Raw genomic sequence first — 71180 nt, 5'->3', positions numbered from 1 at the left:
TGAGACTATGAATCTAATATAGCCTTGATCCCAAAACCAGACATGAACAATATAAGAAAAAATCCCTGCCAGACTTAATCATGAACACACCTGTACATGTGTGTGCGCTCGGTCGTGTCCAACTCTGCAACACCATGGACTGTAGCTCACCAGGCTCCTCTGTCCATGGGATTTCCCAGGCAAGAATACTGGAGTGGGTTGCCATTTCCTACTCCAGAGGATCTTCCAGACCCAGGGATCAAACCCACATCTCCTGCATCGGCAGGCAGATTCGTTACCACTGCACCAGCTGGGAAGCCCCAAAATTCTCCTTACTGTGTTAATTATATATGTATAACAATTTTATATGTGTTAAATATATCAGTATAACCATTTCGTAAACTGGTAAAAACCCAAACACTATTAAACAAAGTAAGCAGCTCACAGTTTTGTTTCTTTTCTACTGGACATTTTAAATGAGCCATTTCTTTAAATTTTCATCTGTATTATAGGCCATTAACATCCCATTTCACAATCATATTAGTCATATCTTAATGTAGCTGTAATGAGGCAATATTTTCCAATTTAAAGGCCTCTGATTGAAGCCTAAATTCTTATAGAGTAACAAGTAAAAGTAAAAAGTTCTAAACAAAATATTAGCAACTGAATACAACCATATGTTAAAAAAGATAATATATCATGACCAAGTTTTATTTATCCCAGAAATTTGAATGGTTTAACATTAGAAAATCTACCATCATCACATGCCACATTAACAAATTAAAAGATAAAATTCTGAGCATCTCACCTGACAAATTTACTGATTCATAAAAACTCTTAGCAAACCAGAAATAGAAGAAAATACCCTAATGTAACTAAGATTAAGTAATAAAAACCTATGGGTTACCATGTACCACAATGTGGATGGACCTAAAGGGTGTTCCGCTTAGTGAGGTAAGTCAGAGAGAGACAAACACTGCCTGTTTTCACTTATACTCTGAATCTAAAAAATGAAACAAATTAACTATAACAAAACAGAAAGAGACTCACAGACACAAGAAGCTAGGGATAACAAGTGGGGAGAAGAGTGGGGGAAAGGGCGAGATGGAGAGGGATATTAAGAGGCACAAACTACTAGACATAAAATAAACAAGACAGGAGGGTCTAATATAGAGCGCAGGAAATATGATAAATATTCTATGATAACTTTAAGCGGAATATAATCTTTAAAAAGTCGAATCACTATGCTGTACACCTGAAACTAATATAGCACTGTAGATCAACTATATTTCAATTTTTTTAAACCCTATTGTAAAGGAAATGTAAGGATGTAACATCAGTCCTCTTCAGATGAAAGACGAGACAATGATGCCCAATCCTACCACTTCTGTTTAAATCACACTGGAAATCCTAGAAAATGCAACAAGACATTAAAAATAGGGACTTGCCCAGTGGTCCAGTGGGTAAGACTCCACATTCCCAATGCAGGGGACTGGGCTCAATCCCTGACTAGGGAGCTAGATCCTGCATGCATGCTGGAACCAAGATCAGTGCAGCCAAATAAATAAATAATTTTTAAAAGAAAGAAAAACAAAGTCAAAAAGATCAGAAATAAGCTGTCATTAATAACATATGATATAATCGTCCCAAAAGTATCTACAAAAATATTAAAAATAATAGAAATGTTGGCAAGGTAACTGAATATAAGATCAATATTTTGAAAATCTAGGGACGTCCCTGGCAGGCCTGCGGTTAAGACTCCACACTTTTGACACCCACAGAATGTACAACACCAAGTGAACCCTAATGTAAATTGTGGACTCTGGGTGAGACTGGTGTGTCAATGTATATTCATTAGTTGTAACAAAAGTACCTTCTGCTGGGGATGCTGATATTGGGGGAGGTTGTACATGTGTGGGGACAGGAGGTGTACAGAAAAACTCCATACCTTCTGCTTGATTTTGCTGTGGACCTAAAACTGCTCTTATAAATAGAATCTTTTTTAAATTGTTCAAAGAGAAAGCCAGAAAAACATCATTTAAAAAATATATATGCATCCAGGACTTCCTGTTGGTCCAGTGGTTAAGACCCCAAGCTTCCAATGCAGGGGGCGTGAGTTCAATCCCTGGTCAAGGAACTAAGATCTCACGTGACTCTTGGCACAGCCAAAAAATAAAAATAAATAACATAGCAATAAGAATAATAAGATACTTTGAAATATATGCATCTGTGTTGTGAAAAAGATCTAAAAGATATAAACAAAATCAGAAAACAGTGGTTACCTCTAAGGTCACCTTTCTCAAACACTAACATGTATACAAATTACCTAAGGACATTGTTAAAAGTGTTAGAAATCATATTCTGATTTAGTAGGTCTGGAGTGGGGCCTAAGATTTTGTGTCTTGCACAAACTCCCAGGCAGTGATAACTGGAACCAGCTCATCCTGGCTCTCAAGAGCTGATTGCTATACTTTTAAGAATTTTGTGAATCTGTTAGTAAGTAGTCATAATTAAATAAATTTTATTTAAAGCAGAGATAACAAATACTGGAAACATCATTTCCTAATTATTCTGCATTTTGCCATTATCTATACTCTTTTTTGGGCTTCCCTTGTGGCTCAACTGGTAAAGAATCTGCCTGCAATGTAGGAGACCCTGGTTTGATTTCTGGGTTGGGAAGATCCCCTGGAAAAGAAACAGGCTACCCACTCTACTATTCTTGGGCTTCCCTGGTAGCTCAGACAGTAAAGAATTCGCCTGCAATGTGGGAGACCTGAGTTCAATCCCTGGGTTGGGAAAATCCCCTGGAGGAGGGCATGACAACCCACTCCAGTATTCTTGCCTGAGGAAACCCCATGGACAGAGGAACCTGGCAGGCTACAGTCCATTGAGTCATAAACAGTTGGACATGACTGAGTGACTCAGCACAGCACAGACTCTTTTTTTAAGTACTAGCAACATTTTATTTTATTTTTTACTGGAGTATAATTGTCTTTACAATGTTGTGTTAGTTGGAGCTGTATATTGCTGTTCAGTTGCTAAGTCTTGTCCGACTGTTTGTGACCCCATGCACTGCCGCACGATAGGCTACTCTGTCCATCACTATCTCCCCGAGTTTGCTAAAATTCATGTTCATTGAGTTAGTGATGCTATCTAACCATCTCATCCTCTGTCATCCCCTTCTCCTCCTGCCTTCAATCTTTCCCAGCATCAGGATCTTTTCCAATGAGTCAGTTCTTCGCATCAGGTGGCCAAAGTGTCAGAGTTTCAACTTCAGCATCAGTCCTTCCAATGAATATTCAGGTTGATTTCCTTTAAGATTGACTGGTCTGATCTCCTTGCAGTCCAAGGGACTCTCAAGAGTCTTCTCCAACACCAACAGTTCAAAAGCATCAATTCTTTGGTGCTAAAGTAGTAGGTACATATCAACATAAATCTGTACAGAGGGAATTCTATACAATGGTGTGGTGCTACACAACTCTTTCCAATTTTGCACTCAGTGACACTGAGACCACAGGTTAACAGAAACTGGTGACCAGCAGAAATTCTTGAGCTTATCTTACAGAACAGCAGGTAAGGAAACAGCTTGTTAAAATCCTTCTGTTTGTAACCTGACTTTACTGATTAAGCTCGATTTAGTTGTGTTTTCTTTCTTTAATTGCCTACCCTCCAAGTTTCACATAGCCTAGATAAATATATCGCTAGACTCCTTAACCACCCCTATTAGACAGTACCTCTGACGTATGGGTTGTTATAGTAACGGAAGCTTAGGTTGTTTTTCAGAAACTTGGAGTCAGTTCTTGTCCAGTTCAAGACGGCTAAGACTGGTTGGGACCACTGACCCCACTGACCCTAAAACTGGACTAGCACAAATGTCCAGTGAATGACATATTGACGTCAGAAGGCCGAAAACGCCACCCTCAGATCATGCTAAAGCACCTCCACTTTTGAACATGCATCCCATGGAGAAGCACATAACCCAGATACACCTACGTTTTTTTGTTGTTCGGTCACTAAGCCACATCCAACTCATTGCAACCCCATGAACTGTGTCGCCCACCAGGCTCCTCTGTTCATGGGATTCTCCAGGCAAGAACACAAAAGTAGGTTGCCATTTCCTCCTCTACGGGATCTTCCCAATCCAGAGATCAAACCCTTGTCTCCTGTGTCTCCTGCATGGGCAAGTGTCTTCTTTACCACTGAGCCAACAGGGAAGCCCATATTTGCCTATACAGAATACCAAATAGCCTACCTTTTCCCTAACTTCAATCCCCTTTCCCCAACACCTAAGATCATGCTGCTTCTTTATCGCATAAATATCCCAAGCCACTCACCTTTGGGGAGGCAAATCTGAGACTTATTCTCCTGGCTTGGCTGCCTTGAGAATAAACTCTTTCTCTGCTATCAACCCCCATGTCTCGGTGCTTGGTTTGCAGAGTCGGGTAAACAAACCTGGTTTCAGTAACATCACATCAGTAGCATGAAAATGCAGCCTTGGTGGAGGCTGTGAAAGCCAGCTGTTAATCTTTTAACAGCTCACCATGCTTAGAGAGCAGAATCACAGAACAGGGCTGCTATGAACATTAGATCCTTAGCCTGTTAGTGGCTGCTGCTGCTGCTGCTAAGTCACTTCAGTCGTGTCCGACTCTATGCGACCCCATAGATGGCAGCCCACCAGGCTCCCCCGTCCCTGGGATTCTCCAGGCAAGAACACTGGAGTGAGTTGCCATTTCCTTCTCCAATGCATGAAAGTGAAAAGTGAAAGTGAAGTTGTTCAGTCATGTCTGACTCTTAGTGACCCCGTGGACTGCAGCCTACCAGGCTCCTCCGCCCATGGGATTTTCCAGGCAAGAGTACTGGAGTGGGGTGCCATTGTCTTCTCTGCTGTTAGTGGCAGGTAGTGCCTAACAGGGCTTCCCTGGAGGCTCAGATGGTAAAGAATCTGCCTGCAATGCAGGAGACCAGGGTTCGATCTCTGGGTTGGGAAGATCCCCTGGAGAACAGAATGGCTTCCCACTCTAGTATTCTTGCCTGGAAAATTCCATGGACAGAGGAGCCTCTGGGGTTGCAAAGAGTTGGACGTGACTGAGCAATTTTCACTTCACTTCTTTCAGGTCTATGAATGAACTAACGAGTGCTATAAAGAAAAACCAAGAAGCTTCCACTGGGAAACACAGGATGCCCCACTTCATTTCCCACGGGAGCTGGGAATAAACACGCCAGGCAGGCGTGAATGCACTCCTGGGGGCCCCTAGCAGGGGAAGCCCAGGACTGGTCCTCGCCCTCTCCCCCACTTCATTTCCTGCATGATTTTGGTTCCCGTATCTGGAAGCCAGTATTTATTTAACTCTTGCCCTGGAGTTCAGCAAGAAAAGCCCAAGGCAACCCAAAGTACTGGCCAAGTAAACAAATGACCGGGCCTGGAAGCAGACAGCGGGCGCCCAGCAGATTCCGGGACTCAGCGCCAGTCACATGGAAAAGGCAGTGCCCACGGCCCCCACCCCCCAGCCCAGCCCACCGCCCCCCTGCCTCCTGCCCTCCCCCGCTGCCTGCACCCTCTCTCCCTCCCTCCCTTGCCTTACTTCTCTGACCACCCAGGCAAAGTTCCATGATTAATAGAATTGGCTCTCCCTCCAGCCCCTGCCTGCCTTCTCCCTCCCTCCCACCTGCTCCCTCCATCCCCCCTCCAGGGCTCAGATCCACCTTACCTTCCCTGAAGCCCAGGCAGAGGCTACTCTGTTCTGCTATTATTGCCACCCACCCATCAGTACTCTCTACTCCCCATCCAGGGAACCTCAGCTGAGTCCTACTGTGTGCTAGCATTATTGCAGGTGATGGAGACCCTAAGAGTCAGACAGACCATTCCAAGAGCTTATACTTGGTGAGGGAGGAAGCTGATGAACAAGTGTTTATATCCCCCTAACATTCATATGTGTGCGTGCTCAGTCACTCAGTCATGTCCAGCTCTTTTCTATCCCATAGACTGTAACCCTCCAGGCACCTCTGTCCATGGAATTCTCCAGGCAAGAACACCTGGAGTGGGTTGCCATTTCCTTCTCCGGAGGATCTTCCTAACCCAGGGATCAAACCCAAGCCTCCTGCATTGTCAGGCATGTTCTTTATCACTGTGCCACCTGGGGAACCCCAACATTCATATGGGAAACCCTAACTTTTACCTGGTAAAACCCCAGGTAATGGTGTTTGAAGGTGGAGCCTTTGAGAGGTAATTAGAACTAGAATGGGTCACAGGGTGGGGCCCTCATGAGGGGATTGGTGCACTGATAAAAAGTGGAGGAGCCGGGAGATTTCTCAGTCTGCCTGCTCCCAGGAAGGCCCTGTGAGGGTCCAAGGAGAAGAGAGGAAGACAGCTGAATCTCCCAGCACCTTGACCCTGGACTCCCAGCCTCCAATACTATGAGAAATAAATGTCTGTTGTTTAAGCTACCCAGTCTGTGGGCATTTGTTAGAGCAGCCCAAGCTGATGAAGACACAGGGGAACAAGCATAACTCAAATGGTGACAGCACTAGGAAGAGGACACAGGATAAGGGAAGCAAGTGATGGGGCGAGTGGTATTTATGGGCAGGAGTCAGGAGGGCCTCTCTGCCGGGGCGACATGAGAGCAGAGGCCTGTACAAGGGCCGAGTCAGAGAATATCTGCCTGTGTGCTGAGTCGCTTCAGTCGCTGTCCGACTCTGCGACGCTACAGACTGCAGCCCGCCAGGTTCCTCTGTCCATGGGGACTCTCCAGACAGGAATATACTAGAGTGGGTTGCCATTTCCTCCTCCAGGGACTCTTCCCAGCGCAGGGATTGAACCTGCATTCCTTACACCCCTGCATTGGCAGGCAGATTCCTTATCACTGTTGCCACCTGGGAAGCCCTTAGGTACCCTTTAGGGAGTTTCTTTTATTCTTTTTTTAAAGTAAGGGTCATTTTAAACAGCGAAATCACCAACAGAAAGCACAAACGTGAGAAAGATGTGGCACGAAACAGACCACGAAGAGGGGAAACAAGGAGACTTAGCGTCTCATTCAGCTGCGAATGTGACTTTCTGACAGCTCACACTAGTCACCGCTCGGCACACATGCTCCAAAGACCTCAAAGTACTTTGAGTATGGATTCAAGGGATTACAAGTAGGCAAGTTTGAAAATCAGGAATCTGCCGATAGTGAAGATCAACCATTGGGTTGGAAGCGTTGGATGAATAGAGTTACCTTGTAAGCCTGCTGAAATGGATGTTGCTGTTTCCACTTTATAGATGAGGAAAGGGAGTGCCTGAGAGGCTGAAGATCTGGATGGGTCACAGAGTGGGTCAGCACTGGTGTCAGGAACTGAACCCACGTGTGCACCTGGGTTAAACCTTTCTTTGCCGCTCAGATCCAGGACCGCAGCTCTTCCCATACTGCATCTGCAAGGGCTCGTGCAGGCCAGCCCCACGCACACAAACAGCATCTCCTGTTTCTACACCATAGCTTCCTTTCCCAAACCTCTTTGACTGGGCCAGCCAGAGACCCCTGAGGAACAAAGAGGTTTCCCAGCTTCCTGCCAGGCTGGGGCACTCCTCACTCTGGCGGCAGCATCCCACCGTGCCCCCACACTAGGCCTTCTCTCCCCTCTGCTCCAGCACCTCCCACCCAGCACCAGACACCAAGGCGACCTGGCAGAAGGGGGCAAGTAGCTGATTGTGGGTCCTGGTGCCCACACCCCACTGCATCTCCAGTAAACCTGGTGTCCACCAGGAACAGACAGGTCACCCTGCCTCCCTCCCAGGCCAGAAGTCTCTGAGTGGGTCTGAGATTGGCTCTGTAAACTGAAAAGGTACCATTCTGCAGCCATTTGCATCTCTGTTCACCTGTTAGCAGGGGTCAGTAAACTAGGGCCTGAAGGCCCAGTCCAGCCAGTGGCCTGTCTGTGTACAGCTCACCAGCTGAGAAAGGTTTGTACATCTGTAAGGGTGGAAGGAAGAGAAAAGGAGGAGGACAGAAGACTCTATGTCACCCACAAAGCCTAAAATAGTTACTTTTCCCAGAAAAAGGTGCCCACCTCTGACCAGGATTGACCCCACTGTGGGAGCCAATCCCCCAGACACAAAAGGTCACACAGGGGTCCCTGGTGTGTGACCTTGGGTGTGTTATTTAACCTCTGGAAAGCTCTGTCTTTCCATCTGTAAAATCAAGGGAGGAACAGAATCCATGCCCCAGGGTTGTAAGAATGAAAACAGTTGTTCACTTCAGCTCAGTCGCTCAGTCATGTCGGACTCTTTGTGACCCATGAATCGCAGCATGCCAGGCCTCCCTGTCCATCACCAACTCCCAGAGTTTACTCAAACTCATGTCCATTGAGTTGGTGATGCCATCCAACCATCTCATCCTCTGTCATCCACTTCTCCTCCTGCACTCTATCTTTCCCAGCATCAGGGTCTTTTCAAATGAGTCAGCTCTCAGCATCAGGTGGCCAAAGTATTGGAGTTTCAGCTTCAACATCAGTCCTTCCAATGAATGCTCAGGACTGATCTCTTTTAGGATGGACTGGTTGGGTCTCCTTGCAGTCCAAGGGACTCTCAAGAGTCTTCTCCAATACCACAGTTCAAAAGCATCAATTCTTCAGTGCTCAGCTTTCTTTATAGTCCAACTCTCACATCCATACATGACTACTTGAAAAACCATAGCCTTGACTAGATGGACCTTTGTTGGCAAAGTAATGTCTCTGTTTTTTAGTAACAGTTGTAACTGGGACCAAGTCCTGAGCCCAGAGTCCCTGGGCTCCTGCACAGGATGCATTCTGTTGCCAATGGCGACAGTGGTGGTTGTGCTGAGTGTGTAATGGGAAGACAAGGAAAGGGCTCCTATCCTGACCATGTGACGCTTCCCCCCAGGGAAGTGATTTTGGAGCCCAGAAAAATAAAGTCAGCCACTGTTTCCACTGTTTCCCCATCTATTGTCCATGAAGTGATGGGACCATGATCTTAGTTTTCTGAATGTTGAGCTTTAAGCCAACTTTTTTACTCTCCCCTTTCACTTTCATCAAGAGGCCCTTTAGTTCTTCAATTTCTGCCATAAGGGTGGTGTCATCTGCATATCTGAGGTTATTGATATTTCCTTTGGCATTCTTGATTCCAGCTTGTGCTTCCTCCAGCCCAGCGTTTCTCATGATGTACTCTGCATTTAAGTAAAATAAGCAGGGTGACAATATACAGCCTTGACGTATTCCTTTTCCTACTGGGGGGCTTCAAAATCACTGCAGATGGTGACTGCAGCCATGAAATTAAAAGACGCTAACTCCTTGGAAGGAAAGTTATGACCAACCTAGACAGCATATTCAAAAGCAGAGACATTACTTTGCCAACATAAGTCTGTCTAGTCAAAGACCATAAAGAAAGCTGAGGGCCAAAGAATTGATGCTGTTGGACTGTGGTGTTGGGGAAGACTCTTGAGAGTCCCTTGGACTGCAAGGAGATCCAATCAGTCAATCCTAAAGGAAATCAGTCTTGAATATTCATTGGAAGGACTGATGCTGAAGTTGAAACTCCAATACTTTGGCCACCTGATGGGAAGAACTGACTCATCTGAAAAGACCCTGATGCTGGTAAGATTGAAGTCAAGAGAAGGGGACAACAGAGGATGAGATGGTTGGATGGCATCACCGACTCAATGGATATGAACTTGAGCAAGCTCTGGGAGTTGGTGATACACAGGGAAGCCTGATGTGCTGCTGTTCATGGGGTCGCAAAGAGTCAGACAAGACTGAACGACTGAACTGACTGAACAAGCTGTGAACAATGCCGGGATTCATGGCCTCTGGAGGAGAGGAATTCAATCCAGAGCCAGTGATGAAGCTTGATCTCTCTGAGTTTTTGGGGTAATAAAGTTTTATTAAAGTATAAAAGAATAGAGGAAGTGTCTGACATAGACATCAGAAGGGGACAGAAAGAGTGCCCCCTTGCTAGGTTATCCCTACCTTCCAGGTGGCTCAGACGGTAAAGCGTCTGTCTACAATGCGGGAGACCTGGGTTCGATCCCTGGGTTGGGAAGATCCCCTGGAGAAGGAAATGGCAATCCACTCCAGTACTATTGCCTGGAAAATCCCATGGACAGAGGAGCCTGGTAGGCTACAGTCCATGGGGTCGCAAAGAGTCGGACAAAACTGAGTGACTTCACTTACATACCTATTGGTGGTTGAGTTGGTAAGTTGTGTCCAACTCTTGCAACCCCATAGACAGAGGGGCCTGACAGGTTACAGTTCATGGGACTCTCCAGGCAAGAATACTGCAGTGCGTTGCCTTTTAGCAAGCTGCTAATTAGAGAAAGGAAATGTCTCAAAACTGAGAGGTGCACCAGGCCCCTCACCCACAACACGCATAATGAGATAGCATCGACACTAGGTGAGTCATCCCGGACACTAGGTGAGTCATCGGGCCATAAAACAATTGACTTGAATCTTGAAGAAAGGCAGATTTCCTAGCAAATACATAGTTCATTAACATAGCTTAAGAAAACATATGCATAAGAAAAGCACAGTGGTTAGCTCAAGATGTGAGATAAAGTTAAATTCAGGTGGAATCAGGTGTTCCATTACAACACAGGATTAGAAGAGGGAAAAAAAGAAGTCTGCCACTCCTGCTGTTTGGGGACCTCTGGCCTCCCTACCGAGGACATTAACATTCTCAAAGCCAAAGGAGACAGGATGACTAAATGTAATGTGGGGTCCAAGATGAGATCCTGTAACAGAAAAGGAACATTAGATTAAAAAAAAAAAAGAACTCTTAGGACTTCCCTGCAGTCCAGTGATTAAGATTCCGAGCTTTCAGTTCAGGGGATGCAGGTTTGATCACTGGTCAAGGAACTAAAATGCCAAGTGCCACAGGTGAGGCCAAAAATAAATAAGTAAACACACCAAGGGAAGGACAGTTAGGTGTCCCTACAGTCTCCTCCGGGACACCACTTGAGCCCTCGCACCTGCCCCTCCAGCATCTTCCCTTCCATACTAAGATCCCACATCCTGTATGGCCAAAAATAAATAAAAAATTAAATTAAATTGAAAAAGTAAAATGCAGATTATTTGGTAGAAAAAAAGTGATCACATGAAAAAAGTAAAGTTAAAAAATAACAATAAAAATAAAGACCTCTGAATAAATAAACTATCCAAGAAGGAAACGGCAACCCACTCCAATATCCTTGCCTGGGATGGACCTGACAATGTACTTATATGGCTTCATCAATAGCAATGTGTATGTCATATCAACATAAGGTGTCAATAATCAGGGAAACTGGGTGTTGATTATATCAGAATTCTCTGTACTATCTCTGTAGTATTCGCAGTAATTCTGCAAATCCAAAATTAAAAGTTTATTATAAAAAATGACTCATGAACTCTATTTCATCTTTACTCACTTCTGAAGCACAAAGTACCAGACTTAACTAGAGGACAGGACAACGGGCAGCTGAGAACATAGGCTCTTGCCTCAGACGCATGAACTCTGAGAACTGGCTCTGCCACTCACCACTGCTGTGTCCTGGGGTTGGGGGTGGGGGGCTGGTTACTGGACCCCTCTAAGCTTCTGTTTCCTTCATATTTATGAGAAGGGCTGATAAAGAAAGCTGAGCACCGAAGAAGAATTGATGCTTTTGAACTGTGGTGTTGGAGAAGACTCTTAAGAATCCTTTGGACAGCAAGGAGATCCAAACAATCCATCCGAAAGGACATCAGTCCGGAATATTCACTGGAAGGACTGATGCTGAAGCTGAAAGTCCAATACTTTGGCCACCTGATGCAAAGAACTGACTCATTTGGAAAGACCCGGATGCTGGGAAAGATTGAAGGCAGGAGGAGAAAGGGGGTCGCAAAGAGTCAGACACGACTGAGCGACTGAACTGAACTGATAACTAGGGCATCTATTTCATGAAACTGTTGGTTAGTGTGTAAAGCTCTTAAGCAGTATCTAAGTCAGAAAACATTCCCTGTGCTGTTGATCTGCTGTGCGGTCAAGATCTAAGGACTTCTGGAGCATGGCTGCTGGTCATGGGGAGAGCTGGGTGGCCAGAAGCCTCTTCCGTTGAAGGAAGAAACAGACAGAACAGGCTCCATCTTGAAAGCAGGACTCCGTCTTGGGCCGGACTGTGGACTTTGAGCTATATGTCCAGTATCTATGGAAATGACATACCAACTGGAAAACCAGACCCGCCAGATGGAAGAACCAGACCCCCCAGATGAAAGAACCCCAGGGCTCATATCTAGACTCTCCATTGCCTAAAAGAATACCTTAATTATCTGTGTAACCAAATAAAATCATAAATTCTATTATGATTATTGGGGTGTGACCTATTGATAATTGTCCACTGTTAACTACCTAGGCTTAAGGCATATGAATCACGGGTTAACTTTGATTGTATCTTTCTCTTCCTTTGTTCAGACTAGTTTCAGGGAACTTGGGGAGGTGGGTTTGGGCACGTACACTTAGGGTATATAAGGTTTTCACAAATGCTGGTCGGGGTCCTGGGCTAAGAGGAGACTCTGCCTTGGGCCCGCAGTGTAATAAACTGCACTTCACTATCTGCATCATCCTTCTGAGTGAGTTTGTTTCCCGGAACGTGTGGCTACAACACCATGAAGAGGATGGAGTTCAGAGGAGGGGAGGAAGGAGGGTCTGGGAGACCTCCCATAAGTGACCACATCTGTGGGCCTCCTTGGAATGCGGGGAAGTACATACAGGCTGTCGCTGCGTCTACAAAAAGGCTACAAAAGCATCCTGAGCACAATGGCCGGAAGAGCCACTCGGACGCAGGTCCAGCAAAACACACAGCGATTGCGCCTCCCCTTCAGGTCCCCCCTCCCCTAGGACCCATCACGGCACTACCGCCAAAGAAACAGCAGGGAACCCAGGCCTACAGCGCCCCCACCAGCCAGCCTACGGCAGCAAGGCCACCTCAGAGTGGCCAGGCCAGCAGGGCCCTGAGCGCACCCCTTGGCGTTTCTGGGCCATGTCTGTCCATGAGCAACCCGGGGGGCACTTGCTGTCGAGACCGGAGTGGAGTGGCGGGTGGGGACAGAGGCCTGCCCTGGGCCAGTTAGGGTGTGTCTGCAACACTTTGCACACTGGGAATCAAAGGTCCCAGGTGGATGGAGGGGCTGGGGGAGCCCTCCTGCCCCCCAGCTTTCTCACTCCCTAAGAAGCAGCAAGGCGCTGGGATACTCTGTGTGCTCTTGAGAAAACTTGTACACAGAACATGCTGGTTCCTGCAGGTGAGGGTTGTGGCCCCATTTAAATGATGTGGAAACTGAGGCCCAAGGGCTGAAGTGACCTCAAGTCACCCAGCAGGTCAGTGACAGAGCTGGTCCCAGGCCAGTACTTATTCCTCGTTTTAGAGCCAAGAGGCTTCACCGCTGGCCTCAGCTGAGCCCAGACACTAGACTCTTGCATCCACGCCTGCCTGGGCAGGACGCTTCATCTCTGAGCCTCTGTCCTCCTTCACCATATGGAGAGAATAAACACAAAGAATAGTCAGTCTCTTTGAGGGACTTTGGCAAGTCTCTGTGGTTCTACAAAGCAAACAAAACCATCTCAGTTTTTGCCCTCAAGGAGAGTAAAATATAAGAATAACTAAAGTTTGTTTTACAAACAGGGGTCCGACACAGAAGTGTTAACTCACAATGCTCTGATTGAATACCATCATGCTTTCTATCTGAGGCGCCATCCCCCAGGAGAGCTAGAAGATGAGACAGGATTTGACGGTGACCATCGCTTCATGTAGGACTCTCTCAGCTACGAGTGACCAAAAACTAAATAAATAAAGGAGAAACAGAGACCAAATGGGAGTTCACTTAAGTGAAATCCAGGAGTCTGGCTGGGACGCCTTCCGGTGTAGGCTGCCCGGGGGCTTATACTCCTCAAAGGCCTGGTTTCTCTCCATTTCTCAGCTGCCGTCCCTTCAGGCCACCTGTGATGATAACAAGGAGAGACAGTGGTCCCAGTGTTTAATGTGTGCAGGTTCAAGCCCATCAGGGATGAAACCCTGCGTCTCACCCCTGGAAACCTCAGCTGAAGTCTCTCTGCTCTACTTGAAGCCCAACCCCACTGCCCCAGACTCATTGCTGTGGTTTTGGTGAGCCAACAGAGTTTTGGTCAGTGGGGATGAGTTATAGAGATGGGTCAATCTCACCCAAAACAAAAGGGCAGAGGGTGGGGAGGGAGAATCTTGAAGGAAATTCAAGATACCATTTTATCCAAAGGAGGCTAGGTGGGCTGACTGTTGTTGTTCAGTCACTAAGTTGTGTCTGACTCTTTGTCACTCCGTGGACTGCAGCACACCAGGCTTCCCTGTCCTTCACTATCTCCCAGAGCGTGCTCAAATTCATGTCCATTGAGTCAGTGATGTTATCCAACCATCTCATCCTCTGTCGCCCCCTTCTCGTCCTGCTTTCAATCTCTCCCAGCATCAGGATCTTTCCCAATGAGTTGGCTCTTCACATCAGATGGCCAAAGCATTGGAGCCGCTGTGCATGTGTGTAAAAACGAATTAAACAGTCACTGAACTCATCTGAGTCCAGCGGTTTTGTCTCTGATTTCTCTGAACCTCCTCCACCAGATAACAATTTCTCCTTATTAGTGTCTAAACCACAATCTTGGAATTTCCCTGGCAGTCCAGTGGCTAGGACTCTGCACTTCCACTGCGGGGGTCATGGGTTGGATCCCTGGTCAGCAAACTAAGATCCCACAAGCCTCTCAGTGCAACTGAAAATCAAAACAAACAAACAAAAAACCATAATCTCCAAGGATACTTAAGTATTTTCAAGACAGGGGAAGCTGAGTAAAACCTTCACAATCGTAAACTAACATAACATCATAAAGCAACTATCCTTCAATAAAAAAAAAATTTTAAATAAAATAAAAAATAAAAACTTTTTTTTTTTAAACTTTACAGTCCTGAACTTGAATTGGAAATATAGAGATTTTACAGCTTGCTATACAGCAGTCATGGAGGCCTTTTTCTGGTGGCCCCTCCTCCATGCAGACTGGACCAAGTCCCTCACTCAGAGTATCTCCTCTCTTCGCACAGCACTACACAGAGCCCGTCAGAGCCGCCGTGACCTTGTTCCAGGACCGTTTACTTGTCCATCTCCCTGTCCAGCTGTGAGCTGCCTGGGGACTGAGTTTACTCATCTCTCCATCCTGGACCCAATCTCACTATCCGGCACATAGTCGGCCCCTCAATAGTCACTGCATCTGTGAGTGATGAGGAGGAGACTTGTTTCCTTCTCATTCCCTACCCTGTTTTGGGTCCACAACAGAGAAGCAGGATGAGCAGAGGTAAGAGAAAGAGGAACACGTACTCCAATATCCCCCCACGTTTTACTCTCCCAATCCAGTTCCAGGCTCAGACTCCTAGACTAAGAGAAGACTTTCTTCTTGGCCTTTCTGTTGCCGGACTAGTGCTAGGTGTGAGTTGTGTGGACCTGTCATCCATCGGGCTCCCTGCCCTGCCCCCAGGGCTCCAGGGCTATTTGGGCAGCCTCTGCAGGGCTTTCTCCAGAATATCCCACATGACTCTCTACTGGGGGTCTTGAGGGGGACTCTGCTGCCCCTGCTTATTATTATTTGCTGTTGTTCAGTCGTTAAATCCTGTCTGATTCTTTGCGACCCCATGGACTGCAGCACACCAGGCTTCCCTGTCCTTCACTGTCTCCCGAATTTGCTCAGATTCATGTCCATTCAATTGGTGATGCTATCTAACCATCTCATCCTCTGCCACCCACTTCTCCTTTTGCCTTTAGTCTTTCCCAGAATCAGAGTCTTTCCCAATGAGTCAGTTCTTCACATCAGGTGGCCAAGGTATGGGAGCTTCAGCTTCAGCTTCATCATCAGTCCTTCCAATGAATATTCAGGACTGATTTCTTTTAGGATTGACTGGTTTGATCTCCTTGTAGTCTGAAGGACTCTCAAGAGTCTTCTTGAGCACCACAATTTGAAATTATAAGCACAGACCTTTGTCAGAGCCTCTTAATCAGCCCAAGGGGATGAAATTCACTCCTTCCTTCATATAGTCCTTCATTTACCAAAGTGTGCTGAGCACCTCCAGGTGCCAGGCACTGAGGACACAGTATCAAGTGAGCACGAAGGACCTACAGTCTGGTGCAGGTGACAAATACTGCAACAGGAAGCAATCCCTGTGATGAGATGGGGAGAAGGGGACGGAGAGGGGAGACAGGACAATAGATGAAGAAAGCCTGAAGCGGGAGAGTTCTCATAGGCAGCCTGAGCTCCAGAAATCAAGGGACCAGGAGATGAGCATCAGCGGTCAGGAGGTCCCGCCTTTGTTTCCTGGGTTCCTCACACAGGCCCACAGGTTGGGGGCTTAAACACCAGGCATGCATTCTCCCACTTTCTGGGGCCAGCAGTCTGAGATGGAGGTGAGGGTGGGCCGGCTCCTTCTGACCGGCAGAGGGCGAGGTGGGTGAGCGGGTTCTTATTTTGTTGACCCCTGGCCCCATTGTATTTCTGACAGGGCCACTTCCCTAGTGTGTTTCCCGGCAGGCTGACTCACTGGCCAGGAAGGGAAGGGCAGCAATGGCTGGCTGCTGACCAGAGACCCCTCACATCTGGACACACCCAGCACGACCTCCAGGGGAGTGTCCACCTCCACACACCAGCCCTCCCTACTTTATGTGTCCTGCCTGGCTAGCAGGCAGCCACCCACCCTCCAGGGGCCAGGGGAGACCATGTGCTCCCCCCACTCTCCCTTCCTTGACAGTCTTTCATCCAAGGGCCCAGCTGTCCTGAGAGGCTTCTGATGTAGGTCACTCATTCATCCATATGTACTGAGCCTTCATTTCCGTTTCAACAAATAAGTATTAACACCCACATGGGCATGATCTAGGCCCTGGAAATGTAGTGGGAAACAGAAGGACTAGCCATGGTCCCCGTGAAGTTCACATTCAGGTGTATGGAGACGGAGACCAGAAAAATCAACATACCCCACGTCAGCTGCTGAGAAACACAATGAGGGGAGAACACAGGACAGGTGACAAGGATGCATGGGCTGGGCTGGACCACATGTCGAGGGGAGAAGCTGATAAGGATCCTTTAGAGCAAGGCTCAGAGAAGGAAGTATCTTCAGGGAGGAGATCGAGGCTGAGGGAACGGCAAGACCAAGGCAGGAGGTGCAGTGTGCCGGACAGTTTCAGGAAGCATCCTAGAGTCTGGGGCGTATGTTTTGGGGAAGGGAGAGAGGGGACCAGACACGCCATGTGGTATGCGCATCATATATCACAGGCCCTGAGGAATTGGGGTTTTACCCTGAGGGACTGGAAATGTTAAAGGTTGAGAACAAAATGTGCCGTGTCTTCAAGGAGTTCCCTGTCTAGAATCAGAAGTGGGGCCAGGGCTATGTTGACAGTGCTTAGAGGAATGCTAATAATTCCATTAGACATGCTAATGATGCTTAGAGGAACTTCCCTGGTGGTCCAGTGGCTAAGACTCTGTGCTCCCAATGCCGGGGACCTGGGTTCCATTATGGTCAGAGAACTAGAGCCTGCCTGCAGCAACTAAGACCTGGCACAGCCAAATAAATAAATACCAATTTAGAAGAGAAAAAAAGCTTGAAACTCAGCCTCAAGATGGAAAAGTGTCCTCTGGCAGGCTCAGGGAGACACCCACCACCCGCCTTGGTTCAGAAGCCTGCTGTTCTGCATCAGTGTCAGCTCTCCACTCTTTGTCTCCAAAGGGAGTGCTTGTTTGCTCCTCTTGAATTTAAATCGAGGGGGGAAGTGTTGCAGACTCTTGGTTAACCACCTCAGAAAACCGAGCTGATCCAGCCACAGCCAACCTCACGCCATGGAAAGCAGAACATAGTATGTGTGTGTGTGTGTGTGTGTGTGTGTGTGTGTGTGTGGTGTGTGTGTGTGTGGTGCATGTGTGTGTGTGTGGTGTATGTGGTGTGTGTGGTGTATGTGTGTGTGTGGTATGTGTGTGGTGTGTGTGTGTGTGGTGTGTGTATGTGTGTGTGGTATGTGTATATGTGGTGTGTGTGTGATGTGTATGGTGTGTGTATATGTGGTGTGTATATGTGGTGTGTGTGTGATGTGTGTGGTGTGTGTATATGAGGTGTGTGTGTGGTGTGTGTGTGTGTGTGTGTGTGTGTGTGTGGTGTGTGTATATGTGGTATGTGTGTGGTGTGTGTATGATGTGCGTGTGTGGTTGTGTATATATGGTGTGTGTGTGTGTGGTGTATGTGGTGTGTGGTATGTGTGTGGGGTGTGTGTGTGGTGTGTGTGTGTGGTGTGTGTATGTGTGTGTGTGGTATGTGTATATGTGGTGTGTGTGTGATGTGTATGGTGTGTGTATATGTGGTATGTATATGTGGTGTGTGTGTGATGTGTGTGGTGTGTGTATATGAGGTGTGTGTGTGGTGTGTGTGTGTGTGGTGTGTGTGGTGTGTGTATATGTGGTATGTGTGTGGTGTGTGTATGATGTGCGTGTGTGGTGTGTGTATATATGGTGTGTGTGTGTGGTGTGTGTGTGGTGTGTGTATATGTGGTATGTATGTGGTGTGTGTGTGTGTGTGGTGTGTGTGTGTGTGTGGTGTGTGTATATGTGGTATGTGTGTGGTGTGTGTATGATGTGCGTGTGTGGTGTGTGTATATATGGGGTGTGTGTGTGGTGTGTGTGTGTGTGTGTGTGTGGTGTGTGTGTGGTGTGTGTATATGTGGTGTGTCTGTATGTGGTGTGTGTGTGTGGTGTGTGTGTCTGTGTGTGGTGTGTGTGTGTGTGTAGGCTGCATAAACTCATTGCCATCTTCCCTTGTCCCTTCCAGCTGTGAGGGTTTCCTAGGGCTGTTCCTCTCTTCTGGAGGGAGCGGCAGGGGCGGGGAACAGGAGAGGAGGCAGCGTTGGGAGACACTTTGGAGAGTGTCTGTGGCAGAAATAGACTGTGTGCAAGCAAATAGGGCAGAGAGAGAGAAGTTCGAGCAGGGCCCATGTAAGTGTAGTGCCGGGAACATTCCTGCGGTTCTCAGGACTGGGGAAAACGACTTGCAGATCTGGACAAGCCCAGGCAGGGAGGGGTGCAGTGGGATGGATGAGGGCCAGAGCTAAAAATAAGACGGTATTTCTAGCCGAGCAGAAGAGTTAGCATCTGTGGGACCGTGTGAGCAGAGGAGAGTGTTGGCGCCACCAAGCACAGTGAGGCCAGAAAAGTGGGGAGGGGTCGCCGGGTGTCAGTCTCAGCCTTGAGAGAGGATGACGCTGCCCCCAAAAAGGAGACTGCTCTCTTCTTCCCAGCCCAGAGAAGCCCAGAGTCTGGGCAGGGGAGGACCGAGCCTGTCCCGCAGCCGGACAAAGGCTCAGGGCAGTTGCTGCAAGCCCAACCCCCAGGCTGGCCTGACCGTCCCCTCCCCCAGAGTAGCAGAGCCGGGAGGGCCGCCTCCAAACCTCCTCCCCAACGAGCCATTAAGGAGCCCAAGAGTGGCCTGCAGTCCGCAGTCCCGGAAGGGAGACAGTATTTAGTGGTTGTGCACTGTGCAGAGATGTTTCCCATAGGGTCCCACAGTGATCCCGGAAGTGAGTATTTTGTTCCTTTTGTACAGATTATGAAAACATGGTTAAGAACTTCCCTGGTGGTTCAGTGGTTAAGACTGGGCTTCCATTGCAGGGGGTCCGGGTTCAACCCCTGGTCGGGGAAGTAAAATCCCCACATGCCATGCAGGACAGGAGAGAAAGAAAGGAAGGAAGGAGAGGAAGGAGGGTGAAAGGAAGACAGAAAAGCAAGGGACTGGGGGGCACAGAGGATGATGGGAGGGGGGAGGGGGGAGGTGGGTAGAGTTAGGGAGCCCAAGGTTCTGGCATTCTGGGGGGGTTCCCGGACTGCTTGGCAGAGGTGGGTGGAAGGGTTGGCAGGGCACCAGGGACAACGTAAGCTGGAACAGCCTGAAGAAAGTCCCTGAGGCCAAGGATAATGCAGTTTTATCTAAATGTGCAGCCGCTGCGAAACCACAGGAAAACCTCCACCCACCAAGCCAAGTATTACACCAAAGCACCCCCAGACCGGACAGCACAGGAACGTGGGGGTGGATCATCACCCACGACAGAGGAGCCGATGAAACTCCCAGAGGTCAGAGACCTGGGCTCTGTTCCAGCTCTGCTTCCAGCCACCTGCGTGATCCTGAAAAGCTCACCTGTAGATGCAGGCTCTTGAGTAGGGGGGAGCAGGGAGTGAGCAATAATACACAGTAGCTTGGATTTGCATAAAGGTTACATCAAAACCAGGGTTTCCCTGGTAGCTCAGAGGGTAAAGCGTCTGTCTGCAATGCAGGAGACCTGGGTTCGATCCCTGGGTCGGGAAGATCCCCTGGAGAAGGAAATGGCAACCCACTCCAGTATTCTTGCCTGGAAAATCCCATGGATGGAGAAGCCTGGTGGGCTACAGTCCACGGGGTCACAAAGAGTCGGATATGACTGAGCAACTTCACTTTCTTTCTTACATCAAAACCAAACGATAATGGCTGGGGTGGCAGGGGAGAAGGAGAGGGTAGCAGGTATGGAGAAAGGAACAGGGACGCTTACATCACCATATGTAAAATAGATAGCCAATGGGAGTTTGCTGTATGACTCAGGGAACTCAAACCGGGGCTGGATAACAGCCTAGAGGGAGGTGGGAGGGATGTTCAAGTGGAAGGGGACACGAGTAAACCTATGGCTGATTCATGTTGATGTTTGGTGAAACCAATGCAATGCTATAAAGCAATTATCCTTCAATTAAAAATAAATAAATAAAAAACCAAATGAGAGTCAGATGAGATCCTGAGTATGGAAGAGGCAGTGGAAATTCTCCCCATTTAATATTACAGCCAGATCCCCTAACCCTCTCCTACCATCCTCCCCACAGTATCCCTGCCTACAAGAGGGGTTGTAGCAGGATGAATAGGACTTCAGTGGGAACTGGGAACAAAGTAAATGATAGGGTCAAAGGTAGAAAGACAGGAGGGAGCCCAGTTCCTTCACAGAATTAAAAGGAATGCAAAATGTTAAATCCCTGTGGGGTCTTGGATTGGACTCTGGGAAAGAAAAAGAATGTTAGTGGAAAAATGGGTGAAATCTGAATAAAATATGCAGTTTAGTTACTAGTACTGTATCAATATTAACGTCTTAGTTTTGACAAATCATGATTTTTTTTTTAAATGCGAACATTACGGCTTTCCTGGTGGTCCAGTACTTGGGAATCCACCTGCCAATGTAGAGGACATGGGTCTGATCCCTCGCCCAGGAAGATCCCACATGCTGCAGAGCAACTTAGCCCAAGTGCTGTAAGTACTGAGCCTGTGCTCTCGAGCTTACAAGCTACACCTACTGAAGCCGACACACCCCAGAGCCCGTGCTCCCCAACAAGAGGAGCCGCCGCAGTGAGAAGCCTGTGCACCTCAACTAGAGTGACCCCCGCTCGCCGCAACAAGAGAAAGGCCAAGGGCAGCAACAAAGGCCCAGGGCAGCCACAAATACATAAATCAATAAATTTTTAAGAGGATGTGAACATTAGGGGGAAGTTGGACTATCTTTGCAACTTTTCTGTATAAACCTAAAATTATTCCAAAATAGAAGAGTTATTAAGAGAGACCTGGAAAAGGAAATGGCTACCCACTCCACGACTCTTGCCTAGGAAATCACATGGACAGAGGAGCCTGGCGGGCTACGGAATATGGAGTCACAGAGAGCCAGACACAACTAGGCAGCTAACACTTTTGCCTTCACTTTTTCCTTCAATTCTAACTCATCAACATCAAGACGCTGTTATCTGTCCAGGTCAGGTGACAGCTTCCTGACTGAGGACATAGCTGTTGATGGCTGATGTGTGTTGTACAAGATCACTTGTGCAAATATGTATTTTGTCTGAAATTTTGTTTAAAAAATTTATTTACAATGCTACTTGAATGATTTCTTATAAATGCTGTGAATCTATATTTGTTGCTTTTGTATCTGTATATTAAAGTTAATTTGCCAAAAAAAAAGAGAGAGAGAGAGAAGGAAAAAAGACAAAAAGAAAAGTATAATTGTACAAAAAGGCTAAAGCAGATAAGATGCCAGAAGAGGGAATGGGTGCTGGACATCGACACAGACCAGGTTACAGTGACCTCTTGGGGGACACCATGAGGTCCAGATTCCATCTTTCTGCAAGCGACACTCCAAGGTGATATCCCCTCTCATCTCCCTCCCCACAGGCCCCAGGGGGCCACAGCTTCTTATGTTCAGGTTCATCTTAACTATATTTCATCTGACCACATGTGTCTGAACCCACACACAAAGAACCCAGGAACGGCATCAGTGAGCAGATGTAGTCAGAGCACAGGAGTCTCGGGTTGGGGGGCAAGGATTGGAGCTGACTGGGAGGAGAACAGGGGTCAGGGGAGAGGGACAAGGAGAAAGGAAGTCATCCTCTTATACAGGGAGACCCTCAGAGATTACAAAGTCTGATCTTGATGTTTATTTTGAGACAAGTCTTTTAGCTTTCCATTGCTTCTGTGACAAAGTACTGCAGATACAGTGGCTTAAAATAGCACATACTGGGACTTCCCTGATGGCCCACTGGTTAAGACTCCATGCTGTCAACACAGCGGGGCTCGGTTTCTAACTCTGGTCAGGGAACTAGATCCTACAAGCCACAGCTAAGAGTTTGCATGACTCAAGTGAAAAAGACCCTGCACACCCCAAAGAAGATCTTGTGTACACAGCTAAGACACAGCACATCCAAATAAACACACACTTGTTTTTTTTAGCACATATCACTTTAGAACTCTGCAGGTCAGAAGCCTAAAAAGGGACAGTGAGGCTCTACTTGTTGCCTCTGGCAGCTCTAGGGGAGAATCTTCTTCGTTGCTGTTTCCAATTTCCATCGTTGCCTGCATTCCTTGGCTTGTGGCCCCATGTCCCTCCCATCTCTGCTTGCCTCCTTCTCTGGTTCTGACCCTCCTGCCTCTTCCTCTAAGGACTCTTAGGAGTACACTGGGCCCACAAGCACACTCCAGGATAACCTCCTCACCTCAAGATCCTAACATAATCATATGTGCAAAATCCCTTTTGATGTGTAAGGTGATATCTTCACAGATTTGGGGGGTTAGGAGGTGGGGCTATCTCAGTTCAGTTCAGTCCCCCAGTCATGTCCAACTCTTTGTGACCCCATGGACTGCAGCACACCAGGCCTCCCTGTCCATCACCAACTCCCAGAGTTTACTCAAACTCATGCCCATAGAGTCAGTGATGCCATCCAACCATCCATCTCATCCTCTGTTGTCCCCTTCTCCTCCCGCCTTCAATCTTTCCAGGCATTAGGGTCTTTTCAAATGAGTCAGCTCTTTGCATCAGGTGGCCAAAGTACTGGAGTTTCAGCTTCAGCATCAGTTCTACCAATGAACACTCAGGACTGAGCTCCTTTAGGATGGACTGGTTGGATCTCCTTGCAGTCCAAGGGACTCTCAAGAGTCTTCTCCAACACCACAGTTCAAAAGAATCAATTCTTCAGCGCTCAGCCTTCTTTATAGTCCAACTCTCACATCCATACATGACTGTTGGAAAAACCATAGCCTTGACTAGTTGCACCTTTGTTAGCAAAGTAACGTGTCTGCTTTTTAATATGCTGTCTAGGTTGATCATAACTTTCCTTCCAAGGAGTAAGCCTCTTTTAATTTCATGGCTGCAATCACCATCTGCAGTGATTTTGGAGCCCCAATAGAATAAAGTTGGCCACTGTTTCCACTGTTTCCCCATCTATTACCCATGAAGTGATGGGACCAGATGCCATGATCTTCGTTTTCTGAATGTTGAGCTTTAAGCCAAGTTTTTCACTCTCCTCTTTCACTTTCATCAAGAGGCTCTTTAGTTCTTCTTCACTTTCTGCTATAAGGGTGGTGTCATCTGCATATCTGAGGCTATTGATATTTCTCCTGGCAATCTTGATTCCAGCTTGTGCTTCTTCCAGCCCAGCGTTTCTCATGATGTACTCTGCATATAAGTTAAATAAGCAGGGTGACAATATGCAGCCTTGACATACTCTTTTTCCTCTTTGGAATCAGTCTGTTGTTCCATGTCCAGTTCTAACTGTTGCTTCCTGACCTGCATACAAATTTCTCAAAATTCTCTTCCAGAATTTCCCACAGTTTATTGTGATCCACACAGTCAAAGGCTATGGCACAGTCAATAAAGCAGAAATAGATGTTTTTCTGGAACTCTCTTGCTTTTTCGATGATCCAGCAGATGTTGGCAATTTGATCTCTGGTTCCTCTGCCTTTTCTAAAACCAGCTTGAACATCTGGAGATTCACAGTTCACATATTGTTGAAGCCTGGCTTGGAGAATTTTGAGCATTATTTTACTAGTGTGTGAGATGAGGGCAATTGTGTGGTAGTTTGAGCATTCTTTGGCATTACCTTTCTTTTCTACTGGAATGAATACTGACCTTTTCCAGTCCTGTGGCCACTGCTGAGTTTTCCAAATTTGCTGGCATATTGAGTGCAGCACTTTCACAGCACCATCTTTTAGGATTTGAAATAGGGGGTATCTAGAGGGACATTAGAGTAGAAATGGCCAACAGGCCCAGTTTATCACGATGAACTTAGGGAGAGGTCAACTCAAAAGAAAAATGGAGGGAGAAAAAGGGGGCTATGCAAGTCCAGGAAGAGAGGGGAGTAGAGAACACAGGCCAGGAGGAAGACTCACTCCCTTGCAGCTTTTCCACATGTTTGCAGAGGGTTCCTCCAGGCCACCAAGGAACTGGATGCTTGGAGAACACAGAAATCAACCAAATGCAAGTGTGTTCAAAGGAGTTCACCACCAAAGCATGGACACACACACGTGTGTGTGTGTGGCAATCAGCCGTGTTCAACTCTTTTGTGTCCCATGGACTGTAACCTGACAGGCTCCTCTATCCATGGGATTTTCCAGGCAAGAACACTGGAGTGGGTTGCCATTTCCTACTCCAGGGCATCTTCCCAACCCAGGGATCCAACTCAGGTCTCCAGTGTCTCCTGCACTGCAGGTGGATTCTTTACCACGGAGCCACCAGGGAAGCCCAAGGAACAGCAAAGACGTTTCTAGAAGGGAAAAGAGTGAACCAAGATGGTGCAGCACCTGGGACAGTGAAGGGGAGTTGTCTAGAAGGAAGGGCTGGTCAGCGGGCTCAGCAAGGAGAAATGGCCACTGGAGTGGCGGCTGGGAGGCCTTAATGGCCCTTGAGAGTGGGTCCTCCTGCCGCCTTCTGCTTCGGGAGGTGAAAACACCCCACGCAGATGGGCGTGGCCCGTCTTCGTCGCCCCAGCCCTGTGTTCATGTCTTACCAGTAGGTGGGGCACAAGAGCCAAAGTGGACCGTCAGCCCCAGGAGCAGGGTTTTCCAGAAACAGGATTCTCTGAGAGAGGGGAGGAAGTCTTCCCACTCCTTCACCCTTCACCGCAGAGCCTGGAAGACCTCGCTGCCTCCATGTGATCTCTGACTCAGGGGCTTACCCAGATTTTCCCCTTCCAGTTAAAGCAAACCATGTTTTTTCCATTGCTCCATTTCCTGGTTGCCTGTGGGACAAAACACCCGTCACAAACACACTCTGGAACAGGGACTCGTGCCACCGGGAATGGAGCTAAAGGCGCGTGCTCAGTAATGTCGGACTCTGTTCCACGCCGTGGACTGTAGCCCACCAGGCTCCTCTGTCCATGGGATTCTCCAGGCAAAAATACTGGAGTGAGTAGCCATGCTCTCCTCCAGGGGATCTTTCCCATCCAGGAATCGAACCCGGGAATGGAGGAGACCTGCCATCTCCTAATTCAGAAAGTCACGGTACAGCTACTATGTATGAAGTGGATGGCTGGTGAGAACCTACATATAGCACAGGGAGGAGAAAAAAGAAGATATAATCTGTTTATAGGACATATATTAACTTAATCCTAAAAATGCATTTCAATATACTTTGTTGTTCTTCTTCAGTCACTAAGTTGTTCATCTCTTTTCAATCCCATGGGCTGTAGTCCGTCAGGCTCCTCTGTCCATGGGAGTTTTCCAGGCAAGAATATTGGAGTGAATCCACCACGAGGATCCTAGGATCCTTATGAGGTACCTAGAACAGTCAAATGCATAGAGTCAGAAAGTACATTGGTAGTTGCCAGGGGCTGGGGATGGTGGGGATGGGGACTCAGCATTTCATGCGGACAGAGTTTCAGGTTTAGGAAGCTGAAAGATTTGGGAGACGGATGATAGTGAGAGCTGCACAACTGTGTGAATGTACTTAGTGCCACTGAACTGTACAGTGAAATATGATTAAAATGGTGTGTTTTATATTATGTGACCTCTGGAAGAGGAAATGGCAACCTACTCCAGTATTCTCACCTGGAAAGTCCCATAGACAGAGGAGCCTGGCGGGTTATTGTCCATGGGGTTGCAAAAGAATTGAATGTAACTGAGTGACTGGGCACATGTTACATGACTTTCACCACAATTAAAAAAAAAAAAGACATTAAAAAATTTTATTGTGCAGGTGAGGAGCCTGAGGTGGTTCATTGGATATCACCCAGAATAGAACTCGGATTGCCTCATTCACATTCTAAGGACCCCCTTGATTTCTTGATTTACTAAGTAATTTGATGTTTCACCATGGCCCCTCCCACGGTTTCTTGAGGGCAAATGATAACAGTAATAGTACAAATAATAACAGTAATAGTAACCTTTGCCAACATTTCCTGGGCACTCCTGTGGCAGGTGAATAAAACAGTCAGGGTTCAGAATCACCCAAAGAAGGTTAGAAACTAAATGTTTCCTGAGCTCCTCCTATCTGGGCTTGTGAGCAATGGAGGGAGAATGGTTCAGGGAGCTGTCCTTTGGTGGTTAAGTCGTGTCCGACTCTTTTGTAACCTCACGGACTGTAGCTTACCAGGCTCCTCTGCCCATGGGATTCTCCAGGCAAGAATACTGGAGTAGGTTGCCATTTCCTTCTCCAGGGGATCTTCCCAATGCAGGGATCAGACTCGAGTTTCCTGCATTGCAAGCAGATTCTTGACCGCTGAGCCACCAGGGAAGTCCAGGCCAGGGTGAAGGGTATATTAAAAAGATAAAATCTTTCCTCTCCTTAGACCTGTTCTCAAAAGACAGGTGGGCTCTGGCTGAGCACATGAGCTCTTGTCTGGTTTCCTGTCTTCCTTCAAGCCTGCCCTACATGTGGCTGGACCAAACTGTCCTCAGCCCCAGTGGGTGAGTGGCAGCGACAGAGGGGAAACTCCTATGCATGGCTGCTCCTGGCAACATTAAGGAAATTCTGTTTTCTCTGCCTCTCCTTCCCTTCCTCCTTCCTTCCCTGTCTCACCCACTGTGGCGATTCCCCAGCAGCGACCTGTGGTTTCCTGCCCTGTGCCTTTGCATGTGGTTCCCTCTACCTGGAATTCCTCCCTGCCCCCCGCCCCACACCCCGCCACCCCCCACCTTGTCTACTGGCCTGCCTTCCAAAGTTGGCTGCCATGTCCCCCACAGAGGTTGGAAGCCTCTTCGTTCCCAGGCAGACCTGGGGACACACCCTGGCCCCTGTGAGTCCCTAGGCCAAATCTCCCCTCTACTAGCACAAGTTCGTGCGCCTGGCACACAGGGAGGTCAAATAAACTGAAACGTCAAAGTTTGGAGCAAAGAAAGATTTATTGTAGGGCCATGCAAGGAGACGGGTGCCGTGTGCCCTGAAAAACCTCAGGCTATCCAAAGGGTTTAGGTAAAGCATTTTTACAAACCAAGTGAGGGAGGTGGGAGGGGTCACAGGGTATGTGATCAGCTTGTACACAGTTCTCTGATGGGCTGATGGTGAGGCAGCAGGCAGTGTCACAGAGGTGAACGTTATCAGTCCTTAGGCTTCAAGAGGCCTGGGGCTGTATGCTCTTGGTCATCAGGTAGTTAACATCTTCCTTTCGATGAGGAGTTTTCACATCTCTGAAACAACTCGGAAAATGTGCTTCAGATACTTCAGATACTTTAGAGGGCTTCCCAATTGGCTCCGTGGTAAAGTATCTGCTGGCCAAGCAGAAGATGCAGGTTCGATCCCTGGGTCAGGAAGATCCCCTGGAGAAGGAAATGGCAACCTACTCCAGGATTCTTGCCTGGAGAATTCCATGGACAGAGGAGCTTGGCGGGCTACACTCCATGAGGTCACAAAGAGTCAGACGTGATTTAGTAACTAAACAGCAACAACAGGGTACTTCAGAGAGGAGTTAAAGCAGAGGATATGGGGGAGGCCTGTCCTGGGGAAGACCCCATAGGGTCCTGCTCAGTTACACCCCGAACAAATACTCCTGGGGTTTAGTCTGACCTGCACTGCGATTCTTCCAGGTGAGACAGAGGGCGTTGTCCTCTCAGCATCCCCTGTGTCCAGGACACACAGCAGGCTCCCCAGAAACACCAGAAGAAGAAGTGAATGAGCTGCCTTGACTCTGACCTCCCCTGGCCACCCTCTCACACACTCATCCCCTCTCCCTGTTTGCCGCCTTCTCTCCAGCCTCCACTCTGCTGTCCCACCTCAGTTCACCCCTGGGTCTTTGACCTGAACCCACATCCTCCTGATGTACCTCCATGGGTCCCCAGATCACCTCCGTCTCTAGCTGCCTCACTCCCCAACCGCAAATGTTCTCACCTTTCAGTCTTAGTCGCTCAGTGATGTCTGACTCTTTGTGACCCCTTGGATGGCAGCCCGTCAGGCTCCTCTGTCCATGCAATGCTCCAGGCAAGAATACTGGAGTGGGTTGCCTTTCCCTTCTTCAGGGGATCTTTCTGACCCAGGGATCAAACCCGGGTCTCCTGCTTTGCAAGCAGATTCTTTACCATCTGAGTCACAGTCTAAGCCCCCAGCACTCTGAGCCAAGGTCTGGAGACACAGAAAATGGTCCTTAGAGTCAAGCAGCCTTCTGCCTGCCCCTCCTGCTCCCCCACCACCCAACTACCCAAAACACAGGTTCCCCTCGCTTAAGTCCACCAGTGATCCCTCACCCCCGAGGGCAGAGTCCAGTGCCAGGAGGCACCTCTAGCTAGATGCCCGCCTCACTTCCCCACACACCTCCCCACTACTGTGAGCTCCAGCCCAGACTCCAGACAGCCCCTGCCCTAACTTTGCCCAATTCTCCCTTGATTACAACCACTTTTCAAGGCACTCTGCAGCCTGCTTCCCTGTTTGGGTCAAAAGTCTGCTTTGAGCTCCCCTGGCCTTCAAGCCTCACTCCTTGCGGTCATGTAACAGGCTCAGTCCCCTACTGCTCTAAGAATATACCCTCATGCGCCTGGATACTGAAACCACATTTTGGCCTGAATGAACAAATTGATGAGACAAATGTAACAGTGATAATAAACAGAGCAAAATATAATTTCAAAGTGGTAATACACGCTGTTTCGGGTGGGTGTTATTTTGAGTTATGTTTGAGTTAGGCAAAAACTATTGGTATTTTCTGATGTTTTGGTAATCAAGGAGGTTTTGCCTTTGTCATTAAAAAAAAAAAAAGGAAACTTAATTTTGACAAAAAAATGTGAAAGGGTTTGGGGTTTTTTAAAGTAGGGGGAATCTCCTTAGCCTTTGGTGAGAACCAGGAAAGGAATGTTTAAGGAGGCATGGAATTTTTACAAGTGAAGAGGGGACGGTTAGCCAGCCAGAGGGAACACACCACGTGCCCCATGCAGGGCTGGGGTGCTGTGGAGGGCAAAATAAGGAATTTTGACGTAAGTCATTGTATGTAGGAGCGCTGCGGAAAGTATTTTTTCTTCCAGTTTCTTTGAGATGTCAACTACAAACTGGCACTTGCCAAGAGCATTGCCAACGACTGAACAGCAAGGGCATTTGCCATCTGCCTCTGCAGAGATTGAACCCTGCACTGCTGCAGCTGCTGGCCTTAAACACCCCGAGGGGGTTCAGGGTGGAGAGTGAGGCACTCTGTGCTCCAGGGAACCTGGTGGAACTCGTTTTTATATAGTTGGATATTTTCAGTAACAAATTTTATGATTCCAATCCTTGCCATCTTCTCATATCTAGAAAAGCACTAAATCCCTTCATGATGACATCAAATCCTCGTGACTAGCAGAAAACCTTTTGTAAAATGAGTGCTTGATGGTATCGAACTCCCCCTTCACCAAAATCTTATATGTTGACCGTCCTCCCACTGCGCCTTTGGAGCAGTCTCTCAGAGCTATCTGCGGTGCTGCCTCCTGGGCTGCAGTCCTCATTTTGCCCCAAATAAAACTTAACTCGCAACTCTCACATTGTGCATCTTTTTTAGTTAACAGAGATATAATTGACGTACAGCACTGTATACGTTTAAGGTGTACACTGTATACGTTTAAGGTGTATGACATAATGATTTGACTCATGTACATCATGAAATGATTACCACAATGGGTTTAGCGAATATCCATGCCTCATATACATACATGAAAGAAACAGAAAAATATTTACATGTTTTTCGTTGTCCTGAGAACTCTTAGGATTTGTTTTCTTAACAGTTTTCCTTATAACTTACAGCACTGTTGATTATATTTATCATATTGTACATTAAATCCCTAGTACTTATTTATCTTACAACTGGAAGTTTGTTCCTTTTGATCACTTTCATCCAATTCCCCTTCTCCTACCTCCCCACCTCCACCTCTGGTAACCACAAATCTAATCTCTCTCTCTGAGCTTGTTTGCTTGTTTTTGAAGTATAATTGACCTAAAACATTGTGTCAGTTCCTGATACATACATAACATAGTGATTCGATATTTCTATACATTTTGAAATGATCACCACAGTAAGTCTAGTTATTATCTGTCACTGTCCAAAGATATCACATAATTATTGACTATATTTCCTACACTGCACATTTCATACCCCTGACTCATTTATTTTGTAACTGAAAGTTTGTACCTCCTAATCTCCCTCACCTATTTCTCTCCTCCCCCTACCCACCTCCACTTGGCAACCAACTGTTGGTATCTCTGTATGTATATCTCTGTTTCTGTTTAGTTACACTTTTTTTTTTTTTAGGCTCCATTTGTCTTTCTCTCTCTGATTTATTTCACTTAGCAAAATACCCTCTAGGTTCATCTATGTGGTTGCAAGTTTTCCTTCTTTTTATGGGTAATATTTCATCATATATATATATTTTTTCTTTATCCATTCATCTATTGATGGACCACTTCTGTTGTTTCCATATCTTGGCTGCTAGAAATAATGTTACAATGAACATAGGGGTGCAAATGTATTTCCAAGTAGTGTTTTCATTTTCTTTGGACAAATACCCAGGAGTGGAATTGCTGTGTAGTTATATTTTTAATTTTTTAAAGAACCTCCATACTGCTTTCCATAGTGGTTGTATCAATTTGTATTCCCCCTCAACAGTTTTGGGGGCTTCCCCGGTGGCTCAGATGGTAAAGAATCTGCCTGCAATGCGGGACACCTGGGTTCAATCCCTGGGTTGGGAAGATCCCCTGGAGGAGAGCATGGCAACCCATGCCAGTATTCTTGCCCGGATAATCCCATGGACAGAGGCGCCTAGTGGGCTGCAGTCCATGGGGTCGAAAAGAGTTGGATACAACTGAGCGACCTAAGCACAGCACAACCATCTAGCAGGGTTCCCTTTTCTCCACATCCTAGCCAACATTTGTCATTTGCTGGACATGTTGGAGCAGAGGAGAAACACCCTAAGAACTCTGGCACAGGAGCTCAAAGATGTGGCAGTGGGCAGTGTCAAGGGCAAGAAGGAGGGTGATGAAGAGAAGAGGCAAGAACAGAAGCCAGGCTACAGCCCTTCTCTTCTTTGGGGCATCTGAACCACAAATCCAGGAAGCAATCCCACAGTGTCCAGCTCTCAGACCTATTACTATTCATTGATGGTGTTTCAGGATTACTTCCATAAGCCCCTACTGATCCTCCCATCCGGAAGGCAAGCCTCCGTGTGCCGAGTGAAGAGTGTGCTTCAGAGTGAAAGTGTGCAAGGAGCCGCCCCAGGGAGACAGAAACAGTTTCTCTTCAAATCGGGCCCCAAGCAAGAAGAGCCCTCATTCTGCTGGCCATCTTAGGTAAGGGGCCTCTGCCCTCACCACCCACCGGGGAAGTTCTCCCTAGGGTAGAGGGCTCGGGAGGGGCAGAATCCAGGAGAGAACCGAAAGGGGTGAGGCCTTCACATAATTCCAGGATGAAATCGGCCAGGGATGACGGCCTGGAAAGACCCCAGGACGGTTGGGAGGAAAGGGAAGCCAAGGCGGGAAGTCAGGTCCGGCCGACTAGGTGGGGAGCACCGAGCCAGAGGCGGGAGGAGCCGCGGGCCCCGGGACCTGGGCGTGGCGTGGCAGGTGGGCCGGGGGCGGGGCCTGCGGGGCGTGGGCGGGGCCCCGCACATGCGCACCGCGGCGGCGCGCGGCCGAGGAGTGGCACTTTTTAAAAGTGCAGCCCCGAGGCCAGCCGCAGCCGCGCGTACCTCAGTCCACAGCCTGGTCCCACCCGTCCCGGCCTCACGCGGCCCCGTTTCACATCAGTCCAACCCAGACCACTCTAGCTCGCATCATGCCGGTCAAAGGAGGCACCAAGTGCATCAAATACCTGCTCTTCGGATTTAACTTCATCTTCTGGGTGAGTGCGACTGCCGCGCGCGCCTCTCGGGGGCCACCTGTCCGCCCGGCGCACTCAGTCCGCGATCGGGGTTGCAGGGCACCCGCCCAGCCTGTGCGGGGAAGACTCCTGGCGGGGAGGAGACGGCGCTGCGGCCTCCAACTAACTCCTCGGCCCGAGCCGAGACGGGCGGGGCGGACGGGTTGGTCCGGGGCGCGTCCGAAGCGAGGCGGGCGGCTGACGCGCGGCCCTGATGACCTGCGGGTGGAGTTGTGTCTGCTCCCACCCCGAGCCCCTCCGAGCAAGAGGAAGAATCAGAGCACCCCTCTGCTGGGGACTTAAGGCCCTAATCGTGGGGGGCTGTGGCGGACTGTGCGATCCGGGGCCGCGAGGAGGGGAAGGATGCGGACGCGAAAAGGGACTAATGTCTCTCCGGGGGCGCTCAGCCAAGAGCTGTTGGCACGTTTGCACGGGAGGGGAAGGGACGCCCTGACCGCGGGTGTCGGCGTCCCGGGACCCCATTCGTGAATGAAAGTCGGGGTCCCTCCTGCACCCCCGAGCTCTCAGACTGATTCTGACCCGGCGTGAGAAAGTCCGAGCTCCCTCAAAACTACCTGAAAGACTAGCTTGTCTTGATTTTCTTTTTCCCCAAAGGGCGATAAGTATCTGGACTGGAGAGAACTCCGGGACTGTTGGGGAGAGTTGGGGCCGATGCTTATCGGCGCCCGTGTGGGATGAGTCCCGTGTTTCTCCATTTCCGGGAGGGATCAGGTGGCCGCCCTACCTCCTCCCTCGCCAGCCCACCCAGAAGCCGGGTGGGGCCACCGGGAGCGGACTGTCACCTGGGGAGGACGCAGGCCTGGGAGTTCCAAGACTCCCGCTGCCGGCCACTGGCAGCCTCTCAGCCTACGGCAGCCTGAGGCGGGCAGCGGGGAAGGGGAGAGGCCCCTCGGAGCCCTCCCTAGGGGAATTAAGGGGCCACCCAGACACCGAGGCAAGGGGTAGGGGACTTGGTGTCCTAATTTCAGGGCCACTTCCCCCGCTCACAGGTGGACGATGTTTGCCCCTTTGCCATCAGGAAGGCATTTGGAAAGGCAGATCCTGTGCCACTCTCCAGAGAGAGATGGCTATAGAAGCAGGGGCATGCCACAGGAGGCTTGTAACAAAACTGTACTTATTCACTCGGATCTGTTTCCCCATGAGCCCCAGGGAAAAGTCTCCCAAGATTTACTCCTCTCCCTGGAGCTGACGGGATATGAGACGGACCTGCCCTTGCTCAAGTCATCACACCAAACACCTGCCCTAGTGAAGGTGGAGCATAGATGTGCCCTGCCCAGCCCAGGGCCTGCTCTAGGGAGACCCTCCTGCTGTTCCCACTAGTCCCAGCAGCCAGCCAGCTGGCTGCCAGCCTGGCTTCCTCCTCACCCCAACAGAGGCACCAGAAAAGAATGTGGAAGGCGGGCTAGCCCCGCCTTGCCCCACCCTAGTCATTTAAGGAGTTTTCCTCTAGCACCTTCTCTCCCCTGCTAGTCCCCTGGTGACTCCTTGGCTTCCCAGGTGGCGCTAGTGGTAAAGAAACCCCCCTGCCAGTCCAGGAGATGCAACAGACATGAGTTCGATCCCTGGGTCGGGAAGATCCCCTGGAGGAGGAGGGCATGGCAAGCCACTCCAGTATTCTTGCCTAGAGAATGCCATGGACAGAGGAGCCCGGCAGAGCCTGGTGGGAGACTCCAAGACCTCTCCGGCAGCCTCCAGTCTGCCACCCCACCCATGTCCAGAGCTGCCCCCACCTGGGCTCAGTGCTGCTGATGGGCAGTGTCATCTGAAACAGAGATGACTCATTCTGGGACCGGTTGGGTGTAGAATTGGAAATGACTTTCGAGGTCATCCTGTCCAACTTCTTCACAGTAAAGAAGTGGGAACCGGAACTGGGCTGATCCGATCAGCGTCACAGGAACCAAGCCAATACCTCGGCCCCTAGATCCTTTGGGTCCTGTCCTCTTCCGTCTCCATCACAAAACCAACAAGGGGACCTGGTAACAGGTGGTGTGGGGGGTAAGCAGTAGCTGCAAGAATCTGAATCAACTATTGTTAAGTTGTCGTTGTTGTTTCGTTGCTAAGTTGTGTCCAGCTCTTTTGTTACCCCATGGACTGTAGCATACCAGGCTCCTCTGTCCGTGGGATTTACCCAACAAGAATACTAGAGTGGATTGCCATTTCCTTCTCTAGGGGATCTTCCCGACCCAGTGATCAAACCCACATCTCCTGCATTGGCAGGAGGATTCTTTACCACTGAGTCACCAGGGAAGCCCATTTGTTCAGTACTCCTGTATTAAGGTCCCTATAGAGATGTAGCCCTCATCTCCTAGGAGGTGATAGAGTAAAGGAACACTGTGATCTCTTGTGCAGCACGGTACAGCCTGCAAAGTCCTTTTCCAAGTCCCACAATATGGTCAGAGCAGAAAGCATTATCCCCATTTTTATCAATGACCAGGAAACCAGTCCCCAGAGAGGTTCCGTAACTTGGCCAGGGTCAGGTGGCTGGAGAGCATCAGAGGTAAGTTTGAAAACAGGTCTGTGGGCTGTAGTGTGCCCAGTGCACTTTATGTCACCGCTAGCCACCATACCCAGCTGGATAAGAATGATAGGAGGGTGGCAACAAGCCCTCAAAAAATGATTTTTAAGGGAAACCGTGACCTGAGGGAACTGCTTGCTTGGATCGTTATGATGTCGTCACTTCCCTTTCTCTCTTGAGACTCAGAATTTATAAATTCAGTGTTTGGGACCTGATATGGGCCTTGAAGAGCAGGAGTTGGGAGGGTAGGAGTCACCCATACCTCATGGCCAGGGGATGCTGAGAGGGGTGGTCCAGCAGGGATCCAGAGAGGAGAGGCCCACCTCAGTGGCAGGGGCAATCAAGGAGGAAGGGTGTACCTCTTCCCTGGCCCCCATTCTCATTCCTGAGGGCCCCTCGGTGACAGCACAGCCTGCACCACCTGCCCTCCACCCCCAGAAGTAAGGCCCCTGGTGCCTGCAGCCAAGTCAGCGGTCATTCTGTCCTTCCAGTGGCCCCAGGACTCTTACTTCCCAGTTCCGTTTCAGTTGTTTCTGGGTTTCCTTTGACCTGCTTGCCCACCCGCCCTCCAGAGAAGATTGAGAGGGGAAACCTGTTGTGATGCCAGAGTGACAGCCTCAGCTGTTTAGTGGGGAACCAGAGCTGGGCCAGGCCGGGCTTTCCCATTCTACCTTCACCTCCCTCTGCCCTTTGCTCACTATGTCCCCCCACCTCATCCCTGACCCCTCCCTCACTGATGGGAAGAGCAGGGAATTTCTCTTTCTCGAGAAACAGTATCTTCTGGGCCTAAGACAGGCTCCGTGGAAACCAGAGTTCAGGGACCTGGGTCAGCTCTGCCCTCAGCCCACTTTGAGCATGTCACGTGTGTGTGTGTGTGTGTGTGTGTGTGTGTGTGTGTGTGTGTGTTTTATTTAGCTGCGGCATGTGGAATCTAGTTCCTTGACAAGGGCCCAAACCCATGCCCCCTGCATTGGGAGCACAGTCTTAAATTAACCACTGGACCACTAGCGAAGTCCCGAGCAGGTCACTTTTTTTCTTCTTAATATATATACATTGTATTGAAATATAGTTGACTTACAATGCTTCAGGCACACAGCCAGATGATTCAGTTATACACATACACATTTATTATTTTTGAAGTAATTTTCCATTATAGGTTATTAGAAGATAGTGACTATAGTTACCTGCGCTATACAGTATGACCAAGCAGGTCACTTTTGAACTCCATAGCTCAGCTTCCTCATCTGTAAGACCAGTGAGTGGGAGCAAATGGTCCCAAAAGGTCAGCCTAAGAAACCAACCCCACCCCCGTGACCTACAGCGAAGGACATTCCCACACAACCCAAAATAGGAGTCCGGAAATGGAAGTGTATAGTGGGTACCCAGGCTTGGCTCAGAGAGTGGCTTCATTTGACCTTTATTTCTGGGACCTGAGTCTTGCCTCTCTTTCCTGTTAACCCTGGAGTTGCCTCCACTCCTCCTGGGTGAGGTCTCCCCCTGGGTGAGCGTTTCATGGCAGTGCTGCGCAGTGGTCAGAGCACCAGCAGCTCTGGGTTCGATTTCCCCATCATCACGTGGAGCTGGCGCCTGCCCCCACCCCCCAGGGTGGCTATGGGTTACAGGAGCACGTGCTTGTGATGCACTTGGCCCAGGAGCTTAGTCCTGGGTGCAGAGTAAGCTTCCAGCTGTGGCTCTCTTATCATTCCTGAGGGGAAAGGAGGTAGGGAGGGTGGGAGCCACTGCCTGAGAAGTATGGAAGTTGAAACCAGAGAGGTAGCCAGGTGCACACCCCTCGTCCACACACTCCGGGCTCCTCCTCCTCCTCCTCCTCCTCCTCCTCCTCCTCCTCCTCCTCCTCCTGCGTCACCGCCAGCCTCGTTCCTCCACCCACCTCTGCGATCCCCACTTCAGGACACTGACTCCATGTCATGGGTGGCCCCACCTCTGGAAATCAAACTGCAGAGGCCCCGGGATTCGGGGTCTGGGTGGGGGGTGGACCAGCAGGGGTGGCGCTGGCTGATGCCCCTCCCACCTAACCTGCGGCTTCCCCCCAGAGGCTGTTTGCTCAGCGCTGGGCTCGGCAGGCCGCTGGGCTCTTGCATGAAATGGCTTCCACCCTTTGGCACCCGGACAGCCGGAGCCCGGCAAGAGCCAGCTGCGTTTGCACAGAGCCTGGCAGGTTAGGGGAGAGGGGAGAGGAGGCCAGGTGTCTGCCTCTGCTCAGGAAAATAGGACTTCTCCCTGCCTGGCTCCTGATGGCTTTTACCCCCTCCACTTTGCCCTCCAGTGGTTATCAACAACAGGTCTGACTCCTGATGGGGGCCCCGGGGGCGAGAGGCGGGATTCCTACACAGGCACACACACTCTATTCTTTTTTTTCAAAATGGCCCACAGCACCATTCCAGACCTTCCTCTTTGTGCTCCAACGAAACCACTGCTGGTGCAGAACCATTTTGATAAACAGCCCTTCGGAGGGCTGTCCTCACCGGAATGCTTACTCTGCTAAATGAAGCCTTCTGCGGTTTTAGACCTCACCCATCAGTGTTCTCACGCTTTTCCTTTTTGTGTCCAAGGCGAATCTTCCCTCTTACACACAGAACTGTGTGTCCGTGTTTGATGTGTCTTGTTTTCCTGTTCAATTCCATTTTGCAAGGAGGCCCGCCTTTTGGGATCTGTTGCACAGTCTCGGGCTTAATACCCCTGGGACTTAACACAAGCACCTTTTCTACTGAAGAACCCAAGCCTTGATTGGCTTTCTTGGGTACCTCTGGCTGTGAGATGAGGGACCTGAAGTCACAGGTCACCATGGCTTCTGTGGTCCTGTAGCCTCCTTGGTGGATAGTCTGGACAGAGGAGCGTGGAAAAGTTTCTCGAAGCTGCATGTTTATATTCTGTGTTCCCACCTCCCCCAGAGTAGGATCAGGGGAACTTTATTGGGAGCCATCACAGGTCTTTTCAACCAGTCTTGCAGAAACCATCATTCCCTCTAACCTACAGAAGAGCACTGATTTCATCATTTGGGGACTTGAAAATCTGGGGAAGAGACTATGGGACCCAGGTTCACCCAGAGATCATCCTTTGCAACCAAGGGAATTCAGGAGATCAAAAGTGCTAAACAATACTTTTTTTTTTTTTTTTTTTTGAATTTATGTTTTCCAAGTCTAACTGCAGATACTTGCCTGCTTCGTTCCGTGGAAAAAGTAACACTGGTCCAGGGACATGTTCGTTTTCCGTCAGACGATGGCAGGCAGCTGTGGAAAGCAACATCCTGTGTCCAGATGAGATAATTTTATTTTAATTACATCCATCCAGTAATTCTTCCCCGCCACCAAAAAAACACTGACTTCTGGATAGTTTTTAAATACTGCATGCTGTCATCCTTGACTGGCAAGTCTGAATTTTTGGGGGTGGGAAATCCCATGAAATCAGTAGGACCTTCCTCCAAAATCATAATGATTTGACATTTGTATACCCTGAAAAAAGCACCAGAGTAAGTCTAGGCACCATCTGTCACCAAAGTCACAGCCTTCTTTTTTCTTGAGTATATACTACATCATTTTATCCATTTACAATTAGGATGTTTCCATACCTCGGCTATTGTAAATAGTGCCGCAGTGAACATCAGGGTTCATGTATCTTTTTCTTGAAATGAGAGCGACTTTCAAATTTGCAAAACAGTATCACTGACTACAGTTGCCATGCTGTACATCACAAATAACAAATGACTTATTTATTTTATTTTATTTTATTTTTTTGACTTACTTATTTTATAACTGAAGATTTTGTACCTCTGGATCTCCTGCGCCTGTTTCACGTCCCATCCCCCAGCCTTCTTCCCCTCTGGCAGCCACCCATCTGTTCTCTGTGTCTGTGGGTCTGGTTTGTTCATTTGTGTTGTTTTTCAGATTGCACCTAACATAATACCTTCCACTTCCATCCGTGTTGTCACAAATGGCACAATTTCTGTCTTCTTTATGGCTGAATAATATTCTGGTGTGTGTGTGTGTGTGTGTGTGTGTGTGTGTGTGTGTGTGTGTGTGTGTGCGCGCGCGCGCGCGCACCACTTCTTTATCCATTTACATTTACATTGTTACCACATCTTGGCACTAGCTGTTTACAATAGTAAATAGTGCTGCAGTGAACATCAGGGTGCATGTAACTTTTCAAATTAGTGTTTTCATATTCCTCGGATCTGTAACTGCAAGTGAAATTGCTGGACCACTTCCATTTTTAATCTTCTGGGGAACCTCAATACTGGCTGCACCAGTTTACATGCCCACCAAGACTGCACAAGGATCCCTTTCTCCACATCCTCGTCAACACCTGTTACTTGTTGACCTTTGGATAATAGCCTTTCTGACAGGTGTAATATATCTCACTGTGGTTTTAATTTGCATTTCCTTAACAATAAGTGTGGAGGAGGCGATGGCACCCCACTCCAGTACTCTTGCCTGGAAAATCCCATGGACGGAGGAGCCTGGTAGGCTGCAGTCCATGGGGTCGCTAAGACTCGGGCAGGACTGAGCGACTTCACTTTCATGCATTGGAGAAGGAAATGGCAACCCACTCCAGTGTTCTTGCCTGGCGAATCCCAGGGACGGGGAATCCTGGTCGCACAGAGTCTGCCACGACTGAAGTGACTTAGCAGGAGCAGCAGCAACAATTAGTGACTGTGAGCATCTTCTCATGTGCCTGTTGGCCATCAGGATGTCTTCTTTGGGAGGTTTGGTGTTTTTAAGAGATAGTTTGCCATAGAGACTTCTCCAGCTGTCCAGTGGTTAAGACTCCTCACTTCCACTGCGGGGGGTATGGGTTTGATCCCAGGTTGGGGAACAAAGATTCCACATGCCATGGGGGCACAGCCAAAGCATTTGTTTAAAAAGATAGTTTGCTATAGACTATGTCTCTTCATATTCCTACGTTAAATCCTAAAGTCTAATGCAGTGGTATTTGGAGGCATGGCCTTTGGGGTGATGAGCTCATGAGGACTGTGCCTTGATCTTGGACTTTTCCACAGGTCCACGGTACTTTGTTATAAAAGCCTGAAAAGACTAAGATGTAGTTATTTACAGGTCCCAGTCGAGAACAACTCTTCCCTTCTAGATGAACAATCGCAATGTGCCTGTTTGCTTGCACTCCTCACATCCATGTCTCCCGCTGATGGGTGGGAAGCCACCCCAGCAGAATGTGCCCTCCACGGACAGGAAACTCCCCCTAAGCCTCTTCCTCCTGCTCACCCTGATACACTATAAGTGCCTTCTTTCTTCTGATGTGGGGCTGTGGGTTTCATCCTGTTTTACTATTGGTGCTCAAACTTTTTAAAGCCTCCTTTCTACCAGCCTACTTTCCCCCACTTCAATAACATTATAGCCCTGATTCCCCAAGACAGGTAACCCTTAAGAGACCAGAAAACTCATTTCAACAAGGCATTTAGATGCTCTTCCAGTGCTGGAGAGGAACCCTTAGGATAGGGAGCTGTGACATGACCCTCATGTCACAGGTGCTTCTGGGGTCCCATGCCCAGGGCTGTAACACAGGCATCGGCTGGCAGGATGGGCTGTGGGGGAAGGGCAGAGGCTCTGGGTCCCACCGTGGGGCCATGCCTGTAAGGGTGTAAGGACGGTGGGCAGCTACAGCAGTGTCTGCCTGCCAGGCTTGCAACGGTGGCAAAGCTAGGACAAGAAGGAAATGTACTAGGTTACTCTGGAGAATCTGTTTCCCAGAGCAGGGCTGGGTCCACACTCGGTTTCTGGCCAGTTCAGCAAGAGCGTGGACAGAGTTTTCCTGCCAGAGGTCAGGAAGAGGAATCAAGCCTCCATCCATCAGGCAGCTGCCCTAGAGAGAGGCCAGGCTCCCATGGCACCTACAGGCCAGGTGGGGTGGCAGATCCCTTCCTGTCTTGAGAAGGTAGACACTCTGTTCATACACGGGATCTCTCTTGGGGCCTTTATGGTGAGACGATGCCACTTTTGAAATAGAATCAGACGTGACTAGGAAGGAGAAAAGACAAAACTGAAAATTTCTGGCCCTGAAATTAACCAAACAGATCAACAAGACTTAGCAACATGAGAATTTAGGCTGTGTAGTCAGACTGTACAGGGTCCACATTGTAACTCTGATACCTATGAGATCCCAAAACAAGCTACTAAATTTCTGTGCCTGAAGTTTCTCATCTGAAAACTGGAAGTTTATATTACCTACCTGGGGAGTTCATTGAGAAAGTGTAATGATTCAGGTGAAGTGCTTCGGGTGGGACTAGGAACATGGCAGACAGCAGATAGCTTGTTGTCTGATTGTTGGGACTAAAATGAAGGGGACATCATTTTAGGGAATAGGACAGGCACGTCTCCTACCACTCAGGGTTGTGCAAGCAAGTGGTAACTGGTTCTACAGATGAAATGAGAACCTAGTCCGCGTGGCTAAAGTATGTCAGCAAGAATGTGTGTGTGTGTGTGTGTGTGTGTGTGTGTGATCACCAGGCATCTTAGTGAGGCATATGCAATGGAAAACACAATGGTATTTTGGAATTTAAAGCCAAACAGCCCCAAAACAATCTCCCACATCAGATGATTTTGGTTAAGATCAGAATGCCTGCTTTCAGCAGAAAATGGATTTATGTGCTGGCTGACATCTGCTACAAGTCTGGCGAACAGGCAGTGGAAACTTGAAATGAGATTTCTTGCTTAGAAGGGGAAGTTACCTTGGGCAGAGGCCTCCCTCCCATTCCCTCAGCCCTAAACCACTTAACACCAGCACCTCGTAGGAACTGAAACTTTTCTCAGACAGAATAAGGGCTCTGATTTTCTGTTGTTGCTGTCCTTTTCATTTATATGGCTGCACCAGGTTTTAACTGTGGCACATGAGATCTTTTACTTTGACCTGTGAACTCTTACTTGCAGCATGTGGGAGCTAGTTCCCTGACCAGGGATCGAACCTGGGCCCCCTGCAGTGGGAGCATGGAGTCTTAGCCACTGGACCACCAGGAAAATCCCAGGGCTCTGGTTTTTTAAAAGTGCTGGCTCAGTCCTCAGAAGGGAGGGTTTCTCAAGTCTCGAACTTGTTCAGACATAGTCACTGCCGAATTCCCATAAATATGTGCTAAGAAAAAACTTTTATAGGTCCTTCATTCTCCACCACACCCCAGAGAGGGGACCAAGCTCCCGCCGTTCCACCAAGGATGAGACAGGCAGTCAAGTAGCTGACCTGTGCCTGGCACATGCTGTGCATACGACAGGGAGAGAGCTGTCCGCCAAGGCACTGCATGTCTGCTCTGTGATGGTGGGCAAGTTACTGTACCACTCTGAGCCTGTTTCCTCATCTCAGGCTGGGATGATGGGAACTACCTTGAAGGGTATAAGGCCGTCCCACCCACATCCTCAGGTTCAGAAGGGTGTGCATGCGTGCTCAGTCGCTCAGTCCGATTCTTTGCGACTCCCTGGACTGTAGCCCGCCAGGCTCCTCTGTCCATGGGCTTCTCCAGGCAAGAACACTGGAGTAGATATTCATTTCCTTCTCCAGGATCTCCAGGGGATCTTCCTGACCCAGAACAGCAGGACCCAACTGTAGGACTCTAGTCTCCCATTGTTGCCCTTCTTCCCTAGAAATCCACTCACTGTGCGCCTCCAGGGACTGTTCTCCTGTTAGCAATCTAAACACAGTTGGCCCAGGAGAGACCGGCAGAGCAGGACAGTGGCAGCCACGGGCTGAAGGTATTAAGCCACCTCCCGTCCTCCACCCAGGAGGCCCTCAGGTGTTTTAACATCCCAGGAAAGGGAGGCCAAGGGTCCACAGGCAGGCTGAGCCTGTGCTCAGGAGCCCTGGGGAAGGTTACTTTAGACTTACATTTTAATTTCGATTTTTTGTTTTTAAAGTTGAATTATCTAGGTGGTGGGGTAGGTGCCATGATCTTCTCAGTGTGTGTGTTAGTTATTAAGTCGTGTCTGACTCTTTGTGACCCCATGGACTGTGGCCCGCCAGGTTCCTCTGTTCATGGGATTCTCCAGGCAAGAATACTGGAATGGGTTGCCATTCCATTCTCCAGGGGATCTTCCTGACCCAGGGATCAAACCTGAGTCTCCTGCATTGCTAGCGAATTCTTTACCATCTCAGCCGTCAGGGAAGCATGTTAAGGGCACGAAATGGCCATAAGAAGGGCTTCCCAGTTTCAATCCCTGGGTCAGGAAGATCATCTGGAGGAGGAAATGCACCCCACTCCAGTATGCTTGCCTGGTAAATCCCATGGACAGAGGAGCCTGATGCTCTGCAGTCCATGGGGTCACAAAGAGCCAGACACAGCTGAGCACGCACACACACACACACACACACACACACACACACACACACACTTGGCCACAGGAAGCAGAAGTCTGTCTCCCCAGGTCCTGGCTTGGGGGAAGCAGAGCAGGGGATACTTGGATTTTGGTTTTGTTGCTGTTGACAGCACCTCAAGGTGCCACACTGTGTAAAAGAGCAACACAGAGCTGAGCCGCAGGGGGCTTTTGTGACCCAGGAGATTATTGGGGGAAGGGAGGAAATAACTTGTTAGAAATGCAGATTCCTGAGGGGAGGGACAGTCAGTGAGTGACTCTGCTTAGGTCTCACTTCCCTTAGGTGGGGAATGAAGGTAATGTGGCAACCTTCCTACAATAATTCAAGGTCACTGAGAGCAGTAACAGGATATTTAATGTAAAACTCCTATTGTGACATCTTAGCCAGAGCTCAGCTTCTGCAGCCCTCTGTAGTTGCTGTTACCTAAGCTGCCTCTCCTTAGAAGTTTTCAGAGGTTGAGGCTGCCCTGAGCTTTCACGTTCAACAGCGTCTTATTCCTTCAGTTCTGCCAACCTGCATCCCAGGGCATTGCTCAGAGCTGAAATGTTACCATAGGGTTCATCCCTTTCAGAAGGTGAAATAGAGAAATTATCTTTCCATCTGACTACAAAATGCGCATTTCAGAGATTTCCCCAGTTTGGGAAAGGTGGGGGAGGGAGGTACCAATTGGGGGCACATCAGGAGGCCTGGTTGTCAGGGGCCCCTCTTGTGAAATCTGTCCTGGAGAAAAATCTGAGGAAGAGTTCACTTCCATATAGGCTTCCCTGGTGGCCCAGTGGTGAAGAATCCGCCGTGGGTTCAATCCCTGGGTCGGGAAGATCCCCTGGAGAAAGGAATGTCAACCCAGTCCAGTATTCTTGGAGAATTCTATGGACAGAGGAGCCTGGCGGGCTACAGTCCATGGGGTCGCCAGCTAAACAACAAACAACAACCCCTTCCATACACAGCACAGCCTGTCCTAGGGAGATCGCAGGCTGCAGACATTAGGGATGTTTCTGCCAAGGCTACCCAGGTTGTTTTGGCCTCTCAGGGAGGAGGGTTCACCGGGTGAGTCTGTGGGTGGAGGCATGTGGGGAAGCCAAATGCAGGTTCGGACTTGAGCATTTACTATGGCTTCTTCCCTGCTCAGTGGGTTCAAGAGAGTGTTGTCCAGCCAGTATCTATCTTTCTTACCTCTTCCTTCCTGCCTACCTGTCCTACATCCTCCCCCTTACCTGTCACCGTGTGGCCGCCAAGGTGATCCTCGGGCTCGGGACCCCTGGCTTTCCAGTGCCAGCTGTGTACCCGTGCACCCAGGGGAGGCTCAGGCCCCGATTCTGTGACTTTGTGCCTTTTGGCACTGGCATTTCAAAAGCTGGTCTCTGGGTTCAGAAGCCCCCCCACCCCAGCGAGCTTTACCATGTCCTCCAGTTTGTTCAGTGTTTAAATGAAAGTCTTAGAGCAGTGGTTCTCAAACTCGAGTGCACAGCAGAATCATGTGGGGGTGCTTGTTAAAACTTAGCTTGCTGGAACTTCCCTGGTGGTCCAGTGGTTAAGACTGTGCTTCCACTGCTGGGAACTAAGATCCCACATGCCACATGGTGTGGCCAAAAAACAGCACAGTTTTCTGGGTTTCACCTTAGTTGAGCGCAGTCGCTCAGTCGTGTTGACTTTGCAACTCCATGGACTGTGGACTGTAGCCCGCCAGGCTCCTCTGTCCATGGAATTCTCCAGGCAAGAATACTGGGGTAGGTTGCCGTTCCCTTCTCCAGGGGATCTTTCCAACTCGGGGATTGAACCTGCATCTCCTGCATTGCAGGTGGACTGTCTACCACTTGAGCCATCGGGGAAGCCCAGCTTACTTGGGTTTCTAATCAAGTAAGTCCAGGGTGGGTACAGCAAGTTTGCATTTCCAACGAGTTCCCAGGTGATGCTGTTGTCCCTATAGCTGATTGGGGGCCACACATTGAGAACTGCTGGCCTGGAAAGAAGTCTCCCAGTGGCCTTTGAGGGTACTGGTTTCTGTAGATCCGCAGCTCAGCAGAAGCCCCAAGTGAACAAAATGGCCCCTGGGATGATCATACGCACGAGGAAGGAGAAAGTAGGGATCGGTCATTCCCCAGGACTGTGGTCTCTGGGGCTTTTCCATCATCTCTAATAAAACTAAAGTTGGTAATAGGCCCTGTTTGGCCTCTTTCCATTCTGCCATAACTAACAGTTTACTTTTGAATGTTGCAGAAAGCAAGTTAATAGCAGTTTGTGTTTTTTTTTTTTGTTTTTTTTAATCAGGGTGGAACTTGGTTTCTGTTCTTGTTATCTTGTCTGGCAGCCCTGGAGAATGCAGGACCCCAAGATCTCTGCTGTTGCCAAAGGGCTTCGTCCTTCCAGAGATAGCAGCTCGGGGGAAATGGGCACCGGGAGAGGGTGAGAGAGGAGGTGGGGATCCAGCTGCTGTTTGCTCCTGCCGGCAGCGCCCAGCCCAGGCTTCTGACCGTGAATCAGCCCATTGAGGCTTGGCAAGCCGCCCTGAGCCCGGGTTGCCATGGAGATGGGTGAGGCCGGCACCCACAGGCCTAGGTGGCCCGACTGGTTTTTAAAGGCTTCATGAACACCGAGCCGCTTATCTGCACTCCCAAGGCTTCCATCAGGCATGGGCGGTGGGGCCACTTGCATCCTCTTGTTAGCCTCTGTGGCTCCCTGGGCGCCTCAGGCAGCTATGCCAAGGTCTCCCAAGCACAGTAAGTTAACAGAAAAATTCCAGGGCTGATACAGATCTTACCCAAGGAGGAAAGTCAGGAGGTCAAATCCCTTTTCTCTCTGTGATCTGCCCCTTTAATAACTGCCTTCTGCAGAGTGACTTCGCTCTCGCACGGAAGCAGCCTGGATCCCAGGAAGGACAAAGGCCTCCACTCTCAGCCAACCGTCTCCCTAACCCTCCCCATCCCACCTCTCTCCACGATTCCAGCTGGTCCCTGTGGAGCTCTGGGAGGCATGTCCCCACCCACCACACTCAGACTCACAGGAGACAGACCCCCTCTGTCCCCAGTTGCCCTATGTCCACCCGCCACCTTCTCAGATCAGGGAAGGACACATCGCTGAGGTCATACATTTCCCCACTGTTGGCTTCGTGTCACTTTCAAGGTTTATTTAAAAAAAGAAAAACTCCTTATTTTGTATTGGGGTATAGCCAATTAGCAGTGTTGGGATAGTTTCAGGTGAATAGCCAATGAACTCAGCCATACATATACATGTATCCATTCTCTCCCAAACTCCCATCCCATCCAGGCTGCCACATAACTTTGGGCAGAGTTCCCTGTGCTATTCAGTAGGTCCTTGCTGGTGATGCATTTTAAATAAGCAGTGTGTACATGTCCATCCCAAACTCCCTAACTGTCCCTTCTCCCCATCCTTCCCCCAACTCCGGCAACCATAAGTTTATTATCTAAGTCTGTGAGTCTGTTCTGTAATCATTTGTATGATTTCTTTTGAAACTCCATACAGAAGGGATGTCGCATGGTATTTCTCCTTCTCTGTCTGACTTACTCCACTCAGTATGACAGTCTCTAGGTCCGTCCATGTTGCGGCATGTTGCAAATGGCATTTCATCCTTTTAATGACTAATATTCCATTGTGTGTATAGGCACTACATCTTTATCCATTCTTCTGTCGATGGGCATTTATTATAGCTGTTGTCATTGTTCTCCCCACAGACTCTGGCTAGCTAGAACTCAGTTTTCAGAGTGTTTTACATGCATCACTGCATTTAATCTTCACCTTCAACCTGGGTCAAAGGCAAGAAGGTATCAAACTCCTTTTTTACACATGGGAGCTCTGAGGTTCAGAGACGCTAAGGAAAGTGCTGAATGTCACACAGCTCCTTGGAGGCAGCGCCAGGATCAGACCCCGAGGCCACGCCGTCACGCAGGCACCCTTCTCAGCAGAGGTGTGCCTTCTCCTGGCAGCACCCAAACGCCCCCGGTGGAGCTGCGCCAGGGGCTTGCTTAGAGTTCCACCAGGTGACTCTAACATCGCCCCGTGGCTGGCAGTGGCCTGCAAGTGACAGGGACAGAGCCAGGGCCCCTGCTCGTGCCCTTTTCTGTCCCACTACCTGTCCCCTCACTGAAAGGTGTGCTGCATCCCTTAGGGACCACAGGCTCACCGAAGTCACCGGATGGCCAGGGCTTCATAGGACAGTGGGATGAAGGAAAGAAAGCCCTGCCTTCTCCCCCACCTGCTCCTGTCACCACTGTCGCCTCCAGCTGTTCCCAGGGTGGCAGGTGGGACCCCTGCCGTCTGTGGTCGGCCCAGAGATCTGGCTCATGAAGAATGATCTGCCCTGCAGCCCCCGGCCTCAGACTGCTGGGTGGAGAAAGAGTCATGAGTATTTGCCCTTTAAAAAAGAAACATGTGACCAGGGGCTTCCCGGGTGGTCCAGTGGCTAAGATCTTGCACTCCCAAGGCAGTGGAGGACCAGGTGCCATCCCTGGTCAGGGAACTAGATTCCTCGGGCCACAACTAAAGATCCTGCATGCTGCAAAGAAGATCGAAGGGCCCTCGTGCCGCAGCTTAAGACCCGGTGCAGCCAAAGTAATTTTTTTTTAAAAATGTGGACTGGCCAGCTCATATTACGGAAAACAGAGGGGACCATGTGGAGAGAGGGTGGAGCTGACCCCACCCAGTGTGTTGGCCGGAGTGGGGGGTTGTCCCAGGGGAGACATGGTTCCTTCTACCTGAGGGATGGGGCGCGAGGCCGCGTACACGCACGTACGCACGTGCACGCACATACGCACATAAGAAACCTCCTCTTCAGTCAGCCAGCTCCTCTTCTCCTCCTCCTCACATCCCATCTCTCAGACTTCAGGTGTTCCTGTTGGTGGGTTGGGCCCCTGATCGCCCACCCCTCCTCAGGCTCTGGCTGGAAGCAAGCAGTCTTGCAGACTTGGCAGCGGGTCCAGGGCAGCCAGGAGCCTCTGAGCAACACCGCGTTGGGTTTGTTTTCAGTCCCCCGCGTGGAACTGGAGATTCGGGGGCCCAGCACTGTCCCTTTGGGGGTGACTCGCTGAGATCCCCATTGCCGCGTGGCATCTTGGATGCCTGGTGCTTTGAACGCTCGCCGAGGGCCTGGGCCTGGGCCTGGGGTGGGGTGCAGCTTTCATGTCTCTGGGGGGAGAGCTGGCACACACCCCAGAGACTGGGGCACCTGTGTGCTCTGCAAGGATCGGAGTGTCTAGCTGGACCTCCCTGGATGCTGAGGACAGCAGGGCATGACCTTTTCATAAACACTCTCATTTTCCAAAAGACCTGATGTGGATATGCTCCTAAATCTCATTGTATACCCTTATGACTCTTTCTCGGTGTTTATTCTGGGCAAGTAGTTGTTTGTAGTTTCTGACTCTTGTGAGACGTTGGGAAATGAATCCAGATGACAAGCCAGTGGGAAAGGAGGCTTGTCCAAGGGAAGAGAACCCAGGAGAGGAAGTTCTGGTGGGCCTCAAAGATTCTCTCTCTTTTTAATATTTATTTGTTCATTTCTTCTTCTGTTTATTTATTTAGCCAGGCCAGGTCTTATTCGCAGCACACAAGATCTCTGATCTTAGTTGTGGTATGTGGGGTCTAGTCCCCTGACCAGGGATTGAACCCCGGGCCCCTGCATTGTGAACACGGAGCCCTAGCCACTGGACCACCAAGGAAGTCCCAGAGATTCTCTTCTCTTTTATTGAAGTCGTCCTTCACCTGTTGTTCAGTCACTAAGTCATGTCCACCTCTTTGGGTCCCCATGAACTGCAGCACACCAGGCTTCCCTGTCCTTCACTATCTCCTGAAGTTTGTTCAAACTCATGTCCATTGAGTCAGTGATGCCATGCAACCATCTCATCCTCTGTCACCCCCTTCTCCTCCTTCCTTCAAGCTTTTCCAGCATCAGGGTCTTTTCCAGTGAGTTGGCTCTTGGCATCAAGCGGCCAAAGTATTGGAGCTTCAGCTTCAGCATCAGTCCTTCCAATGAGTATTCAAGGTTGATTTCCTTTAGGACTGACTGGTTTGATCTCTTTGCTGTCCAAGGGACTCTCAAGAGGCTTCTCTATCACCACAGTTTGAAAGCATCAATTCTTTGGTGCTCAGCCTTCACTCACTGAATAATGATTTACCAAGGACTGCTTTGGTCCCAAGTGTGGATGGGGCAGGGGAGCTACTCAAATGACTTAAGTCACCCCGCCCTCCAGGAAAATGTGGACAGAAAGGGAGGGGGCGAGGATGCTGGGGAGACCAGTGTGGAGTAGGGGTCACATTTCCTGGGGTGGACATCCTGGTGGGGAAGCAGCCGGCCTGGATGGCCAGGGCAGCTGTCCAGGAGGAAGGGCTTGCTGGAGCGATTCCATCTAAGGAACAGAAGAGGAGGCAGCGGCAGGGTTCCACAATGTCACTGCTCAGAGATCAAAAAGTGTGAGGACAGAGTAGAAGCCTTCACACTTGGTGGTGACCCAAGCCGTCTGATCCTTTCAACAGCCACCATCCTGCGTGAAGGACAGGGGTCAGAGGAGGGCAGGGGACGTTACAGGGACTCCTAACTGAGTGAGGACTCGGAGATGGTTTAGCTACAAACTCTGGGGTTAAAGCACAGAGCAGCCAGGAGGAGCAATGCAGTTGGAGGAAGAGAGGGCTTGTTTTCTGATGGGTTTTTTTGGGACAGACAAACCTTCCTCTGTGTGTTGGCAGAAAGTAAAACAGCGGCTGAGACAGGCAGCAGAGGCAGGAAAGGGGTGGATTAATGGAGCAGGTTCTTGAAGGAGACAGGAAGTTTTGAAAGAGAGGCCCTACCATACACACACACACACACATACACACACGATTTTACAACAGCTTCAGATCTACAGAAAAGTTGCAAAGATATTACAGAAAGTTCCCTTGTACTCCCCACCACGCCCATCTTCTTTCTCGTTCACAGTGCATATTCCAAGGTACAGTTGTCACGGCGCTGAAGCCAGCATTGCTATACTACCCTTAATTAAGCGAGACTTCCTCAGATTCCATCTGTTTTTCCAGTCCTGTCACCTCTCTGTTTCAGGATCCCACCCGAGATACCAGGTGACGGGTGTACAGTCTCCCCTGTCTCCTCTGGTCTGTGACAGTGTCTGTCTGCTCTCATTGTCCTCCTTCTTCATGACCCTGACAGTTTTGAGACGTTCTGGTCAAGTATTTTGTTAGGTTTGTCCAGTGTTTCTCTCCTGGCCCATCCTCTAAGAAGAAAGTGAACATTCTTGAAGAAATAAAGAAATCTCCAGTAAAATGATGGGAAAAATTGTACTCTTGCCCCAGTCTATCAAATGTGTATGACTGTTTCTGGCCTAAAGGGAGAATCTGTCCCATGGGCTTTTGTTAGAGGTGACTGGAGCCTGGGGCTGGGAGTGGAAGGCCTGTACTTTGTACTTCCGTCCCCACCAGACAGGTTGGTGACGGCAGGCAGGCTGCTGCTCTCTTTCCAAGACGCTGTGAGCAGGGAATTGTCAGCATCCAGCATCCATGCGCTCGAGTCCTTCCATGACGGGGAGAGGCAAGGCTGCAGCCGTAGCGTCGGCGTGGTCGACATTCCTGCCACGTGCTGTGCGTTAACCCAGGAGGAAGCCGTCGATTTCTTGCCCCACCCCCACCTCAGACCCCTGTGTCCTAATTCTATGGAGTCCTTCCATAACTGGCTGACACCCTTTTAACTGAAGTGTTGTTGATTTGCAATGCTGTGTCAGTTTCTGGTGTATAGCAAAGGGACTCGGTGATACGGATAGATACCTATTCTTTTTCATATTCTTTTCCATTATGGTTTATTACAGGATATTGAATATAGTTCCCTGTGCTATTCAGTAAGGTCTGTTGTTTATATATTTTATATATAGTACTGTGTAAATGTTAATCCCAAACTCCCAATTTGTATCATTTTTTTAGATTGTACATATACGTGACATCATGTGGTGTTTCTTTCTCTTTCTGACTTACTTACCTAGCTTAATAATTTCTAGATCCATCCATGTTGCTGCAAATAGCATTGTTTCATTCTTTTTTGTGCCTGAATAATATTCCATTGTATATGTGTACCACATCTTCTTTATCCATTCATCTGTTGCTGGACACGTAGGTTATCTTGGCTATTGTAAATAGTGCTGCTATGAACCGTGGGGTGACACTTTTTTAAACGGTAAACCTCTTTTTGGTTCTTGCTGGTCATTCCCGTTTGGTTTCTCCCAGGACTCAGATAGCTAGGGGTGAAAGCCAGGTAGGGGGCTAGGGAACCCTCTGTGCACAGCAGAAAGTGGGCCCTCTTGAGACGTGCTCTGAGCTCTCCAGATAGCACTATCTGTACACGCAGGGAGGCTACTATTAAGTGGGATCATGGCCCTGTGCCGTCCTTAGTCCCTCAGTCATGTCCGACTCTTTGTGACCCCATGGACTGTAGCCTGCCAGGCTCCTCTATGGAGATTCTCCAGGCAAGAATAGTGGAGTGGATTGCCAGGAAATCTTCCCAACCCAGGGATCAAACCCAGATCTCCAACATTGCAGCCGGATTCTTTACCATCTGAGCCACCAGGGAAGCCCATCATGGATGGCCCTGTGACCTCTAGCCAGTTCAAGCTGTTTCTCCAACAGGACTACAGAAAACAAAGCGGTCGTTGGCAGCATCCCCTCAAACCAGTTAGCTCAGCAATTCAGTCAAAGCAGACAGCAGGGCTCATTTGTCTGTGATTTGGGTGAACATATATACAATGGAATATTACTCAGCCATAAAAAAGAGAGTGGGAACCGAGCCTCTCAGTCCTGCCCCTGACCTCCTTGCCTCCTGGGAGGCTGAGCCTTCTTCCTTGCTAATGGTTAGTTTTTAGGCATCAGAAATGGAGATCTATTACTGCTTTTTCCACTTCTGTAGAACCAGTCTCTTTTCCTCCCTCCTGATGTTAGGTTTGGGGTAGGGTCCAGATACGGCAGGACCCCGGACTGTCTCCTGTGTCTGGCCTTGTCCTTGGCCAGGTTGGACCTTCTGGGTCCAGTTCTCATCTTGCCACCTGTGCATGTGTCCTTGAAATTACAGAATGGGAGTTTCATTTGTGTGTCATTACCCATGCGTGGAATCATTCCCCAAGAGACCCAGCTCCTGCCCTGTGAAGCTTCTGGGCAGAGTGTAGTCATCACCGTCTTTTGTAGCTTAGTTCTTTCAAATGGGATTGTTTTTATTTTGTGTGTGTGTGTGCTGACTCATTTAAGAATTTCCCCGGCAGAATAAGGGATGGATGAGTAAATTTATCCACAGGAAGAATGACTGTTGGATAATTCTTGGATAAGAGCAGGCAGCCTAGAGCAGAAAGGATAGGAAAGGACAGGCCTCTCAGGCCCAGGTGTTCTCAGCAACATCCCTGCCAGGATAAGGGCAAGAGGAGATACGGAGGCCAGGGTTTGTTCTCAGCGCTAACCACTGTCTAGGACTACCTGCAAGTGTGCTCAGAGCTCCAGCCTCCAGGCTTTTCAGGTTAATGCTTTCACATCCCAAAAGAAGCCAGTGGCCTTCCATTTTCCAGGGGCCTGATTGGACCTCCTTGTGTTGGGAGTGGAGAAGGGGAAGTCTTACCTTCTTTCTTGTAACTCCAAGATCCCTAAATAGGTAGGCCAGGGACTTGGGCCTTAGTCCCTGGTACGTGGACATTTTCTATTTTGGCCCCTGTTCTGGGCAATCCTGAGAGTTGGGAGAACCCAGACTGAGTCACAGGATCTGGACTCACTACTCCTGTTTGCCAGATGGGAGAACCAAAGAGATAGAATTTTAAGGAATTCCAGACCCTCACTGTGGACACCGCTGTGGGTATAGACAAGGTTTTGTTTCTACTGCAGTCTGAAGTCTTGGGTCACCCCTCCCACTGTAGCCATCTCCATGCTCCACTGAGCATACTCAAATGCTGCCAAGTCATGTTGAAAAGGAGAGAAGCAGAGAGAGAGAGAGAAGAAGCCTGTCTACACCACAGGCTGTCCTGGCCCCTGGAGCAGAGAACCCAGCTCCCTGAGTAGGGCTCTGACACAGGGCGCCTGTCTCTGTTGAAGAGGGTGGGCCAGTAAAACCTGGGGCTGGGTGTTGGCCCCAAGCCCACACGCCCTCATCCAGCCGGCCACCACCCACAGCCTGTGAGTCACCCAGGCAAGCCCTGGTACAGGCCAGCAGTGGGGAGGGGAGCTCAGTCGGCTGGGGGGCTGGGCAGGGAGCCTCCTCCTGGCACCGAGTTCAGCAGTGCCTGAGGCCAGGATTGATGCCTCAGGCTTTCCTTATGGGGAAATCTGCCCTTTCAAGTCTAGTATCTCAACTTGCCCCCCTCTGAAATGGGCATGCGCATGCTTAGTCATGTCCAACTCTTTGTGACCCCATGGACTGTAGCCCACCGGGCTCCTCTGCCCATGGAATTTTCCAGGCAAGAATACCTGAGTGGGTTGCCATTTCCTACTGCAGGGAGCTTTTCACTAAATTGTAGGATCGAACAATCCCTTGAAGGCTTCTTGTCTAATGTTTATAAGGATCACTCATAATGATGTGTCCAGCGAAACCTAGAGTTGGGTGGGTCAGGTTGTGAGGCTTCCCTGTGTGAACAGGGAGGGACCAGATATGGGGGAGGCTTCACTGGGCGACATGGCTCAGGAGTCATAGTGGCCTGAAGAGCCAGGGATGTGCCTGCTCTTTGGGTGATTTTTTTTTTTTTCTTTCTTTTTTTTATTGTATGGTATATGCACAGAAGAGTGCAGAAAACAGAGTAAAGAGTAATTGTGAGGTGAATATCTGGACCACCACCACTCAAGTCAAAGCTAGAACACCGCCAGAGCTGTAGACCATCCATCCCACCCCCCACCCCCGACTGCTGTTCCCTCATCAGAAACCCCCCTCCCTGTTGACCACCACTCACTTGACTTTATGATCGTCACTTTCTTCTTTTTCTTAGGAGTTATGAGTTACAAGCACCCCTAAATAGTCATTTTTAACTGTATGGAATCCTATTGTGTGTGTTTGGTGCTTTTTGCTTCTTCTGTGTTTTTGTTTTATAATATTTATTTATTGTTGGCTGTGTCAGGTCTTAGGTGCGGGATGTGGGATCTTTGTTGTCACACTTGGGGTCCAGAGCTCATAGGCTCTGTCATTGGTAGGCTCTGTAGTTGTGGTGCGTGGGCTTAGTTGCCCAGAGGCACGTGGGATCTTAGTTCCCCGACAAGACATCAAACCTGTGTCCCCTGCACGGGAACCACTGGACTGCCAGGGAAGTCCCTGCTTCTGTTTAACACGGTCAGACGCACCCGTAGTATCAGAGCTGGTTCATGTTCACTGCTGTATAATATTCTCTCCACACAATAACCATCCCTGTACTGCTGGGAGATAACTGTTTATTCCCCACTGGTTGTTATTTTTAGCAAATGACGTGATTCCCTGTGCCCACCCCGGCGTGGCTGCTGCTGCCGCCAGGTGCCTGGCGAGGGGCAGAGACCAAGGGCGGCTCCCCTGGGATACCACCATGTCCCCGGCAGCCAGGCTCATACCGACGTCCTGTGTGTCTTGCAGCTTGCCGGGATCGCGGTCCTTTCTGTTGGACTATGGCTCCGATTCGACTCGCAGACCAAGAGCATCTTCGAGCAAGAAAATAATGATTCCAGCTTCTACACAGGTGAGTGGGGGACCTTGCTGTTCCTTCCATCCAGCTTCAGAGAGAGAGTCCGTGTTGATCTAGGGACTTGGGCAGGGGAGGACTTTGCTCCGGCCTGCATTGCCAGTCAGGTCCATTTCCAGCCCTGCTTTTGTGTAGTTGCGCCCATGAATTTGCATTTGACTGATGTGGTTTCTTTTTCCAAGCTGACCAAGCCTGGCACTTGGACCATTCTTTGATGTGAAATTGGCTCTGCCAAAGCTGCTGCCACTCCCAGAGGGCTGCAGAGCTTCTGTTCTTGTCCCTGGATTTCTCTCTGAATTTCATGTCTGAGAAGGTTCATTCATCTGCTTAATTTAGAAAACTTGGTCCTGGGGACCCACGATGCCAGGAGAAGCAGAGGGAACATCTCCCCACGGCTCAGACAGGGACTCAAGAGGCCCGAGGTCCTGCCTCCTGGATAACTGTCAGATAGTGAGAGAGTAGAAGAGGCACCAGCTTTTCCGACCCCTGCACTGGCGCACAGGCTATGCATGTTAAGTCTTACTTGTTTTCTAAAGTGCTTTTGCTTCAGGGCAAAGGTGTCCAGTTGGAACATGAATCGATTTAGCAGGTTTCTTTCTGCACATAGGTCCTTTGGCATCTTTTTCTGGCACCATTCTGTCACTGTCACCCGCAGTGATACCAGCATAAGCACCTCTCACAGGAGCAGGAGAGCCCTGGCCTGTCCCCGGCAGTTCCCCGGTTTCTGAGTTGCCTCATAGAACCTGAAGCTTTCCCCTCACCTGGCTGGGGGATAGGAAACAAACACTTCATTTGCGAGAAACAAAAGCAGCCCCTATTTTAGAAGGATACTGTCATGTCATCAGTCTCAAAGTGTAAGTTTGGTCACTTCCTTTCCACCCACCAAAGAAGTTATTTTTTAAAAAAAAAAAAGAGCAAGCAGTCTAAAGAGCGTTATCACCCAGACCTTCAGGAAGAACGCGGTGGCTGGAGGCCCATGACCCCCACCCACCTCCCAGCGCCAGCCTTGAGCTGATGGCCCAGCAGGCGCCCGGTTTCCCTCCTTTCTTGGCTTTTTGGTGCTGGTGCTAGTTGGGTTTTTTAGGGCGTGCCTCCCTATTGTCAGAAAGAAAATGAGAGAAGAAAAAGCACAACATGTGTTTTTTTAAAAAACTACACACACACAGTTTTTGAAAGCAGATTTCCATAGCACCCTGACTTGTTTTAGCAACAGCGGGGTTTTTTTGGTAAGTTTTTTGGTGGCTCTGGCAGGCCTGGAATGTCACCCCTTGAGCTGGGGCAGTGGGGCTGCAGGGTGGGGGCGGGGGGTGAGGGCAGGTCTTGAGCTCTCCACGTCATGTCACAACAGGGAGCTGGGGACCCTCTGGGGGGGAGAGCGGGTCTTGGGACAGACATTTGCAAGCAGTTGGCAATGACCCAGAGAGCCCCCTGCCCCCCAACCCCACCCCCGTGCTCTGCAGGTGCCTGGCTCACACCATCATGCCCAACAATTGTGTCTGTCTTGTTATCTAGGACTCTGGCTTGTTTTATGTATTTTGGTGGGGGGGGGGGTTGTATAGTTGATTTACAATGTTGCATTAGTTTCATTTCAGTTGCTTAGTCGTATCCCACTGTTTGTGACCCCATGAATTGCAGCACACCAGGCCTCCCTGTCCATCACCAACTCCCGGAGTTCACTCAAACTCACATCCATCGAGTCGGTGATGCCATCCAGCCATCTCATTCTCTGTCGTCCCCTTCTCCTCCTGCCCCAATCCCTCCCAGCATCAGGGTCTTTTCCAATGAGTCAGCTCTATGCATCAGGTGGCCAAAGTATTGGAGTTTCAGCTTCAACATCAGTCCTTCCAATGAACACCCAGGATTGATCTCCTTTAGGATGGACTGGTTGGATCTCCTTGCAGTTGAAGTGACTCTCAAGAGTCTTCTCCAACACCACAGTTCAAAAGCATCAATCCTTCAGCACATAAAAAGCAGAAGCATTACTTTCCCAACAAAGGTCCATCTAGTCAAGGCTATGGTTTTTCTAGTGGTCATGTATGGATGTGAGAGTTGGACTATAAAGAAAGCTGAGCGCTGAAGAATTGATTAGTTTCAGGGTATAGCAAAGTGATATCTGTGTATTAATTACATATATATATATATCTGCTCTTTTTTTTTTTAACTTTTTAATTGTTTTTTCTTTTTAAGTTGATATTTTTTTCCTGCCTGCGAGGCTTGCAGGATCATTGTTCCCCAACCCAGAATTGAACTGGGGCTTTCCTCAGTGAAAGTGCAGACTCCTAACCACTGGACCACCAGAGAAGTCCCCCTCTGGGCCTTTTGAGTTCACCCCAAACTGTGCTCGGGAGACAGGCCCCCAGCACTAGCAGCCCAGCAGATGCCAGGTGGAAAAGTCAGGCAGGTGGTAGGACAGTGCCAAGCATACAGCTGGAGGGGCCAGGCCTGTGTCTGGGGACCTCCTGGGACTTAGGTCCCCCAGGTTACTGCAGGGCCCTTCTGATGGCCTGTGGTCCTAGCTGAAATGACCAGGAGCTGGTCTGAAGGTGCATCCCAGAAAGACACAGTTGTCCTCACTCAGGGGCCAGCGCCACTGTCCCCTGAGCTCTGAGGGACAAATACAAATCTTCTGCGCTGGATTCTCTGCTGGGCAAGGGCTCAGCTCTGAAGACTTCGTTCTGCTGGCAGAAGCCTGGAGGGGGTACAAGTGACATCACATAGAACACAGTCAGCGACTGACCACCCGGGTCTGCCCAGGGCCCCTTACTTCACTGAGCGCTGTGGGCAACTGAACGATTGTCATCTCCGGGCAAATGGCCAAGGAGGCTCCATTCTCTGTGTCCCCTTCCCCCTCAGGCTGTGACGTCAGCCTTTGCCTTGACCCACAGCCCCTCTTCCAGCCTAGAGCACCAGCCCCACCCAGCCACTCTTCCCGACATCATGGGGTGACTGTCCTTGCACTGGGGCACAGACTGTCTGCAGGGCAACCCTCAGGCTGGCCTGGCCATGTAACTCACCCTTCAGGAAACCTGAGGGACCCAGGGATGTCTTTTCTCCAGCAGAGTCACAGTGTTCAAAGTTGAGAAAGAATGCAGAAGGAGGCTGAGAAGCGAGAGAAGAGACTTCGCCACATTCAGAGCAGTCTCTAGTGGATCCAGAATAACTGACGGCCTTATATGGGCCTGATCTCCAGTTCAGGCCCTGGAGATCAGCCTGTCAGCAGGACCTGTAATCCCCGCTGCAGACAAATTTGGGAATGGCTTTTTCTTGGTCCCAGGCCAGCTGCCCTTCTTAACTCCTTGGTGTCCCTTGCAGAACCAGAATCTCCGAATGAGGGCATCTGGGACGCTCTAACCATGTCCTCCCGGCAAGGACTGTCCCCAAGATGGGCTGAGCTGGCTTCCCCAGTCCAGTTTGTGGTCTGGGGTGGTTTGTTTTGCCACTCTGCACCTGGTTTCCCCATCCTGACACTGGCAGGGCCTATACACACACCTCTCCAGGCAGAGAGCTACCTGCTTGACAACCGGAGTTCACTGTGGCCTCATGAATGGGGCCCATTGGTGGGATGGAGAGGGATGAAGGGAGAGCCACTGGGGAGCCGACTTAGGGTTCCTCGGAACCCCCGCTTGAATTAATAGAGATGATAAAGTGTCCTCGGGCTTCCCTGGTAGCTCAGTTGGTAAAGAATCCACCTGCAATGCAGGAGACCTAGGTTTGATCCCTGGATGGGGACAATTCCCCTGGAGAAGGGAATGGCGACGCACTCCCACGAACAGAGGAGCCTGGTAGACTATAGTCCGTGGGGTCACAAAGAGCCGAATACGACTGAACAAACACATGCACACTCGCGCGTGCGCACGCACACACACACACAAAGTGTTCTCAGCAGGTGGAGGCCAGAGGCTCTGCCCAATGTTGTTCTGCACACAAGCAGGTGTGCTGAGCGCTGTTTTCATGATGGGGTTGGGGTGATGTCAGGAGGCTGATTGTCCCCTCCCTTCCCTAGGCCTAGAGCCCCAGTAAACAGGTGAAAAAAGAAGGTTCTTGTCTAAAGGACACCCTGGCAGATGCTACTGCTTCATGAGAAGCTTTATTTTTATTTTTAATTTTTTTCTGGACTAGGTCTGTATCAGCCTGAAACAAGCAGAATAAACAGCTCTTAAGCAAATGAATACAGTAATCCTAGAGAAGGCTCCGTGACGAATAACTTTTTCCATGAGTCAGACCGAAGGCTAACATCCACTTGCTTTATAAAGGGGAATGCTTTGTCATTTATCACCGGCAGCCTCTGCTAACAAGCTCCGGATGCAGACTAGAAGGAGCCTGTCCAAAGGGGAAGCCCCAGATGGCCTTTTGGAGCAGCAGCCTCGCCCTGCAGTGGATCAAGGGCTTGCTGCTCACAGCTGAGCCGCCCTGTGGCTTGATGTATGTGCTCGGTTGCGTCCTTTGCAACCCCATGGACTGTAGCCTGCCAGGCTCCTCTCTTCATGGGATTTTCCACGTCCTCCGTGGGTTGCCACGTCCTCCTCCAGGGGATCTTCCTGACCCAGGGATCAAACCTGTGTCCTGCATTGGCAGGTGGGTTTTTTAACCACTGAGCCTCTGTGGCCTGATGGCCGTTGCCAAAACTCCCATAGATAGCTACCAGGGAATTGCTCCTCTTCATCCCCACCCAGAGAGGGTGAAGCCGAGACACCTGAGATCTGCAAACTGTCTGAGCGAGATTGAAAACCGAGACCCTTGGTACTAAAATCTTTGCTGAGCCCAGGAATGAATATTTAATATTAACTGTCAGGCCCGTTAGGGAAATGCTCTCTCTGCATGGGAAATGATTTTGCCTTTAGTGGCTCTCTGAGGCTACCAGTCCAGCGCCCCATCTTCTGCCAGGGTCACCCGGGCTTGTGGACTGGGAGCTGGACAGAAAGAAAATTGTCTGATCATCCCCACTCGACTCTATTTTATGGGCCTGTAAATCCTTTTGATCTCTTAATTTTTGTTATTCAGTCGCTAAGTCACTTTTTGCAACTCAATGAACTACAGCATGCCAGGCTCCTCTGTTTACTGTCTCCAAGAGTTTGCTCAAATTCATGTCCAGTGAGTCCATGATGCCATCCAACCATCTCATCCTTCTCCTCCTGCCTTCAATCTTTCCCAGGATCAGAATCTTTTCCATCGAATCGGCTCTTTTCATCAGGTGGCCAAAGTACTGGAGCTTCAACTTCAGCATCAGTCCTTCCAATGAATATTCAGGGTTGATTTCCTTTAGGATTGACTAGTTTGAACTCTTAATATGCCCTATTTATTCAGACCCTGCAGTGGGACTCAAAGGGGTGACCTCATCCTTCGTTGTCACGCCCTGATGGGGAGAGAGGAGGCGATAGGGAGAGACGGGCCAGTTTACTGCCCCTGCTTCCTGGGGTCTCCACCTTGGAGTCCAGACCCCAAAGCACTGCCATTTCTCCCGTGGCCCCTGTGTGTGGGCGGGGCGGTCCGGCCTGTGGGCCCACAGAGTGGAGGACTAGAAGGGTGGACTTGACTCGAGGACAAGCTGCATTTGTCCCCTTGCCCAGTCTGGCTGGACGTGCACAGGAACAATACCCATATTCATCGGGGCTTGCCAGCCAGCCCACGTGACCTGACATCACAACAGATGTGGGGGGACGAGCCGAGGACAAACGCTCCCTTGTGTGCACTCTGCGCTGTGCTGCTGGCGAGCCTCAGCTGCGGGCCTGCTGCGTGGTTTGCTGCCTGTGTGGTTCCGGCTGAGTGGAGGGCACAGATGGGGGCAGTGAAATCACTGTGACACCTGCCGGCGGTACAGGGTTCTCATCGCAGCATCCTGTTGTGTATTGTGGGGAGCATCCCTGCTTCGGGGCAGTCTCCCTGGTCCCAGGGAGAGGACAGCAGGGACGCCTGTGAAAATCATCCTCACAATCGTGATTATTCACAATTGTCGTCCATCCTTCCTATTGTTAACATTGACAGTTGTTGATTGTACATCTTTTGTTGCTGTTGTTTAGTCGCTCAGTGTGTCCAACTCTTTTGCAACCACATGGACTGTAGCCCGCCAGGCTCCTCTGTCCATGGGGATTCTCCAGGCAAGAATACTGGAGTGGGTTGCCATTCCCTTCTCCAGGGGATCTTCCCGACCCAGGGATTGAACCCAGGTCTCCTGCATTGCAGGCAGATTCTTTACTGTCTGAGCCACCAGGGAAGCCCTGATTGTACATTATCTATACCTTAATAAAAAGATACCGATTTTTAAAATATAAGTTAGAAAAATCAACAGTAGCTAGCACTCGTGTGCACTTGGAGCACATCCCCTGATCCTCAAGGCAGTCCTGGAGGCAGGCATTTTTCTCACCCCTGGAATGCAGATGGAAAGCTGTTGGACAGACAGTGAAGTGGATTTCCCTGGGTCATAGAGCCAGTTTTCAAACCCAGGCATTTGGTCTTCAGAGCTGGTATTCTCACATGTGACAGTCACCCCTCTCAGGAGTGGACAGATCATGTCTGCAAGCTGGGGAGGCCTGGGACATTTTTGCCAGTTTTCCCGTGGGGCCATGGGGGATGGAGGGGGAAGCTGGGTTAAGAGGATGGTCACTGCAAGACAGCTGTGCTTCTCAAGAAGATAACCGCATGCTGGGCCATTCTGGGCGTTCCCTGGGGGGAGTGTGGAATGACTAGGGCCAAGCCTGTGTTCCCTGTCCCAGGCCAGAGTTGTAGAACTCACAGCCTCTCACCACCCTTCTCCATCAGACACCCGAGTGTTTACAAACCATGTCACTTAACTTCCCTTTACCAAGGAGGATTCTTTGCATGCTTAAACTGGGGTGACTGAATTGTAGCTGTAAGATCCCATTGGTGTGCTATAAGGCATCTTTTGAAATTTCATAGCAACCAACTGGAGAAGGTGATGGCACCCCACTCTAGTACTCTTGCCTGGAAAATCCCGTGGATGGAGGAGCCTGGTGGGCTGCAGTCCGTAGGGTCGCTAAGAGTCGGACACGACTGAGCTACTTTCACTTTTCACTTTCCTGCATTGGAGAAGGAAATGGCACCCCACTCCAGTACTCTTGCCTGGAGAATCCCAGGGACGGGGGAGCCTGGTGGGCTGCTGTCTATGGGGTCGAAGAGTCGGACACAACTGAAGCAACTTAGCAGCAGCAGCAGCAACCAACTTCTCATTTTACTTGTAAGGAAATTGAGACCCAGGGAGGGAAAGTGTCTTACCCAAGATCACACAGCAGTTAGAAGCAGAGTTGGGACTGAAGCAGGGTTCTCTTGCTCTTGGATGTTGTTAACTGCACGTGCCTGGCTCCCACCTGCCCTCAGGCATCCCCTTTGGGAACCTGGTCGAGCTGCCCGCCCAGAGCGTGGTTGTCTGCATGTGCACAGCCCCTTCGTGATGAAGGCTTGCTCTGACAGCCTCTTCCATCAGGTAGAGAGGTCAGCAAGATGCTTGTCAGAGTCTCCGGGAAGTTAGTCCCTAGTTCGGAGGGTCTAATTTAGCAGGAGTGGATCCATCCCAAGTGGAAACCGCTGATCAACTGGACCAGTCTGTCCTGAGTAGAACATGGGGTCCCGTGGATATTCTCTGTCCTGGGTTGGAGGCGCAGTGGGCACCTTGCTAGAGGGCTGAGGGTCAAGTGGGAGTGGAGGCTTGATGGGCAGGTCACAGAGGCAGGAGAAGACTTGCCCACAGAGGCGGAGGAGGCTGAGTGGGAGATGGGGCTTGGATGCAAGGCCAGTGAGGATGTGGGAGAGGAAGGGGGGTGGATTGAGAAGCAATTGGGCCTCCCGCTAAACCTGCCCCATCCCCCCAGGCGTCTATATTCTGATCGGAGCCGGTGCGCTCATGATGCTGGTGGGCTTCCTGGGCTGCTGCGGAGCCGTGCAGGAGTCCCAGTGCATGCTGGGATTGGTGAGTGTCCCCTGGGTGCCCACCGCCCCTGGCCTCCCAGGTCCCCCTCCCAGGATCCTGTAGTCCCCAGGGTGGGGTGGGGTGGGGCGGGCCCCAGAGCCCTAGCCCCAAGTGTCTCCTCCCCTCTGGTGACACACTAGCTCCTCTTCCTTCCTGGAGCCACTGTCTTGTCACTTCCCTTAGGCAACCAAATGCCAGGACTTTGTTTATCCCTTTTTCGAGGCCCACGTTTGCCTCTTTTCCCTGAATCCACAGGTACCTTCACCTCCTCTTCTTGTTTCAAAGTTTGTGTTACAGTTCTCCTCAAACCCCAGAGTGTATTCACTTCCTTCTTGCCTCAAATCTCTGTGGGTTTTGTAAGCCAGTGAGGTTTTTTTTTTTAATCACCGCCTCTTCATTAACACCTTTAGAAATACCGGTTCTGACCCGGAAACTAATCCTGTCACCTTAAAAGCAAAGACTTCCAGCCACGTGGCAGAGCAGTCCTCCTGCGTCCCCTTACCCTCCTGCTCTCCTCCACGGCGCCCCTTCCCAATCAAGTCTCTTGCTTTGTGAGGAAAAAAAAAAGAAGTACTAGTCTGGGGTCTCTGATGCTTTCCCCCTGTGGCTTTTCCCCACTCCTGGCCTTGGCCAAGCGCTGGCAGCTCTGAACCTCCTCCTGCCCCTTCCAGGCATCCCTTCCAGCCCCCAGTGCCAGGTCCCCAGAAGCCTGGTCTCCGAAATGCCCTCTGCTTGTTTCAGCCAGCTGGCTGGGCCTGCCCCTAACCCCAGCCCTTTCTCTTCCAGTTCTTCAGCTTCCTCTTGGTGATATTTGCCATTGAAGTAGCTGCAGCCATCTGGGGATATTCCCACAAGGAGGAGGTAGGTTTTCCCATAAGACCTCTTAGGAGTCAGGGGTGTAAGGGTGATGGCGGCAGAAGGGTATCCCAGCTGGTCACTTGGGTCACCCTTCAGCCATCAAAGTGCCCCTAACAGGAGCTCCCCAGGGCAGGGGATGGGAGTGAGCACCAGCCTCCCGGGCTCTGTCATAGAGAAGGGTTCAGGCAGTATGGTAGGGTTGGTGTCTGCCTCTCACACCTCTACAGCACTCCCCCAACTTCTCTGGTACACAGCGTAGGAAAAGAATGCTTTGTGTGGCCTAGCCCCCTCCCCTAGTTTATAAACGCATGCCACACTCTCTGCGGGGTCCAGAGATGGATGAGCTGTGCTCCCCATTTCAAGGAACTTTGCCACTCATGTGGGCTAGGGACTGACTGGTGTTACAGAAGTCATTTATATCCAGAAACCCCATGGGATTTGAAAAGCTGGCGTGGGTAGGCGAGGGGTGTCTCTTCTGGCTTCGTGGAGAGGGAGACATTGACCAAAACCCTGATGGAGGGAGGGGTGTCGGGAGGGAAGTTGGCGGAGGCAGGGGCTTCCTGGCGAAGAAAGGGTCTGAGCACAGCTGGGTGGGGGCTGGGTGGGGGCCAGGTGGGGCTCCATCAGAGCAGTGTTTTAGGGACGGATGTTGTGTCATATTTATCAGGAGGGTCGAAAGAAGAGAGACAGTGGAGGTGGGGATGGGAGGTGGGGAAGCGGGGGAGAAAAAGATTGAATTATGCAGATGATAAAGGCCGCAGCCATGGAAGTAGAAGAGGCTAATTATGAAAGCTGCTGCGGGAAATGCTGGATGTTGATCAGTTCTGCTTTTGGGGGTGGGGAGCAGGGGCCAAGCATTGGTTAAATGGAGATGTGCCCGGGTGCAGGAGGATAAGAGTATCTCCTTCGTATTATAATGTAATAGCCAGTTCTTATCCCGTATGTACTCTGTACCAGACACTGTGCTACAAGGAAGAAGAACTAGCTGGATCGGGAGTAGGATTTTTGCTTTTAATTCCTTACATTGAGGCAATTGAATTTTCTTTTTTCGGTAGAAGGGAAAGAGCCAAGTGGGGCTACAGGGGTAACCAAAGGTGCACGCAGAAGGGGAGATGGCTGGAGGGGTTCCTAGAGGAGGTGGGAGGAGGTGGGGGACCCCAGAGCCCCTGAGGGGGCTCGCCCAGTGGTGCGTCTGCCCTGTGACATTTCAGAGCAGGGGAATTTGTGGCTTGGCTGCATGTGAGCAAATGGAACGGGTGACATTTGCTCATAAAGAATCCATCCCTGCTCATCTCTGGTCTGCGCTTCCCAGGTGATCAAGGAAGTCCAGAAGTTTTACGAGGACACCTACAACAAGCTGAAGAACAAGGACGAGCCCCAGCGGGAGACGCTGAAGGCCATCCACATCGCGGTACACCAGCTTCCCGTCCCCCCGACTTTCTTCCGAACTCGTGTGCATCTCTGCTCCGGTCCTCGTTATCTGTCTCTCTAACCCCCAGTCGTGTCCTTCTCTCTGCAGCTGGACTGCTGTGGTTTGACCGGGGTGCCAGAACAATTTCTCACCGACACCTGCCCCCCAAAGAATTTAATTGACAGCTTGAAAACGAGGGTAAGCTTAGCACAAGACCCTGTGCCTTGCCCAGCTGCTCTGGGTAAATCCCACCAAAGCGGACATGCCTTCAGCCCCCTTGATCTGTGAGGACAGCACTGTGGTGCTTCTTAAACACCTCTTCCCCGTGGGAAGCACCCAGGGTGGCTGTCTCCTTTCTCCCCTACCCTGGGTCTCTAATTCCTCCAGGGCAGCAAATCAGAGACCGGAGAAGTAGCAAAGCATTCTAGCTGCCTACAGCTGCTGGGCCTCCATCCAGCCATCTTGCACAGCGGGTGCTCCCAGGCCTGGACTCTTGCCTTCTAGACTTGTGAGCAGCTCGTGCATGTGAGCTGGAGCAAATGTACAAACATCCATAATAGTAATAGGAAGTAACTCTATGGCCAGGCTTCCCTGGTGGCTCAATAGTAAAGAATCTGCCTGCCAATGCGGAAGACACAAGTTTAATCCCTCGGTCGGGAACATCCCCTAGAGAAGGAAATGGCAACCCATTACAGTATTCTTGTCTGGAAAATTTCATGGACAGAGGAACCTGGGGGGCTACAGTCCATGGGGTCAGAAAAGAGTCGGACACAACTTAGCGACCAACAATAATAAAAACCCTATGGCCAGATTAGACACGGATCCCAAAGCAGGGGCCCACGCCTCTTCCTTCCATGGCTTCTTGCCCAAACTTGGGGGACCCTTCCTGGTTCTCCTTTCTGTCCATCCGCCAGTCCCCAGCCCTCGCTTTGCAACCACAGCACCCCAGGGGTCAGATGAGTGCCATGGAGGGGAGGGGTGAGCCTGGAGTAGGGCTATGTGTTCATCTGGGTCTTGGTTTTCCCACCAAGCCCTGCCCTGAAGCCATCGACGAGATCTTCCGAAGCAAATTCCACATCATCGGCGCCGTGGGTATTGGGATTGCCGTGGTGATGGTGAGTGTCAGGGGCTTTGGGAAAAAACCTTAGTAATTACAATTTATGAAGCTCTTACTCTGACCAACCACTGTTTTCACTAATCTATGAATTTATCAACTTATTTAACCCTTGCCATACCCATGAGGTGGAAACTATTCATATTCCCGTTTTACAGATTCCAGAGAGAGAGAGAGGTTAAGTGCATTGATCAGAGTCTCTGAGGTCAGGAGTGAAGCATCTGAGACTTGAACTCAGTGTTTCTCCAGAATCCGTTCCCACTACCTTAAAGGTTTCAGGAATAAATGCAAGGTGATTCCACTGTGTTTGGTCCACGGGCCACACTTGGAGCAGCAAGGATGTAGGTCACCCAGACACCCTGTTAGTGATCCCCAGATAATCTTCAGGACATGTTTTCACAAAAAGCAGCTGCTTTTCATTGTCCTGTGAAAGCAGTTTCAGTAAAAGCAACATGGATGTGAACTGTCTCACCTCCTGCTATGGTCAGAAAGACACCCACAGGTGAACAACTAGAAAGGGGACCGAAAGTTTCCAACCACCTCTCCCTTGCCAGTCCATCCCCAGAAGCCATCAGGGGCCAGTCAGGTTCCCCAGGGGAGCCCCCACGAGGGAGTGCTGAGATTCAGTAGGGAACACAGCCCTCTGCCCGTTGCAAAGACTCCAGGAGAGAGAACCACTTCCTCTCTTAGTGGTAATTGGCACCGCTCCTCTGAATCTAGGAAAGCCTTGAAGCCACTTTCAGTAAAAAGCACAAAAATATAAGGACTTCCTGGGTTAAGACTCCTCCACACTTCCACTGCAGGGGTCACAGATTCATTGCCTGATTGGGGAACTAAGATCCCGCAGGTCATGTGGTGTAGCCAAAAAACTTTTTAAAGAATTTTTAAAAAAAATAAAAACTAGAATATGAAACATAGACAGGCACAGAGGAAAGTGAAAGTCTCGTGAGGGATATTGGAATAGTTGGGATTTGAGCGTTAAATTTAGCTCTGGGCGTGTCTCACTCTGAGCGTTCACAGGAGCCGGCTTGTGCAGTGGAAGTGTGGAGTCTTAACTGGCCCACCAGAACCCCTCCACTGTCGTTTGTCGTGGCCTCATTGGCTCCCGTCTCCCCGTCTCCCCGTCTCCCCGTCTCCCTCCACCTTCCAGCAGAAAGTCAGGCAGTCCCTCACACCTCTTCCTGTCTTCCAGATATTCGGCATGGTTTTCAGCATGATCCTGTGTTGTGCCATCCGCAGAAACCGAGACATGGTCTAGAGTCAAGCTTTGTGCCCTGAGCAGGAACGTTCACCCGTGAAGACCGCTGGTTATTTTCGCGGGGTTCTGTTTTTACAGTTTGTTTTTTTTTTCCTTTGCCACTAACTTTGGTATTCATTCTGCATTTCTAAACAAAGTTATTCTATGTTTGTGTTTTTAATGCTTTATTCAACATTGATGTTTGTAGTTAAGGGAATTGGGGATTTGGGTTTGCTTTGGCTTTATATAAATATATATATTTTTTTGTCATTTGTTTTTGCTTATTATATTAAGCAGAAATCCTGCAATGAAAGGTACTATGTTTGCTAAACTCTAGACAAAAGATATTGTACATAGCGAGATTTTTTGTGTGTCTTTAAATAGATAAAAATGTCTATCAAGTTTAATCAGGTTGTAACTTAATGTTAAAGACAATTTGATACATAATAAAAAATGATGACAACATTCCAAACTGGTTTTGGAGTTTTGCCTCTTTTAATTTTTTAGAGCTGCTTATTTTTTCAGGCGTCTTTCACCTGCTCTTTGCTCGTGTTTTGTTTGAATATTTTTTTATTTATTTGGCTATGCCAGGTCTTAGTTGCGGCATGTGGGAGCTAGTTGCTTGACCAGGGATTGAACCTGAGCCCTCTGCATTTCGAGCACAGAATCTAAGCCGCTGGTCCACCAGGGAAGTCCCTGGTTTGTTGCAATATTTGTTCATTTACTTGACTGCACTGGGTCTTAATTTCAGCATGCCAGATCTTTCACTACAGGCTTAGTTCCCCCAAGGTATGTGGGATCTTAGTTCCCCGGCTACGTATGAAACCCACGTCTCCTGCATTGGAAGGCAGATTGTTAACCACTGGACCACCAGGGAAGGCCCGACTCTTCTTGGATGAGAAGTAGGTAGGAAGGTTGGTCTCCGTGTTTTACTAGTGAAGACATCAGGACATGGAGAAATGAAGAAATTTTGGTCCAGATCTCACCATTGTTCACACATCAACCCTGGAACCCAGCCCAGGGCTTTTCTTGCAGCAACACAATGTGTCTGGAGGATACAGCTATAAACATGAGCTCCCTGATGGCAGAGTCTTTTACTCCCTGCCGCAATGGCACCCCACTCCAGTACTCTTGCCTGGAAAATCCCATGGGTGGAGGACCCTGGTGGGCTGCAGTCCATGGGGTGGCTAAGAGTCGGACACGACTGAGTGACTTCGCTTTCAATTTCACTTTCATGCATTGGAGAAGGAAATGGCAACCCACTCCAGTGTTCTTGTCTGGAGAATCCCAGGGACGGTGGAGCCTGGTGGGCTGCCGTCTATGGGGTTGCAGAGTCGGACGACTGAAGCGACTTGGTGGTGGCAGCGGTACCCTCAGGACCCATTGTCTAGTCCATAGTAGGTACTCAAAGTTTGTTGGTTGGATACATGAGGATATGCCCATCAGGGTTTAAACAGAGACACAGAATATTAAATACTTTTCTAAGGGATTTGACCTTACCCAACCTCAAGAGCGGGTTAAGCAGTCTCTGTAAGACTATTGTCTTTGCCCCAACGTTGGAACTCAATGCCCACGGGCAGAGAGTCAGAAAACACAAATGGATGTAACATGGGCAAAAGGGAACATGTGAAGCCCATGAGGACAACAAATCCGAATCTCCTCTTGTTCTTTTCTTTATTTTTCTGCGCCAGGTCTTAGTCATGGCAGGTGAACTCTTAGTTGCAGCCTGTGGGACTAATTTCCTGACTAGGAATTGAACCCGGGCCCCCTGCATGGGGAGCACAGAGTCTTAGCCGCTGGACCACCACAGAAGCCCCCCCACCCTGTTCTGGTGCTTGATATGGGTGGTGTGGGTCCTGCAGAGGCCAGGATCTGATGTGATGGAGCCAAACACACACAGGCTGGGACATGGAGGAGCTGAGTGAGCCAGGAAAGCAGTAGCGATTTGTGTGAGATACCCAACAACCCCTGCTCCTCCACTCCCACCCCTAGTGGTGCTCCATGCTAACCAGAAAGGAGGGGTAAGGGGATGCTGGGGGTGTCACTCAGTCTCACCAGGCCACCATGTGGAGACAGTCTGCACTCAGAAAGTCTGCTGTCTAGCGAGCTGTTCAGAGCATCAAGCCAGCAATTATGACAGAGTGAGATAAACAACATGAGGCTGGGGGCAGGGGAGTACAGAAGCGTAGGAATCCTGTCTTTATTTTCCACTTCTTGATTCTGTTTGGGCTCTATCTTAACATTTAAAAAAAAAAGAAGAGAATCAAAATGGCCCTAAAAGCCATTACAATAAGAATTCAGAACACCAATGTTCAGAGCAGCATTGTTCACAATAACCAAAAGGTGGGAACAACCCAAATGTCAGTCAACAGATGAAGGGATACACAAAAATGTAGTAGATCTTTAAAATGCAATATTGTTTTGCCTTCAAAAGAAATGAAGTTCGAACACAGGGTGCAGTAAGGATGAGCGTTGAAGACGTGTTGCCAAGCGAAATAAGCCAGATAGGAAAGAACAAATACTGTCAACCTTTGCCCCAGTTCTATGCTGAAGTCTCCTCTGCTCAAGCCTCTTCGTCAATATGCATGGAAGCTTAAATCTTCCCTGGTTTTGCTATTTGGGGAATGTGCTAAATCGCTTCAGCCATGTCCGACTCTTTGCGACCCTACGAGCTATACTCTGTCCGTGGGATTTCCCAGGCAAGAATACTGGAGTGGGTTGTCATTCCCTTCTCCAGGGCATCTTCCTTGCTCAGGGATCAAACCCAGCTCTCCTGCATTGCAAACAGATTCTTTACTATCTGAGCTACCGACCCCACTTTGAAAAAGACCCCCAGTGTTCTCCTTAGTTTCAGAAAGTAATAAATCCTTTGATATGATTTTGGGTGACCTTGGTCTGCAATGCCTTGAAGCAGGGCTTGGGTTCCCAGCCCGAGACTGAGGACAGGTCTCGGCAGTAAACACACCAGATCCTAATCACTAGACCAGTGGTCAGTAAAAGCCCTGGCCCTTTGGCTTTGCAGAAAAGAAAGTTGTGAAGTAAGTAGAATTTTATTAAGAGGACAAAGTATACAATATGTGTGGATAGGCACACAATCAGACTCAGACGGAAGAGCGAGTCACTGAGTCACATCCTCCTGGCAGTTTGAATTACTTTTTTGGTGTATTTCTTCCAGGTTTCCTTTGGCTAATCATTTTTATTTGCCTGGTTCACAGTCCATATTTCGTATATCTCAGGATCCTCCTATATGTATGCACACATCTCAGTCAAGCTGGATTCTACCACAAAGGCCTCTGGATAGACCAGCATTAGTTAGCATCACTCCCCTTTGACCTCCAAGGACCGTTTCTGTGTGCACATGTGGTCAGGGAGGTCTCCAGACTTTGAGAATAAGAAATATATACTCTGGGCAGGGCCAGCTGCCCCCTCACCCCTTGTGTTGTTGAGTGGCTCAGTCATGTCCAACTCTTTGCGACCCCATGGACTGCAACACACTAGGCCTCCCTGTCCATCACGAACTCCCGGAGTTTACTCAAACTCATG

The 71180-nt window shown here is 49.6% G+C and overlaps 1 protein-coding gene and 2 long non-coding RNA genes across 3 annotated transcripts; 1 reads left to right on the top strand and 2 right to left on the bottom strand.

Moving 5' to 3' along the window:
* Positions 1-27601: 27601 nt before the first annotated feature.
* Positions 27602-32320, bottom strand: LOC101906999 (uncharacterized). Its single transcript, XR_806922.4, has 2 exons — positions 28282-32320; positions 27602-28034 (listed from the first exon to the last, which is right to left on the bottom strand). It is a non-coding gene; the product is annotated as an uncharacterized lncRNA (long non-coding RNA).
* Positions 32321-32430: 110 nt separating this feature from the next.
* On the top strand, positions 32431-68112 carry CD9 (CD9 molecule). Its single transcript, NM_173900.2, is given in 8 exon segments — positions 32431-32560; positions 54991-55093; positions 62920-63017; positions 63804-63878; positions 65188-65286; positions 65395-65484; positions 66318-66401; positions 67593-68112. Coding segments are annotated over 8 exon segments (681 nt in total). The 5' UTR covers positions 32431-32494; the 3' UTR covers positions 67659-68112.
* Positions 56630-58574, bottom strand: LOC132345346 (uncharacterized). Its single transcript, XR_009494643.1, has 2 exons — positions 58111-58574; positions 56630-57785 (listed from the first exon to the last, which is right to left on the bottom strand). It is a non-coding gene; the product is annotated as an uncharacterized lncRNA (long non-coding RNA).
* Positions 68113-71180: the final 3068 nt, after the last annotated feature.

Source organism: Bos taurus, chromosome 5 (assembly GCF_002263795.3).
Source record: "Bos taurus isolate L1 Dominette 01449 registration number 42190680 breed Hereford chromosome 5, ARS-UCD2.0, whole genome shotgun sequence".
Taxonomy (NCBI): domain Eukaryota; kingdom Metazoa; phylum Chordata; class Mammalia; order Artiodactyla; family Bovidae; genus Bos; species Bos taurus.
The sequence above is the reverse complement of the archived record's forward strand: the minus strand, read 5'-3'. Positions and strand labels throughout refer to the sequence as shown.